This window comes from Drosophila santomea, chromosome 3L (genome assembly GCF_016746245.2).
Source record: "Drosophila santomea strain STO CAGO 1482 chromosome 3L, Prin_Dsan_1.1, whole genome shotgun sequence".
NCBI lineage: Eukaryota > Metazoa > Arthropoda > Insecta > Diptera > Drosophilidae > Drosophila > Drosophila santomea.
The window spans coordinates 6,997,055-7,067,108 of NC_053018.2; the positions used below are offsets into that span (position 1 = coordinate 6,997,055).

The 70,054-nt window shown below is 43.4% G+C and overlaps 6 protein-coding genes and 1 pseudogene across 7 annotated transcripts; 5 read left to right on the top strand and 2 right to left on the bottom strand.

Annotated features, from left to right (window-relative positions):
- Positions 1 to 11,214: 11,214 nt before the first annotated feature.
- LOC120449094 (odorant receptor 65a) lies at positions 11,215 to 12,965 on the top strand. The gene is made up of 6 exons (XM_039631401.1): positions 11,215 to 11,360; positions 11,426 to 11,600; positions 11,657 to 11,828; positions 11,886 to 12,409; positions 12,461 to 12,824; positions 12,880 to 12,965. Exons 2-6 carry the CDS (start codon positions 11,461 to 11,463, stop codon positions 12,931 to 12,933), a joined length of 1,254 nt encoding a protein of 417 aa, XP_039487335.1. The 5' UTR covers positions 11,215 to 11,360; positions 11,426 to 11,460; the 3' UTR covers positions 12,934 to 12,965.
- A 3,406-nt stretch (positions 12,966 to 16,371) lies between these two features.
- LOC120448934 (putative odorant receptor 65b) lies at positions 16,372 to 17,893 on the top strand. The gene is made up of 5 exons (XM_039631170.1): positions 16,372 to 16,493; positions 16,547 to 16,718; positions 16,781 to 17,301; positions 17,367 to 17,730; positions 17,786 to 17,893. Exons 1-5 carry the CDS (start codon positions 16,372 to 16,374, stop codon positions 17,837 to 17,839), a joined length of 1,233 nt encoding a protein of 410 aa, XP_039487104.1. The 3' UTR covers positions 17,840 to 17,893.
- A 665-nt stretch (positions 17,894 to 18,558) lies between these two features.
- Positions 18,559 to 20,008, top strand: LOC120448906 (putative odorant receptor 65c). The gene is made up of 5 exons (XM_039631129.2): positions 18,559 to 18,680; positions 18,737 to 18,908; positions 18,966 to 19,486; positions 19,539 to 19,902; positions 19,955 to 20,008. Exons 1-5 carry the CDS (start codon positions 18,559 to 18,561, stop codon positions 20,006 to 20,008), a joined length of 1,233 nt encoding a protein of 410 aa, XP_039487063.2.
- A 495-nt stretch (positions 20,009 to 20,503) lies between these two features.
- Positions 20,504 to 22,095, top strand: LOC120448796 (putative odorant receptor 65c). The gene is made up of 5 exons (XM_039630986.1): positions 20,504 to 20,667; positions 20,732 to 20,903; positions 20,961 to 21,481; positions 21,535 to 21,898; positions 21,958 to 22,095. Exons 1-5 carry the CDS (start codon positions 20,546 to 20,548, stop codon positions 22,009 to 22,011), a joined length of 1,233 nt encoding a protein of 410 aa, XP_039486920.1. The 5' UTR covers positions 20,504 to 20,545; the 3' UTR covers positions 22,012 to 22,095.
- Positions 22,096 to 23,892: 1,797 nt separating this feature from the next.
- Positions 23,893 to 46,099, bottom strand: LOC120449492. Of its 2 annotated transcripts, none has more exons than XM_039631973.2 (4): positions 44,818 to 46,099; positions 25,672 to 26,328; positions 25,094 to 25,222; positions 23,893 to 24,675 (listed from the first exon to the last, which is right to left on the bottom strand). In XM_039631973.2, the coding sequence occupies exons 2-4, from the start codon at positions 26,117 to 26,119 to the stop codon at positions 24,032 to 24,034; spliced, it is 1,221 nt and encodes a 406-aa protein (XP_039487907.1). In that variant the 5' UTR covers positions 26,120 to 26,328; positions 44,818 to 46,099; the 3' UTR covers positions 23,893 to 24,031. The 2 variants fall into 2 exon arrangements, with proteins under 2 accessions (XP_039487907.1, XP_039487908.1); XM_039631974.1 differs by lacking the exon at positions 44,818 to 46,099 and adding an exon at positions 29,300 to 29,394.
- LOC120447672 lies at positions 37,784 to 38,730 on the bottom strand (annotated as a pseudogene).
- Positions 43,668 to 44,498, top strand: LOC120449493. The gene has a single exon (XM_039631975.1). The coding sequence runs from the start codon at positions 43,704 to 43,706 to the stop codon at positions 44,412 to 44,414; it is 711 nt and encodes a 236-aa protein (XP_039487909.1). The 5' UTR covers positions 43,668 to 43,703; the 3' UTR covers positions 44,415 to 44,498.
- Positions 46,100 to 70,054: the final 23,955 nt, after the last annotated feature.

Sequence of the window (70,054 nt, forward strand, 5' to 3'; positions counted from 1 at the left end):
ATATCAAAACATTTTTCAAAAGTGTGGGCGTGGCAGCTTGGGGCGGTTTGTGGGCGTTAGAGTGGGCGTGGCCAAAAGTTTTTTGGCAAATAGATAGAAATTTACAAGTCTAATACAAAACTGAAAAAATATCAAAACATTTTTCAAAAGTGTGGGCGTGGCAGCTTTGGGCGGTTTGTGGGCGTTAGAGTGGGCGTGGCCAAAAGTTTTTTGGCAAATAGATAGAAATTTACAACACCAATACAAAAATGAAAAAATATCAAAACATTTTTCAAAAGTGTGGGCGTGGCAGCTTTGGGCGGTTTGTGGGCGTTAGAGTGGGCGTGGCAAAAAGTTTTTTTGCAAATCGATAGAAATTTACAAGACCAATACAAAAATGAAAAAATATTAAAACATTTTTCAAAAATGTGGGCGTGGCAGTTTTGGGCGGTTTGTGGGCGTAAGAGTGGGCGTGGCAACCTGAATCGACAAACTTGCGCTGCGTCTATGTCCCTGGAGTCTGTATACTTAATCTCAACTTTCTAGCTTGTGTACTTCCTGAGATCTCGACGTTCATACGGACAGACGGACAGACGGACAGACGGACAGACGGACAGACAGACGGACGGACAGACGGACATGGCCAGATCGACTCGGCTACTGATCCTGATCAAGAATATATATACTTTATATGGTCGGAAACGCTTCCTTCTGCCTGTTACATACTTTTCAACGAATCTAGTATACCCTTTTACTCTACGAGTAACGGGTATAAAAAGGTGGAATCCGATCCGGCAGAGAAGCTCATCATCAACTCGCTTGGCTTGTATCCTTCGCTGATATCCTCCGTTGGCATTTAAACTCTGGCACTTGCCTCTGTTTTAGATAAAATATATTTGGCATAAACACCAAGAATTGCTACAGCAACCGATGGTAACAACTGCAGCACAAATGCTTTCCATATAGTCTCCATATATAGGATCCCGGCACTGGGGGCTCATATTTCAATTTCGATTTTTGAAAACGATGTGCGAGCTAAGCGCAAACAAAAAAAAAAGAAGCCAAAGCAAACAGATAAACAGCCAAATACATTGAATGAGTTTATACCCTACATGTGTATATATGCATAATATGTACAGCTGCACTGGAAAAAAAATAGCTATGTGTAATAAGAAAAGGTATGTCTTGGTACGATGATTGTGGAACATAACCAAATGATGTGGTATTTAAGCAAAACTGTTGCTTTTGAAAGGAACTGAATAGGACACTTTCCGTAAGGACCTTGAAAGTAAATAAAGAAATTTATTTTACCTTTTTTTTCAGTGCTTCGTGGATGCTGCTCACATATCTATGCGTTGTGTCCGACATGGGATGCGACACGGATGCGACTCGGAATTGGAGCTGGGACTGGAATCGAAACGCGGCGGATGGCCTGGAGTTTCGAGGATATTGCGGAGGGAGGATTGCTGGCGGGGATCGGCTGCCGTTTCGCACAAAACGCATTGCAACTTTGGCCCTGGCAGCGTCGATGTCGCCGACGTCGTTGCGAAATGTCCAAAAATGAGGCACAAACATGCGCATGAATTTTGCAACTTGCCACAACCGCAGGTTCAGGTTCAGCGTTCAACGTTCAACGTTCACCATCAGGACTATAACAAGTTGGCCCCTACTGCCAGAGTTTCGGCCAGGAAATGCAGCGCAAATAAATGAGGCAGCAGTCGCTTGACCCTCGTACGCCAATATTTTTGCCATTTGTAATTTTATATTTTGGGCCAACGGACGGACAAACGGACAGAAGGCAGTGTTTGCATTTTAGATTTGCCTTATTGGAAATTCTATCTGGAGCAGGAACATATGTTCCCCGTTCTCGATACATATGAATGTATTTTTATTATTTCTTTTTTAGTTTTTTTTTTGGGCCAGCACGAGACTGGCAGCTGTTGTGGCCCGGGGTGCAAGTGTTTGGGCCAACACCTTAATGGCCCGAAATGAGCCAGGGAGTTGCCTAAACTTTGGCTAATTGCCAGGCGGGTCGTAGACAAGTGTGCCTTTCGCGCCCCGTGGGGCAGAAAAGCAGAAAAGCAGCAAAGCAGACGCCGCAGCACTCAGACAGTCGGGCATTTGCATAAACATGCAACGTGTCTAATACCCGGAGGAGATGGACCAGACCGGGTCCAGACTTCCGGCTCAAGGCCGCCACAAGCGGCAAGCGCTAAGCTGCAGGCCAACTTGACTACACTGTTTTGAGTGACTAATGCTAGTTTTTGCCATGAAATTTCGCTTTTGCAGCAGGGATTCAATTAACAGCCGAAACGGACATGAAAAGGGCGTGGCCGGGCAAATAAAATCAAGCTGGAACTGCTGAATTGGGACCAAAGTTCCTCAAAGTTCTATCTACCAAAACGAAAAGAAGGAAACTTTCCAATTGAAGTTGCTGACCAAAACATACGAACTTGAACTTGGCAGAAAAACTACCTACCGCATTTCGTGGCCGGCATCCCAAAATGGACAAAGTCAACGTTCGGCGGCATCTCGCAAGTGGCGTTTTGTCAAATATTTTCGAACAGTTTGTGTGTTTTGCAGGAGGATGAACGAGGGACTGGTTATAGGGGAAAGCGGCAACTGGCGACTGGAGGAGGGTCTTCACGACTTTTATTTAATGAATTTCGCAAATTTCTGGCGGCAGCATCTCACGCATGCGAATTGGCTCTGACAAAAGCCAGCCCAATACCGAACTTGTCTCCGCCGTACACAATGTGCAAATAATTGTCTCAATTCTTTGCATTCCGACGATCTGCCAGAACTGCACAAGTTGCACAACCCCGGCAGAAAACTGAATGAGTGTTCTGCTCGGGACGGCGATTATCGGTTATCTGAGTGTTTTAGGCGCCTCTGGGGAAGAGATACAAAGACCCGTCTTTGACAGTGAGTATGGGTTTTTGTTTTCGTGGGGTATGGGCGGTGGCCTATGGAAATTGCAATTGCTCGGGCATCGATTTAAGGTTCCTCATTCCGGGACCATCATTCCGAAAAGTCATCAAAAAATATTCCATTGATTTGCGCACAGAACAAGCCTAGTTCGTTCCTCGAATTCCATTCACATTCATTGACTTAAGCTTAACTGACTTTGCGTACCTTTCAAGCTACACCACGAAAATATTTAAACTAAAATTATGTTTAAAATGGTTTAAGGATATATAGTTTCATGCTAGAACTGCACTTAAAAGAGAGAAGTTATAAATTAGTTGAATAAGATGAATCGACTGCGGAAAGAGAGAGTCAGGCTTCGGTTCTTTCAGAATGAATTCCCAAACGCAGATGACAATGAGGCAGGCCAACATGGGAGTGGAGTTGGCTAAAACGACACAAGACGGCGGGAACAGTGCCTCAAAAAAATGCTCGCACATATCGAAAAGGAACGAAAAGCGTATGGCAAATGAAAAACAATCGTCGTCAGTCAATTCGAATGGGATTCGGGGTATGCGCGACAGGTATGCCTATGAAAGCCGGGCTCAAACTCCCGGCGACTCTTGGCTAAGATCTGGCGACAATTTTTCAATTGTCTGCCTGCCTGCCGTGCGTTCGACTTTGGCAACCATGGAGGTCGTCGTTGTATTTTTTTTTTGTTTTTGCCAATGCCGCATTGCTCACATAACCGGCAATGAAAAGCGCCGCAGCATTGCAAGTTGCATATAAAAAGCTGTTTTCGACTGCGACTTGTTAATTGCGCACATCGCGAGGGGGGCATTTAATTGTTGTCGCAGCTACTGTTGACTGCCTTGAACCAACTGAACCAACTTGGCCAACTGAATGTCTGGGTCTGGGCCAGTTCGGGAATCAGTATTTTTCCTGACAATGGGACCCTGTGCGTGGGCAGCTCCAATTACGCGGTATATATTTATACCAGCACCCGGAGTTACCGAGCTCATACAACGCCTCCCGCGGAGATGGCTCACGCTTCAGCTGGTTTTTGGTTTTTGGTTCCTGGCTTACAAGAGCGAGGAAGCGGGAGCAAACGAAAACAAAACTAATTAATAAATTAATTATGCCATTACAATAATACACACACACTCAGAGCAACCACCACAGGAGCGACCCGAGACTCACGCACTTTAATTATGAATATTTTCATGCTAAAATATGCATGCACTTGCCGAAGAAAAGCAGGCGAGGTGGTTACATGCAGGGTATCAAGGGAAACTTGGGGTGTGCACTGATGTCCATCAAGTATGAGGGAAAATTGGGAAATATTTACTACAATTTTCACTTATAACAAAGTCATATGAAGTCACTTGCAGAGTATAAGAAAAATGATATTTCAACTTGCTCTGTAATAAATTACATTTAATAAATTAATAAATATAAAGAGAGATGAATATTGAACTCTTACTTATAAATTCATTTTCCACTGAATTTGTTAGTATATATTTTGCTCATTATTGGATTTGGTGCAGTTACCTTTCATAAACTTTCTTTTATTCCATTAAATTGCATGCTGAATACTTTTCCAGTTGACTTACAGGGTACCATCGACTCGAATTCCCTTCGCTCGCTGAGTTCTGGCTGTTTTGGTGGTGGCTGCCGCTGCTGTTCCTCCAACGGGAGTTGACTTAATTACCTGCCCCCAGGTGAGGCTGCCCTTGCCGCTTTTGGGAGATCGAGTTCAGGTGGATTCAGGTGAGGTCGAGTAGGAGGAGCGGCAGAGCGGCAGGTTGGCTTCGTTTTGACATGGCTGCGTTTTTTTTGTCAGCTAATTAGTGACGTTTGAATTAATTAAATACCAAAAAGGGCAATTTCATGGAAATTTTCCCAATTTTCCCAACGATTCTCGAATTTGCATTTGTGTAGTGCAAAGCGCTCGGCCATGGCGAGCCATTTAGATGAAATCTATTGCATTTTATTCGAAATTTTATTCCCATGTTAACAGTTCTATTATCCTTGCGGCCATATCGGCCATACTAGCATATCATCCTCCCCGAATCCCCAAGTCCCCCTCTTCATTTACTAGCCCAGCGAACTGCGAACGCGGCCGTATGATAAATCGCAGCATTTACGTGTGTGCGCCCAGGCAAATATATCAGGCGGGCAAGGTCATAAATATTAATTGTGTTTCGGCGGTGGGACTGGCAATGGAGCTGGGAGCACACTCCCACACTGGGGGAAATAGTCTACATTCTATCAAAAATATTTCACATTTTAGAGACGAATTTAGCATAGCTAATACGCTTCAAACAAGGCTAAAACATAAATGAACTACTTCTAACTAGAATTTTATATCATCGAATATTCAAAGTTTATAAATGGTATGCATCTTGATATTGCTTTCATTTTATTACCCATCTTTGGTATCACAAAGTCTTTAAACTGCCTGGTTTTATTACAAGATTACATTTTGGAGTGCGAGTTTATAGGAATTGATTTTAAACACATTATTCGGGCTGTAAAGTATGTTAATCTAATATATGTATTTGGACAAGGCAGCGCAAATAAATCAAGATTGCATTGGCTAATATTCATGTACTATGCTTTTCCCTGTGCATGGGGAGTGGGTTCGGGACCTATCCTTAGTTTGCATGTTGCACTCTTGCAGTGTTGCACTGTTGTTGCACTGTTGTATTGTTGCAGTGGCATGAGCCCGTTGGCTAGGTGTTGTTGGCCGACGTTGCCGGTCCGATGCCATTATCAATCGATCGAACGCGAGCTGCATTTGCTTAGCGGTTTGCGCATGAACGGCCCCCATCGAATCCAATCGAAGCCCAATACTCTCGTACATCGCATATTGCTAATAAATATTCAGCGTTCGAGTGGATTATGTTGTGATGGTGCACCGATGTCGTGGCCCCCAAAAAAAAAAACAAAAATACACCAGTGACAAACTGTTGTTGTGTCTGGCCAATATTTGCAGAGCACTGTGGCCAATAGATGTGTCCGCACAACTTTCATTAGACCGTCTCGAACTTTAAGCCAGCAGCTCGAACTCAAGTCGCCTGCAGTCAGGAGTTATTCATAAGCGTCGAGTGCCGCAAAATGCAGTGCACTGTGTAGTATATAGTGGAGTGGAGTGCACTGGTAGTGGTCGAGTGCAGTCGAGTGCCGCTGTGATTAATATCCCAGGAATGCAGTTTATTGTAGCGCGACGACAACAGCAGCGAATGAAGCTGCTGCTGCTGCAGCGGACTTGCGGGCTGGGGGGCGTGGCAGCGGGAGACACATGGCTGGAAGGTGGCACCACCACATGTGCCGGGGTCAGAGTGGCCAACGGAATTCATACTGTAAAAATGATATTTGGCAGATTCAACAATATATTATAAATATATATTAAACGTTAATTAAACTGTTCATTTGTTCAGATTATCCGAATATTACCATTTAATGCAGTCAATTAACTGGAACTAAATAATTTCAAGTTAATTTGTATACTCTAAGACTAGATTACTAATATTAAAATAATATTTTATACATTTCTTAAGACCCACTAACAAATATTTCTCAGTGCAGCAACACTTTACGAAGAGGCTCGCAGTTTTTTCTAAGGCCGCGGGGCAACGCAAATTTGTGTGCATTATATTTTGTAGAATTTTTTTTTATTTTCCCAGATTTTCTTTGGCTTTCAATTTTTTTGTTGCTGCCTCTAAGGTTTTTCCTCAGCTATTTTAGCTCAGTTATAAATTACGACGAGTGTGCTTGTGTGTGTTGCATAATCTGAGTGCTGAAATCTGTGGCATCCACTCGAGAGCAAATGCAAACAGCGCCGGAGAGAGTGAGACGAGGGTCAGGAGCGGGGCCACCTCCGGAACCTATTGTTCTAGAGGAGCTGGGAAATCGGGAGGGGCGAAAGGCTGGAAGAAGTCACCGGTGCTGCTGCAGAACTTGACCGCCACGCTCATAATAGAGTCATAAAATTTTAGTGCGCCGCTTGGCCAACTTGCCGCTGAACCCGCGATATCGGGGAACCCCCGTGGCGCCACGGAGTCAAAGCCGTTTCGCTTTGTTGGCCATTGTACCGGCCATTTACTCGGACCATAGAAATATATAATTGTGATTAATTATACAACATAAAAGTGCTTTAGATACAGCGTTTTGATGCATTTATTAACCGAAAAATCACTTGAAACTCTCCGCCGTGCAATCTCTTGCCCCACTGCATCACTGCAACTATTATCAATTGTAATAAAAGTTGGCCTTTCAAATTTGAAGCTGGCATTATTTGGGGCGTTGCAACTGCTGCGGGCTGTGGATCTGGGAGTATTTATGGATTATCCACGATATGGATACAATCCAAATAGGTAGTTGTGAAGTTTGATAACCGACTTGATCCGATCAAAAGGCATCTTAAGGTTAATTTTATGTGGATTTCACAGGACTATCTTTTAAAGCCATTCGTTGTGGGTTTTATGATGGTTAAGTCGTGGTTATTACAATAGTAAAGTCCAGTGGATACATCAAATTGTGAATCTATATAATCTGTATAATCTATGATTTTATATGTATATATTTCCACCTACAAAACTCTGAAGACTACATATGTATTTTCAATAAGCGTTTTTGCCATAATTTTGTGCTGCTAATAAACACAGCTAACTATGTCTATTCCAACTTTTTTGATTTTCGAAAAAAAAAAATTTGACAAATTTTTGCATTCTCGATAAGGGGTACCATCATCAAAATTTTCGAAAAATGGCCAAAAATTAGCATTTCAATGTATGTACATGGATCGATAGGGAATTTTATTACGAATTTATCGAGGTATGGCATTCCAGTTTTGGACAATTATTTTGACTGTTATCGAAAAAAAAACTGAATTTTTTTTATCAAAAAACAAAACAAAATTTTTTTCTAAAAAATCGGATATTTTTAATTGGCGTTTTCGCCATAACTTGGCCAAAAATTGTGGCACATCTAAAATAAAGACTGTTTTGTGCTGCTAATTAACACAGCTAACTATGTCTATTCCAACTTTTTTGATTTTCGGAAAAAAAAATTTGATAAATTTTCGCATTTTCAATAAGGGGTACCATCATCAAAATTTGCGAAAAATGGCCAAAAATTAGCATTTCAATGTATGTACATGGATCGATAGGGAATTTTATTACGAATTTATCGAGGTATGGCATTCCAGTTTTGGACAATTATTTTTACTGCTATCGAAAAAAAAACGGATTATTTTTTATCAAAAAATCGAAAAACAAAATGTTGTAAAAAATCGGATATTTTCAATCGGCGTTTTCGCCATAACTTGGCCAAAAATGGCCGCACATCTAAAATAAAGACAGTTTTGTGCTGCTAATAAACATAGCTAACTATGTCTATCCCAACATTTTTGATTTTCGAAAAAAAAAAATTTGAAAAATTTTCGCATTTTTGATAAGGGGTACCATCATCAAAATTTGCGAAAAATGGCAAAAATTTAGCATTTCAATGTATGTACATGGATCGATAGGGAATTTTGTTACGAATTCAACGAGGTATGGCATTCCACATTTGGACAACTATTTTTACTGCTATCGAAAAAAAACTGATTATTTTTAATCAAAAAATTGAAAAAGAAATGTTTGTAAAAAATTGGATATTTTCAATCAGCGTTTTCGCCATAACTTGGTCAAAAATGGCAGCACAGCTAAAATAAAGACTGTTTTGTGCTGCTAATAAACACAGCTAACTATGTCTATTCTATTTTTTTTGATTTTCGAAAAAAAAAAATTTGACAAATTTTTGCATTTTCGATAAGGGGTACCATCATCAAAATTGGCGAAAAATGGCAAAAATTTAGCATTTCAATGTATGTACATGGATCGATAGGGAATTTTGTTACGAATTCAACGAAGTATGGCGTTCCACATTTGGACAACTATTTTTACTGCTATCGAAAAAAAACCGATTATTTTTAATCAAAAATTAAAAAAAAAAATTTGTTGTAAAAAATCGGATATTTTCAATCAGCGTTTTCGCCATAACTTGGTCAAAAATGGCAGCACAGCTAAAATAAAGACTGTTTTGTGCTGCTAAATAAACATAGCTAACTATGTCTATTCCAACTTTTTTGATTTTCGAAAAAAAAAATTTGACAAATTTTCTCATTTTCGATCAAATTTTTCATCAAAATTTGCGAAATAGGGCAAAAATTTAGCATTTCAATGTATGTACATGTATCGATAGGGAATTTTGTTACGAATTCAACGAAGTATGGGATTGCACATTTGGACAACTATTTTTACTGCTATCGAAAAAAAACTGATTATTTTTAATCAAAAAATTGAAAAAGAAATGTTTGTAAAAAATCGGATATTTTCAATCGGCGTTTTCGTCATATTTCTAGTTTTTTCTGCTTTTTTCTTATGAAAAACCCTTGTTATTAAATTAAATTGATTAAATTATTTGTTTGATTTAAAAATTAACTGGTTTTTTGTTAAAACATATTACGAACATGGCAATCATAAAATAAACAAAAAAAAGTTTTTTTTCCACTTTTCTGTTATCGTCGGTCCCTTGAAAGTCGCTATAACCGGATTCTACTGTAGTTATTTCAGAAAAAGCTTCAAAGTGACCCGTTTTAATCATTCAGATCGTACGTTGAAGAGCCAGTGCAGCCCACCTGGTCTCCCTAGGAGCAGCCTTAATTGAGTTCATACGGCGCATTTTTGATTGTCAGCGTTGTCATGGCCAGCGGACGGATGGCCAACGGACGGAATGGAGTACACCGCGGCACAGGACAGAGTCCCAGCGACAATGGAGCAATGGAGCAGCTCGGAGGAGCTGGGCTTCGTTATCACACAGAACATGGCAGCACATGGGAATTGCAGCCTCCTGGTGACGACCGCACTCTCTGAATGGCAGGGACAATGGATGGTTAGGGAGCCTTTGGCGGGAACAGAAGCAATGCATTTGGACAAGACTCGCCAAAGGCAGCGGCAATAGAGCCAAGAACCACAGTCTCTGAATCAGAATCAGCAGCAGCAACAGAAACAGAAACAGAAACAGATTCCCTGACAAGAGCAATCCATCCACAAAGGCAACGGCAAAGGCATTTCATGCTCATCAAATGCGTTGACATTGAACAATTGCGCGTAATGTTGTCGTACACTTGACAAGCGCGCAAATTGTAGTGCTACCTGTACTTGAGCCGCAATTTTGCTCAAAGCGAAAGCCGTCAGTTCCCAAAATCGATCGATGTTTGTTTTGGTCTAGCCGAAAACCTACCACTACCTACCTACTACTTTTGATGGAAATTGGCAGAGTTGTCTGTCTGTCTGATTGTTGCAACGTTTGTCGTTTGCCGTCTGCCGTTTGTCGTTTGCCGTTTGCCGTTTGATGTTCGCTGTTTTGTGGCCTTAATGAAGCGAACGACATTCACCGGACAAGTTCCAAACGTATCTGCCACATCCAATCCAAATCCAGTTTCCACATCTCAGCCACTGGCCAAATATGCGGCGACAAGTCCTCACTAAATGCTATACAGATTAATAAGTTCCAGCCGTGTGGGTGATGTGTGCCTCTTGTGGAGCAAGATACGATAGTAAAAGTCAAAAGTCGCCGCAGGCTCAGCAGACGTGCCACACTCAAACAAAACGTATCTTCTGGCAAACTTGAAGTTTAAGACAGTTAAAATTTAATATCCTACTTTCTAAAGGGATTTAAACTAAATGCTTTGACAGACTGAAATATGTTGAGCTAGAAGTTTTAGCTAAAATTTCTCTATATCATTTACTTATTTAAGTACAAAGTTTGGTGCCTTAATATTTATACTTATTTAAGTACAACGTTTGCTGCCCTAACATATCCTTACATGAAGGGCGAAAGATTCACTTTACTGATACTAACGATCTAAAATGATGTTTTTTTAAAGTGCATCGGCACTCCACCTTCGATTTTGGGGCTACCAAATTTGGCCAAGGCAATATTTTGTTCGTTTGGCAGGCCGTTAGAGATTTGCAAAAGGTAAAACTGTAAAATGCATTTCGGTTTGCCTTAAATGGAGCGGGGAAAAGCCAGCAGAACGCACGATAACGAAAGAAAAGTGCAAACATTGTTGCAGAACCGCACCGAGTGTGCAAATTTGCCTTTCGTTGCCAACCAGGCGGCTAGAAATCCAAAGACTTGCAACATGCATTCGAAACGGGCAGCCAAACAACAATGGGCCCACAATGGCAGAGTGGCAACGAGAGAGGTTCTCCTCCGATAATCGGAGCTGGCACTCGAAGACTGCTCCTTGGATTTTAAGTGGACGTCATTCGCGAGTATTCGCCAATAATTGCAGTTGCAAATATGAGTTTTCCCATTTTCCGTTCCCAATTTCCCAATTTCCCATTCCCCATTCCTCATTTCCCATTTCCCAGGCCGTGGCAGCTGCAAAGTTCTCGGCTAGCCATTTGCCATAATGAGCAGTAAGTTCGTTATTTATTCAGTAATTCCACACCTCGTATGCGTATAAAACGGTTCCACATTTCAGGTCATCTACTATTTGTATTGGATCGGAATTGAAAGATGACCGAGCTGCAGAGTGAGCGGAAAAATGCTAATTGGGATCGATTGTTTGGGCCGTTTCTCGAAAGTTGGGCTGTTTTCAAGGCTCCCCAGACAAAATCCCGACACATCATCGCCTACTGGACGCGCGAACAGCTAAAGTATGATTTTAAAAGAATTTACAGAGTTTGCATATAAGAAACATATTTTTTTACAGAGCTTTAGGTTTTTTTAGGAACTCGGAGGCACGTCGTCTGCCCAGGTTTGTGGCCTGGCAATATTTTGCTTTGATTCAACTACTCACGTCCATGGCATCTCTGGTTTATGGTGCCCGTGAACACATAGGTGATACTGTCAATCTGGGTCGAGATCTGGTCTTCATAATAACGGTTCGAAGAAAACGTTATCCTTGACCACCTTATATCATAACCATTTTAAATCCCCAGGCCATATTTATTTGCTTCAGACTGGTGTTCCTTGCTCAATATGCTGATGAAATCGATGTCATAATCGATGACCTCGAGGACATATATCATTGGAGTATAAAAGGTCCTGGATGGAAGGAAGTGCAAGAGAACAAGCGTTTGCGTTTCCTATTGTTTATGGCCGTGGTCATTTCTTGGTTTACCAGTCTAATCATTTTTATGCTGATCAAAATTTCCACACCTTTTTGGATTGAATCGCAGATATTACCCTTTCACGTCGCCTGGCCCTTTCAACTTCACGATCCAGCAAAGCACCCGATTGCCCATGTTATTATCTATGTATCCCAAAGCACCACCATGCTGTACTTCCTGATTTGGCTGGGTGTTGTGGAGAATATGGGTGTGTCTATATTTTACGAGCTAACTTCTGCTCTAAGGGTTTTGTGCATCGAACTAAGAAATCTGCAGGAACTTTGCCTGGGCGATGAGGAAATGCTATTCAGGGAGCTTTGTCGAATGACCAATTTCCATCAGCAAATCATCCTGTGGGTATCTATCCTTAAGCTATGCACTACTATATATATCTTTATTAACAGACTTTCAGATCGCTGCAACCAAATTTTCAATGGCGCTTTTATCATGCAAATGTTGATTAACTTTCTGCTCGTCTCATTGTCACTTTTTGAAGTGCTGGCTGCCAAAAGGGATCCTCAAGTGGCCGCCGAGTATATGGTTATCCTGCTAATGACTCTGGGACACCTCTCGTTCTGGTCGAAATTCGGGGATATGTTTTCAGAGGAATCGAAACAAGTGGCTTTGGCTGTGTACGAAGCCTATGACCCGAATGTTGGATCCAAGACCATTCACCGACAATTTTGTTTCTTCATTCAAAGAGCTCAAAAGCCATTAATCATGAGGGCAGCTCCATTTCCACCTTTCAATTTGGAGAACAACATGTTTGTAAGCAATATTCTGAGCTGTTTTCGGCACTTAATTGAACCCTTTGCTTTTGCAGATTCTAAAGCAGTGCTATTCCATACTGACCATATTAGCAAACACCTTGGAGTAGATATTTTTTCTAGTTTAATATCTCATAAGAACACCCCATCATTACTAACAGTAACATAATTAGGACAAAGCGCTAAATGCATTAATGCACATAAAACTTTATTAAATCAGTCTCATGTCTGAGAATGATATCGACCATTTTGGGGCCACTTAAAGAAAGTTCGGCAAGGAGCCTGCATTTTATGCATGCAACCCCAAAAGGTCGCCACTGCACCCGATGCAACTTGGAATACTGTTTCCCAACCGCTCCAAGATTGGGCTCATAAATTGCAATTGTGTGGGGGGAGCTCTGGAAACTGGAAGCTGAAGGCTGGTTTTCTTTCAAAACGATGGATGTTGGCTGCTGGTCGCTGGCTGGCGTTTGACTGCACCGTCATTAGCTTGATTGAATCTTATTGTTGGCAATTAACCTTCGCAGCGATGGGGCCAAACGTCTGAGGGTCTGTGGGGCTACGATCCTGACATTCTGGCAGCATGGACGAGGCGAATAACTTCATTTGCCACGACAACATGGCATAAAACATGTCATCTTCCTGGGCCGCACTAATTGCCAACGACAAGGAGCCCAAATTAATTAGCAAACGCCAACGAATTCGGCCAATAAACAATATCCGATGCACTAACATTTGCATGTGCACGAGCAAAAACCTGTTGATTTTGGCCACGAAAAGTGAAAAGCTTAGCAAAATTTAGCCTGGATTTTGGGGGCACAGCTAAAAACAGTGGGCAAGTACATAAGTATTCAAAACACTTTTCTTTGGCAAAAATATATTTATGTCTTTCCATTTATTTAGTAGCAAAAAGAGTATTTAAATAATATTACTAGTAAGAGTAATTTTGTATGCTAAAAGTTTTTTCCTTATTTTTTATCATGTAAACAAAATAGACCCCACAGTCCGGCGACAAAGTTGAACAGCAAGCGATTTGTCAGACAGCAGTTTCTTTTTCTCGTTGTGGCTCATTCAAAAGCCACTTCCTACTTACATTTGAATATTCGTTATTGCAATTGCATTTCGCTTGTGTTTATTTACTTAGACGACTTCTCCGTCTGCTCCCCGTGAGCCCCTGAAGATCCCACTTCTTGGCCGTTTTCCATCTAAATTGCATGCAGCGCCTTTGTCATGACATGACAGCAGCCTAATTCATCATTATGGCTACACAGGACCGACTGCATCGATGGAGCTAAAAACCAGGGGATCGGGAATGCAAAGGGGTTGGGGGTTTTGGGGATTGGGGATTGGGTACTGGGGGATTGAGAGAGTTTTGTCGCGACTTTCGCTAGACGATTGGCATGAGATGCAGTTGCCAAGTTGCAAGTTTTGCATCTGAACAGCGATCTCGGTGGACTTGGACGGCGACGTGATTCATTCATGCGCAGTAGTTGGATTTTCGCTTGCATGCAGCTGGCTACGTTGATGATAATGATGATGCATGCGCCCGGGCTTAGGAGCTGGTTAGATACACCGGCAAACCAGCGGTGGCCAGGGAAGTGGGGCACGGCATAAGATGCACTTTAGAAGGCAAAAGTGCAACGTCGATAGGCTGATGATTCGCCTGTCGACATTCAACGAGCCGGGCCAAGACGACGACGACATTATCGTCGGCAGAAGTCAGGGATGTCAGTGGGAGCTTCGGTACCAGCTCAGTTATTTGTATGGTTTATTATCTCCGCACAATATCGCTCATTGTGGCATCTTGTCAAAGGGGCAGCGGCAAAGTTGGTTATTGAGAGCCCAAGCGCCTCAAAGTGAAACTTCTGAGACGCACTCGCAAGCCGTGCAGCAGTATAAATCTGAGTTACGACGCAGGACTTAAATGGGTTCAAATGCAGTCAAGTACACTTGGAAAAGGTATTTAAAAATGTTTCTTCAAGAGGTTCTTAAAACATTGCTTCAAACTGATTCTTATTAGTATTTTTATGACATTCCATCTGGCACTACATCTTAATTACCATGACATGCTTTTTTTTCTGCTGCTGTTAGGCAAAACTTAAGATCCCAATCGAGTGGCCAAAATCGTGTGACATTGTAAATCGACGACAATAAGCGACCCAGTTAACAGTTTCGTACTCCCAATTTGCTGACATGCGCCAATTCCCGCGAAACAACAAAAAAAAAAACTAACAGCGAAAAGGTGTCAAGACAGTCGGTCCGGATTCGGTGGCCGGGCCACTTAATCATCGAAGTTGAACCAAGCAGGACAAATGCCATGCACGACTTCATTATTAGGCAGCCCCATATGCACATCATCATCGCCGCTGAATCGTTGCCATGGACTCGTGACATGGCCTCCAGATTGGAACTGGTCCTGGTCCCCTGGTCCTGGTCGTAGCGTAGCAGCTCCTCTGATTAGTTTTACCCCTCCGGTTCCACGGCTCATTTGCCTCTCATCAAGGCACGAAAATGTCCCTCAAATTTGTTTGTGTGAAGCCAGTAGGAGTTCCATTAAATTCCTTGTGGCTTCTGGTGGCGGCTGTCGCTAATGAAGTCATAAAACCGCATGACATTTTCGATGCCTCGTGGATGGAGGAAAGCCCCACGGATCTCACTTTTTGTCAGACGATCTTGTTGGTTTCTGTTGTCCGAGGAGCAGTTCAATCGTTCCAATATGCAAATGCCCCATTCACCCACCGCCGCCACCCACGGATTGAGGACCGCGTACTGAATGCTCCGATCCATATGACCATATGACCATATGTTCATATCGGACCCCAAATCTTTCGCTTTCGATTGCGCCGAGCTGCGCCCTCCGTCCAAAAAACACTCCACTTCACTCCATTCCATTCCACTCCACTCCATTGAACTGAACTTGCCTTGCGTCTAAGCCTGGCTTTATCTGCTCCGAGACGATTTTTTTGCATTTCATTTCGTTTCGCCGGCTTCGTGCTGCAAATATGCAAAAATGCTGCAATCTGCGGACAGCACGTTCGGAGGGCCTTTCGTGTCATAAATGGCATAAATATTCCTTCTTGACCGGGCAACCTAAATATTTCCAGCTCTGCAGATGCTGCTTTCATCGCTGTGGTGAAGGGAAAAACAAAAAATTATTTTATAACAATGCCAACTTTCACTTTTTCGGCTTGGGCAGATCTCCATCGAAATCGAAATTAAATCGTTTTTCATTTTTATATACTGCTCGATTATTGATGTTCAGTTGCGCGAAGTAAATTATCAGAAAACATGCATGAACTATTTACATATGTTGTAATATAAAAGCGATTAGCGCCTGGCAAAGCAGATGCTAAGTTCTCGCCTGGTAATTACTATAAACGGTGATACATTTAGCCTATTATCACGCAGGAAACACTTATAAAATACAATTTGCATATATATAATTATTATAAAAAGAAAGGATATTTCTTCCAGTGACCTCCAGTTGCAATATATAACACGAATCACATTGAGCACTCACAGCACTTAGAAACCAGAAGTGTTTGGAAATGGATTTACGAGGCAGTATCTACCGTTTTCTAAAGTTTTTTAAGATCGGCTGGAGGATTTATCAAAATCCAAAGTTGGAGTCCAGCCACTCATCAATTTACTATTGGCGGGAGCAGATGAAGTCTGAAGACAGAATATATTTGTTCAGTTAAAATCCATAAATGTTTTTTGCAGGGCAATGGCATTGTTTACAACCACAGAGGAACGCCAGTTGCCCTACCGATCTACATGGCACACTATAGTAAATATTCAACTTTTCGTTTTTCTCACTTCAATGTGCTATGGATTTATGGAATCGGTAGGGGATCATGTTGAAATGGGACGAGATTTTGCTTTCATCCTTGGCGTAAGAAAATATTACAATGTTTCAATCATAAGTAACTTATATATTTCTTTTGCTTACTGCAGGCATTTTTTATTGTGTTTAAGGTTTTCTATTTTCACTGGTATGGCGATGACCTTGACCAGGTGATCAATGAACTGGATGAATTTCATCCTTGGGCACAGATAGGTCCTGGTGCAGTGGACTATAGAGCTGGCAAACGTTGGTACTTCGTGATGGCTTTCTTTTTGGCCTCTTCATGGTCGTTCTTCTTGTGTGTTTTTATATTGTTACTCATTACATCACCGATGTGGGTCCATCAGCAGAACCTTCCCTTTCATGCGGCCTTTCCTTTCCAATGGCACGAAAGATCGCTTCACCCCATTGGCCACTTTATAATCTATGTGTATCAGAGCTATTTTTCAGCGTATGCTCTGACTTGGCTTTTGTGCATTGAGGGGCTATCTGTTTGTATTTATGCGGAAATAACTTTTGCCATTGAGGTTTTATGCCTGGAATTACGACATATTCACCGATTCAAGGATGGCCTGACAGAGCTGCGAATGGAGACGAATCGCTTGGTCAAGCTTCATCAGAAGATTGTGGAGTAAGTATTTAAGCTAGGAACATCCAATTTTCCTTTTCCTTTTGCACCTAAAAACCTTTGAATAGAATTTTAGATCGGACCAACAACGTTTTTCATGGTACCCTCATAATGCAAATGGGGGTTAACTTTTCCTTGGTGTCCATATCGGTTTTAGAGGCCATGGAGGCTCGAAAGGATCCCAAGGTGGTGGTCCAGTTTGCAATCCTCATGATGCTCGCCCTGGGACATCTGTCCATGTGGTCCTTCATTGGAGATATGTTATCCCAGGAATCATTGAAAATATCGGATGCAGCTTATGACGCTTACGATCCCACCAAAGGATCCACAGATGTTTATAGAGACCTCTGCCTAATAATTAGGCGTGGCCAGGAACCTCTGATCATGAGAGCCAGCCCCTTTCCGTCCTTTAATTTAATAAACTACAGCGCTGTAAGATTTTTAAATCATTAAATATATAGTAATTTCTTACCCATTGGTTTTTCAGATACTTAACCAATGCTATGGAATCCTGACATTTTTGTTAAAGACATTAGACTAAAACCAAAAATGATGATCGATGAATTTAATTAATAATTAATGGAAAATATTTGATTTTGCTTATTGTGTCACATACATATTAAACTGTAATAAATTCTATAACCTGCTTTATTGGGTTTTCGTTTATGCAGAATGGTTTATAAGATAGAGTGAATTCTTTACTGTGTTATAATCTTTTCCGACACTTTATATTTTCTAGACTTTTGAGCTTTCGTTAGCATATTCCTGTCATTTCTTAGATATATATGTCTATACTTGACTCTAGTTCTAAAAGAATGCTTTTCGAGACTTAATCACGTAATTTCTTTGCAATTATTACTTTCAAATTATTCATGAGTTGCCTATTTACCCTTGTAGTTCTAAAGGTATGAGAAGTATTAATAACATAATTCGTCTTTAAATTTTTAATGGGTTTTGGAGCCTGATAAAGCAGATGTTAAGTTTTCGCTTGGTAATTGCTTTGAATGGTCATAATTTTTGTATTACCTATTACTGGATATATTGCTTTCATCGCTTTAATATTTTAAGTGGTCATAATATTTGCTTATTACTTACACAGGAAAAATATATAGAACATGGGAATAAATACTCAAATTGCACTTTTTGTCATTAATTGCATCTAAAATATAACACCTTTTTTTGATGTGTACCTATCTGATTATATTTAATAAAGGTCTTTTTGCGTTATAGAGTCACTCACAGAACAGAGTTCGATTTGAAATGAAGTTTGGTGGAAATTTGCATCGTTATCTCCAGTTTTTTATCGACGGCTGGAATCATTTTCGAGATCCTTCAGTGGAGTCCCGCCACTCTGCTGTTTACTATTGGAGGGAGCAGATGAAGTCAGTGTAATGTGTAATTCCTCTTGGCTATTATAATATCAAAAAATCCTTTACAGAGCTATGTTCTTATATACAACCTCGAAGGAACGCGAACTGCCCTTTCGTTCCACATGGCACACTTTGGTTAACATTCAAGTGTCCATTTGTTTCTCAACAATGTGCTATGGCGTTACCGAATCGTTTGGGGACAAGGTTCAAATAGGTCGAGAACTTGCATTCATTTTAGGGGTTCGAGAAGTCGTATATTAGAAACTCTTCGAATACTTACTATAGTTCTGTTTTCAGTTTTTTTTTATTACTTTTAAAATATACTATTTTCAATGGTATGGCGATGGACTTGATGAAGTTGTTGAAACCCTGGACAGATTACATCCTTGGGCACAAAAAGGTCCTGGAGCAGTGGATTATAGAACTGGCAAACGCTGGTACTTCCTGTTGGCATTTGTTTTAGCTTCATCCTGGATGGTTTTTCTGTGCATTTTTCTATTGCTACTCATTACATCACCCATATGGATCCATCAGCAAATCCTTCCTTTACATGCTGCCTTTCCTTTTCAATGGCATGATAAGTCGATTCACCCCATCAGCCATGCCATAATATATTTATTTCAGAGCTGGTGTGTAGTTTATACGTTGACTTGGCTCGTGTGCATCGAGGGACTATCTGTGAGTATTTACGTGGAATTAACATTTGCCATCGAAGTTCTATGCCTCGAACTGCGCAACCTTCATCGGAGGTGCCATGGATATGAAGAGTTGAGATTGGAGACGAATCGCTTGGTCAAGTTTCATCAGAAGATTATTGAGTAAGCCTTGGCATCATAAAAGCAAATTTGCATTCTGACTTAATTTTTGCAGCCTTTTGGATCGTACTAACAATGTATTTCATGGAACCCTCATAATGCAAATGGGAGTAAACTTTTTCTTGGTATCCCTTTCGGTCTTAGAGGCCATGGAGGCTCGAAAGGATCCCAAGGTTGTGGTCCAGTTTGCAATCCTAATGCTGCTCGCCCTGGGGCATCTTTCCATGTGGTCGTTTTTTGGAGACCTGTTGTCCCAGAAGTCATTAAAAATATCGGAAGCGGCTTATGAGGCTTACGACCCCACCAAAGGATCCAAGGATGTTTATAGAGACCTCTGCTTAATTATTAGGTGTGGACAGAAGCCTCTGAACATGAGAGCCAGCCCCTTCCCGCCCTTTAATTTTATAAACTACAGCGCTGTAAGTTTGAAATACTTTATTTATTGTAATTTCTAGCATAATATTTTTCCAGATACTTAATCAATGCTATGTCATCTTGACATTTTTGTTAAATACATTAGACTAAATCCTAAAACGGAAAAATTTTGAATACTTATTTATAAATACTGTTATAAATTCTGTAACCTGCTTATATGAAGGCGTAGACCTTTAATCCGGGCTGTAATTTCTTCCGATACTCTTTAGCTAATTAACTTTCTGTCGTTGTTGTTATTAGAGAACGATATTCAAATCTTCATCACGCATACTTTTCCAAAATTTTACTATCATATTATTTGCGAGTTTCAGTGCCCATTTACTCTTGTAAATAGGAAACAAGAGTGGAATGAGCTGGAAGTTCTAAAGGTATGAGAAGTATTATTATTATATAAAAATTTCTTAGTACATTTCTAATGGGGATTAGAGCCTCACAAAGCAGATGTTAAGTTTTCGCTTGGTAATTGCTTTGAATGGCCATAATTTTTGCTTATTACCACACAGGAGAAATATAATATATTAAATATAATAACCTTTTTTTATGTATACTTATCTGATAAGTATAAGTATATTTAAATAGGGTCTCTTTGCGTTATAGTATCACTCACAAAGCAGAGTTCGATTTGAAATGAACGTTTGTGGCAATTTGTATCGTTTCCTCAAGTTTTATATCGACGGCTGGAAGCATTTTCGAGATCCTACGATGGAGTTCCGACACTCCGGTGTTTACTATTGGAGGGAGCAGATGAAGTCAGTAATTCCTAATAGTGTGTAATTCCTCCTGATTTATATAAGTTCAAATAACCTTTTGCAGAGCTATGTTCTTATATACAACCTCGAAGGAACGCGAACTGCCCTTTCGTTCCACATGGCACACTTTGGTTAACATTCAAGTGTCCATTTGTTTTTCAACAATGTGCTATGGCGTTACCGAATCAATAGGGGACAGGGTTCAGATAGGTCGGGATCTTGCATTCATTTTAGGGGTTCGAGAAGTCGTATATTAGAAACTCTTCGAATACTTACTATAGTTCTGTTTTCAGCTTTTTTTTATAGCTTTTAAAATATTCTATTTTCAATGGTATGGCGATGGACTTGACGAGGTTGTTGAAACCCTGGACAGGTTACATCCTTGGGCACAAAAAGGTCCTGGTGCAGTGGATTATAGAACTGGCAAACGCTGGTACTTCCTGTTGGCATTTGTTGTAATTTCATCGTGGATGGGTTTTCTGTGCATTTTTCTATTGCTACTCATTACATCACCCATGTGGATCCATCAGCAGATCCTTCCTTTACATGCTGCCTTTCCGTTTCAATGGCATGATAAGTCGATTCACCCCATCAGCCATGCCATAATATATTTATTTCAGAGCTGGTGTGCAGTTTATACCTTGACTTGGCTCGTGTGCATCGAGGGACTATCTGTGAGTATTTACGTGGAATTAACATTTGCCATCGAAGTTCTATGCCTCGAACTGCGCAACCTTCATCGGAGGTGCCATGGATATGAAGAGTTGAGATTGGAGACAAATCGCTTGATCATGTTTCATCAGAAGATTGTTAAGTAAGCCTGGAATCATCAAAGTAAATTTGCTTAAATCTTTCCTAATTTTTCAGCATTTTAGATCGGATCAATAACGTTTTTCATGGTACCCTCATAATGCAAATGGGGGTTAACTTATTCCTGGTATCACTATCGGTTTTAGAGGTCATGGAAGCGCGAAAGGAACCCAAGGTGGTCGTCCAGTTTGCAATCCTAATGCTGCTCGCCTTAGGGCATCTGTCCATGTGGTCGTTTTTTGGAGACCTGTTGTCCCAGAAGTCATTAAAAATATCGGAAGCGGCTTATGAGGCTTATGAACCCACCAAAGGATCCAAGGATATTTATAGAGACCTCTGCTTAATTATTAGGCGTGGCCAGGAGCCTCTGATCATGAGAGCCAGCCCCTTTCCGCCCTTCAATTTTATAAACTACAGCGCTGTAAGGTTCTAAAGGCATTTCATATATGTATTGTAATTTCTTATGTTTTGGCTTTTCAGATACTTAACCAATGCTATTTAATCCTGACATTTATGCTAAAGACATTAAATTGAATCCAATCCAGACACAACAAATTTAAGAAGCTTTTGGCATTTTCACCATATAAACCCTTAAGCTCACAGTTCTGTCGACAGGCCAGAATATTAACCCTATAAAAGAAAGAATTATATCCAGGTGTTATGCAATCAGTGGGGGTCAAGGGTCAAGTCGGATACTCTGCTGAAAATTAGGCGTGACCAGCGATAAAGCAAAACAAATAGATTGTAATATGATTTTGTTTAATTTGTTGGTTTTTATTTTCTTTTCGTATTTTGTGTGCCTAAATTATTTCTGCACAATTTAATGAATTTGTTATGAAAACTATGAAGTATTTGATTTGTTTACATTTCCATGTAATTAGTTGGCTAATCTAAACATTGGAACATTTTGAGTTGCTCGTAGTAATTTTTTGCGCATATTTCGCTCTCGTCTTTCTTTTTTGTTTTTGTTTTTGTTTTCATTATTTATTATTTACTTGATGTTTGAGTTTTTAATTATAAATGCTAATTACGATTATTGTTATTGTGTGGGATAGAAGGGGGAGTGGACAAAAGTGCGTTTAATGAATAAATATTTAAAATACAGTATTGCAGTTGTTCTTTCATCTCGTAAAACTAATAAATGCGAATCGAATGCATTCGAATGAAGCATCCGTAAATCGAATTAATTAACTGGCTTAATCATATTTTATCTCTCGTTTAACTTGTTTGTACATATCGACGTTGTGACTTAAATGACTAGTCTTTGGTTGTGTGTTGTCGTAAATTATAATTGTTAAATGAAAACTTGAACTTTGCGTTTGCTTTGAAGAGGAATGTTTTGTTTGTTTTCGTACATATTCTCTATCGAATTGAAGTAATGCAATATACGAGTATGATGTTGTTGAAGAAACTTTCTGTTGCACGCTCCTGCTGTTAATTGCTAATTGGAGCGGATCGAAAAAAATATTTACAATTAATATACAATGGCGCGAGTTTTTGTTTATGTTTGCATTTACATTTACATTTAAGTTGCTGCAATGTTTGATTGTTTTAAGTACTTTTGTTGGCTGTTGGCTTGTTGAGCTTACGTTTGATATGCTTGTCATGGGTTTGTTATTACTACCACGAGTGGCTATTAAAAAATGCAAATGCTATTAGATGCTTGAGCTCATAATTTGATTAATGATTTTGCGAATGATATTGCGATATTGCGAGTTCTTTTACCCACTTTCTCTTCAATTTTCGCCACATCGGTATTTGTTTTACTACATTTAACTTTTTTTTCCAGTTTCAAAACCCATTTGCTCTCGTCATTGCGAAACAAGAGCGGAATGGAGTGAAAAGCCACAAAGTCCTGGACCAATGTCTGCCGGGGACAGGTAGCCAGAATATGCTTCGCATACATTTGCCCACAAGGCTTAAGCTGAAAATGTCTATTTAAACAAAATCCAAGTGGCAAGCGCTGGTTGTATGCCAAACTCAACTGTGGCATACCCATTGAAATGGCTTATATATCCCCATGGGGGGCTCAGTTCGATATACCCGAAAGTGAGCTGGGTGAACCGATTTAAACTTGTGGCATCATCGGCAGTTGGCAGTTGGCAGTTGGGTGCAAACAGAAAGCACGCCCTTTATTTGCTTTAATCCGACGAAATCCCTGTCCTAATGCCGGGCGGCAATAAAGGATGAAACGTGCATGGCATGTAAAGAGCATGTCCTGTGGCCATGCCACACCGCAACCCTCTCGCCCGTCTGACTCGATAGTTTGCGAAACGGAAACGGAAGTGACACTAAATTCGTTTCGGTTTTCCCAATTGGCGACACACAGGCAGACCGACCGAACGATAGACCGGCAGACAGATACATTTAGGGAGTCCCTGGATGAACTGGCAAAAAATAAACTTCACAAAATTGTTACGTGTAATCCCCTTTATGATCTGCACCCATCCATGTGCGCTGCATCTTAAGTGAAATGGGCACACAGATGGGTGGGTGCCATCCACACAGACCCATTTTACTGCTGCCAAATCCAGGCGCAGTCCTGGCCCGTTTCTCAGCTGGCTATGACCATGGTGGCCGATGTGGCACCCGGTGGCCAGTGGGTGGCTCGCGAATTGCTGGACTCCGGCTGCAATGATGTGGATCCCATCGAGGACAACGAACTACTGCTGTTCACCGAGTGCAGCTGCTGTGGCTGATGGTACTCCGGCTCCTCGTAGGCGGCATCATCGTCGCAGTCGTGTGGATACAGCGGCACATGGTGGTGCGTGTGATGGTGGTGCGTATGCGAGTGGTGCACATGCTGTTGCTGCTGCTGCTGCTGTTGGTATGGGTGGAAGTACTGCTGCTGTTGCAACGTCGGATGTTGCTGCTGCTGCTGCTGCTGCTGGTGTGCGGCTGGTGGTGTGGTCAACGACGATGACGCTGGTGAGGCACCACCAGAAGGTGGGTGGGGCAATGGCAGTGGCAACGGCATCACCACCGGCAGCGGTTGCAGACCTCTTATGCTGTCCGCCGGGTGGGCCGTATAGATGTTGCTCCTCCTCAGGTGGTTGTTGTTTATGTTGCTGCTGCTGCCGTTGTGATGGTGATGCACACTGCCGCCGGCACCACCCGCCGCTCCACTTGCCCCGCCCGCACCACTCAAGCCGTTGCCGTGGGCGCGCTTGTTGCGAGACCACCATTGCACGTGCGTGTCTGCGTGTTGGCGAAACCGATGCAGATGCCACACAATAACAAACACGAGATGGGTGCCGAAAAATATAGAGAAAAGGGGGAAACGAGGAGGTGGGGGTTAGTTGCTGGGTCACAGTTGCGAAAACAGTCGCCGAATGTTGTGAGAGTCAACAGCGGTAAAGGCCTCATAATGGCCAACAGCGGGCACAGTGGTGCAAATCCAACACAAAGGTGTTAAAAACATACAAAACTCTTTTAAATTTTAAGCTAAAATCTTTACATATCATTTGGTTAAATGATATTTTTGTTAGGAATTTTTAAATGATTTTTTCTGCAACTCTGAGTGATTATCCACTGTGCCCACTGTGCCTGGCCTACGCCCACTGTTTTCCTATTTGGTCAAGTTGGCCATGTGGCTATGTCGAGTATTAGCACTCACCGTTGCGATTGTTGGAGGACTTTTTGCGCCGGCAGCGCACCACGGCAATCATGATGATGGCGCCTAGCAGCGCCGACAACACGGACACGATGATCAGAGTCAGTGGCCAGCCCAGTTCTGTGGCCTTTTCTGCAACACAAAAAAGGGGGGAGAATGGGTGAAAAGGGTAACGGTTAGTAACGGAAGTTATGTAGCCCTCAGCTGCCATTGCTACACTAAGAAAAAATGTGGCACAACATTTGAAAGCATAACTTAGATTGTCTAGCCAAAGATAGATACAAACTCTAACTATCAATCTCAAAAGTATATATGCATCTCCATAGTTTGTGCTACGAGGTTCAGTTGAGCCTTAATCCCAGTGCATCCCCATTGACGTTCGGACACTCACCTACACTCATTGCTACACTAAGAAAAAATGTGGCACAACATTTGAAAGCATAACTTAGATTGTCTAGCCAAAGATAGTTACAACCTCTATCTATGAATCTCAAAAGTATATATGCATCTCCATAGTTTGTGCTACGAGGTTCAGTTGAGCCTTAATCCCAGTGCATCCCCATTGACGTTCGGACACTCACCTATCGTTCCCTCGAACATGAAGGTGCTCTTGGTGGGCATCGCCCAGGAGCACAAGTCACACGTGGTCAGGCCGTCGCTCAGCACCGGCTCGTCGACGAAGAAGGGCGGGCGGGGCGGTGGCGGTACAAAGCGTCCGTTCCAGAGGCCCTGTTCGCTGGCATCGAAGGCCATTGGCGAGCCGAACAAGTCGTCATCGTCATCGAAGATGTCGAACGTCACGTCACCAAAGCTGCTCAAGTCCTCCGCCGAGCTGCTGGCCACCAGACTGGCGATGCGCGGTGGACTGAATGTGGGAAATGCGGATGCGGATACGGAGGGCAGGAGAGCGGATGCTGATGCTGATGCGGATGCGGATGCGGATATGGACACAGATACGGATGCAACTTGATTTACAACGTAACTGAGACGCGCATCGTTGCTGTAGTTGCTGTTCGCTACGGATGGCATTTTCCTTGCGTTTTCCGGGTGTGGGGTGGGGGGGAATTGAGGGAGTTTTCCGGATGAAGGGGCAAAGCTGCAATCCTTTGACGCTCCTCCTCGCTTATTGCCAGTTATCGCAGTTGTACGTTAGTCCTCCGTTTGACGCATGTTGAATGGGATTGGGATTTACGCCGGGTTTCGCCTGTTTTCTGGTTCCTTTCTTGCAATTTTTGGGGCTGAAAGAAAAATGCAAACGGAAGAAGCAAGTTAGTTTTGCCAATTAAAACCTTAATTGTGCTGTCAGTATTTGCGCAATTTCTCTCCCTAAGAGAACTTTCACATTTTTTTCAGGCGTATCGCTTTTCGTATCGCCTAAGCCATGAGCCGATTTAACATTCCCTCGCAAGCCAGAGAGAGACTCATGTCAGCAATCGTTACTAAATGACTTTTTTCTACCTATATCCAATTTGTAGCCACCCCTGCCTTCGGCACTTGCTGCCTGGCATTTGTATCTTTTCAGCTGGAAATTGAATTTTTGAACAGCTCTGCCAACGCTATCTGCCAGATACTTCGACTGCTGTGGATGCGGATACACATAGGATAGGACTTCAGCTCAACATCACACATGGCAGCCACTGCTAACGAGAATTGACAGCTTGACAGTTCGATATCAGGCTAGAAGTCAGCATTAGTTACAGTTCCGAGTGCTCAGTGTGCCTCGAATTTGCTTTATTAAAAACATCCTCCATTGTGTCAGGTCTCCTCCTTCCTCATTCAATTATTTTTCTTTTCTTTTTTTTTTCCCCCCTTTCTCGGCAGTTGTCTGAACGAACTTGATTTGCGAGGCAATAATCCTGATAAATTAACACTAATTTGCAAGCGCCACGAGCGGGCGGAGAAAAACTCGAGCTCAAATTCGAGCTAATCGGCAGGTGAAAATAAAGCAGAGTGCTTTGTTAGTTGGCTCTGCAGATATCTGGCTGTCTCTAAAGCCAAATAAATCTGTTTCACTCCACTTGGCAGTTGGCAACCCTTTCACAACGTTCTTGTTTCTCCGCTTTTCCAACTACTCTTTTTTTCATTCCGTTACCAAACCATCAGAGGCCGACACGTTTCAGGCATTAGCCAAAATTTTCAACGCTTTTCGCCCCAAAGAAATGGAAATGCACACCGGATTGGGATACAAAGAAAATTTAACTATTGGAACATGCAAAACTATGCTATTTTGTCAGGTAACTTCATGAAAATATTAAAATATATATTTTTAAATATAAAGCTTAAATCAATTAATTATTCCATTTTCATGTGGTTGGTAAACCTTTTTATTGCAGTGCACCATTTCCACTTGCCACGTGCTTAATTAAGGAAATGTGTGCACTGCACTATATGAATAAAAAGAGTAAAAAATGGGCAGTTTTTCGAGGAAAGTTTAATTCCACTTGCGCAAATAATACTTCATATGCAGAAACGCAGAAATGCAGCCGAGCTGCTGGTGCAACTTGGCCAAAAGGGGCGAGAGTTCGGTGTAAACGATATTTAGTCATTCTTGAAAATGGGAAAACGTGAGGCGCATAAATTGACGCGGACTCCAAGGAAGGGGGCAGAAAAGTGAACTTCCTTCACGCAAGCGAAATTGCGAATCCAACTGCGAATCTCTTTTGGTTTTTTTTTTGAATGAATGAACATGGCACCGAATGGTTGAGAGGTTTTGTGTGGCAGAGAGATACTGTGAAAAGCTGTGTGGGTGGCAGTAATACTTCTTCTTCACCACTGACTGGGGCTATTAATAAATTTATTTTCGCTGCATGCTTGAAATAAATTGTAGAGTCACGTGAGCCGGGGCTCAGCGCACTTTGATTTGCCTTTGATGGCAGTAAGCTCCGAAGTTTCGAAGTTCCCAAGCTGAAAAGCTGAGTCTACAGCGACGACAGCTGTCATGTGGTAGTGCGTGGGTTCCACCCATCTGGATGGCCCAAACTCCTTCTTTACCAATTCCCCAATTGAATGTCCAAAAACGCGTCTTCTGTTTCAATCGGTTTTGCGTGGAAACGTGCCTGCCAGCGGCTTCCTCTGTTTGCGAATGGAATCGAATGGAGGTGGCACCACCGCCCACCAATCGGCAAACAAACAAAACGAGAAACGCCCCGTGCGACAAAGCAGCAACAAGAGTTGGGAAATCGGGAAATCGTGAAATCGCACAATGAAAATGAAAATGAAAAGTAACAACGGGGCTGCCCCATCAATAACTGAAAGAATGCACAACAATCGATATTCACACATCGCCGAGAAGGGAAAAAGCAATTACACATGTCCTATTCAATTCCACGCAGCATATATAATATATGTTCATACATCGATTCAATATTTATATATTTGCAGTCTGTGCCGCTCAACACACTCAATCCCCCGGATATCCTCGTTCTGCTTTTTAATTAGTGCGAAATGTTTGTACATTATTTTCATTTATGCTGCTCCACGACTTTTATTTGCCCTCGAATATGAGCGTGTGTAGAAACTAATAATGCCCAAAAACAAGGGTGAACTCGGGGGAAAAACTATGCGAAACTGTAGAGAATTGCCGAAATGTGTATTTTGCGTTTTGGGTTTCAAAATTAACACACTACTCCGCCACCCGCAACTAAATTACCTAAATATGTGAGCGAAATAATTGCATGCACGCTGGGAAAATGCTTAAAATGCAGTTAAAAAGGGAAAAATTGGAAAATAATTCAGTGCATTTAATTAACGGTTATAATCTGGGGAATTACTTAGCATTGAAAGCCAACGAAATGCTCTGATAAGAGCACTGCCAGAGAAATAAATACAATGAAATCCCAATTAAAGGCAATTTTTAGGCCACAAAGGTCAGGATAAATTAATTTATTTGCCTTAAAGCCAAAGAGCGGGATGTTTTAAGCCCGAAATGTCAGAGTCTGCAACTTTGGGAGCACAACCAAAAATTGCCTCACTTGGTCTATTTCATCCTTAAAGTCGAAGAGTCATGGATATTCCGGACGTGTCTGGCATTTTTTGTTGTCGTGGCAAGGACATAGTAGTATTGCCTCAAAAATAAAACGGCATGTTGCTCTACCGAAATAATTGAGTCAACGTGCTGGCATATAATGTGAATGGGACTCGGACAAACCGAACTGATATAGCTATGCATGAAAATTGAAATTTTATTCAAATGCCCAAACAAGTACTCACCATGGCAGATAAGTGTGACGGCCATCGTTGGATTTACATAAATTATGAGCCCAAGATCTACGAACTCTCATTTTGGAGTGCAGTCCCATAGAAAGCGATATTTTCGGGCGGCGGGGAAAATTAGTTGATTTGTATGCGCGACCGAACGAAATGGAAACTAATAGAGTTGTATAACGAGTTGGTGCCTTTGGGGGCAAGAAAAACTGAAAGACTGAAAAACTGGAAAACCGCAGACCTTTATCTGCTGTTTATGCGACCCTTCGGCAGCTGATAAACTTGGCGTTTTATTGCCAATTCAAATTCAAATTGAAATCAACGAATATGTGAACGTTGGGCTGGAATTTCTGTGGGATCTTCGATCGATTTTGAAATTACCAAACACATATGCATAACACTAATGAAGCCGAGATTAGATTGGAGATTTCGTTTAGCAGCGGACTTGGGATAAAATATCCATTGTTGAGCACCTGACATGTTGGCCAGATAAGTCCAAGATGAAAATAAACATTTCTATTTTTGTGAAAGGCAGTTAAGATAGGGGGACAATGGTAAATTTTATAGCCCAGTTAAGGACTTAAGATAAGTTTTTTAGAAATTATACTATTCTCCCAATGCTGGTTTGAGATAAGTAAGCTTAGCTTCTCATAAAATTTCCCCTTTCAACAGAAAACAATGTCTTGAGCCCCAAAAACCAGCTAGTTAATGCTGTCTTGGCTTACGTCAAAATTGATGAAATTTCTCCCTCAATACCCCTGTTTTCCCTCCCAAAGAAAAGCCAAGAGATTTGAGATGCCTGATTTTCCCTTTTTGGCATCTGGGCATATTAAAACCGACTCTGAGCCACACACAGCGTGTGGGAGCCACTGCTCCCGGACTCCGGTTGTGTTCTGTGTTCTCCTCTTGGTTCCCAGATTCATAATTCTCGACAAACAAATCGCTTTATAATCCCTTTTCAAACACACTCCATCCCCATCCAAGCGGCAGGCACTTGGCTTCGTTCTAATCCTGAGCTGTCAATAAGACATTAATGCCTCGAGTAGTCTGCCTTATATTCGGCATTGGATGGGGGATGTTCGGTATTGGGTCTACGATCGAGTTACAGAAAACGCATTCTGTTGAAAGAAAAAAGGACGAACTGGTCGTAAAACCTACACATACATACGCTTACCCTCCAGATAGGGCACAACACATTTCCCTCACACTTGTTGAGGAAATCATAAAAAATGCTAAGAATTTGGTCTTAGGGGTGGGGGTGTAGGGCACTTGAAATATTTAGGGTTCAGTTCGTTGCATGTTTATGATAGATATTTTGCTTAAAATTTAATTTTCACTTGGACACAAGTTATGACTGCGAGGAGGAGTGCAGTACGTATTCCAATATTTCTGCTGCCAAGTGTCTAATGCAATTTGCCTGCGAACAAACTCAATAAAGGCTGCCCTGCGTTGAATGGATGGGGGGAACTCTGCGGATGAGCAGGAGGAGTTGGATGTATTGAAAGAGCTGGAGTAGTTGAAGGAGCTGGAGAAGCTGGAGAAGCTGGAGGAGCTGTAGGAGCAGGTTCAGCTGATAGATTCCCCAGGACAGCCGCGGGCCACACACGCGCAGAAAGGAATAGAAGGCAGCTTTGGAGCCTCACCTTTTGGCTGGGGCCACTGTGCTCTTCGCAATCATTTTTCTTGCCAGCAGCAATGGTACAGTGAAGCCCCTTTACACTCTACCTCTCAGCAGATGCGCTCTCTGTTTGTTTCGCTTTCAGGTGACTGCACTGTACCGTACAAAAGAGCTGGCCTGCAGCCAGCAGTCCATCCATCCATCGACTCATGGATGTTCCGAGTGCCGACTCCCAGGGAAATAATCAAAAGCAGAAAGCGAAAAAGTAAAATAAATACGAAAATCAATATGTAGGCGTAAGCAGCAGCTAGGTATCCATAAGATACAGATACACACACACACACACACACATACAGGAAACATAAAATGAATTAATTCCTTGTTGTTGGCACAGGCGAACAACGCAGTCTAATCGAAAAGCAAGTGAAAACAGTCACTACCGCCTTTACACTGCCATCGAGAATATTGAAATATGATTAATTCCCATTCTAGACCCATGGCTAAAGTTCATAAATAAAAGCTGTCTATGTTTTCTGATTGCAGATTGAGCATTTTAAATGTTTAATATAGTTACTTCTTCATAAATCACGTGTACATCTTCGGCTAATGTTTCCCCAGTGTACTCCACTCCTTCCGCCAAGAACAATAACTTCTCCCAATCTGCTTGGTGGGCGTGGCTGGCAAAGACTGTGCAAACATGTTTAGGGCGGCTGAGAGCTGCAAAAGCCCGACAAAAACAACAAAAAAAAAGAAAAGGAAAAACAAGGACAGAGACACAAATCTTGGCACATAAAACAATTAGCAGGCTGTAGCAGGGGAAAAATGGGTATGAGTAGAAGAAGGACTATGCGGCTTAGTGGAGGGTGTGGCGAGAATAAATGACAACAGTTTCGGGGCTGTGGAAATTAGTTTGAATCCCCCCAGTACCCCCTATCACCACCACATTCCCACATTCATATTTTATTCTATTTATTTTTCTTCATGTTTTTCGGGGCTGCAGAAATTTATGAATATTAAATGAGCAGAGTCAAAGCCAGCAGAAATTTATGGCACATGCAAATGCCTCATATATCAAGTGGCTGTGTGAAGTCATAAAGCACAAAAAACAAATCTGGATGAGAGGAATAACCAGGAGGAAGAGGAGGAGTAGGAAGGACAAATGTCCAGTCTCTAGGACAATGTCAAGCCGAAAGGACAGGACATGGCAGGACAAACAAATTTCCAATCGCAAGCAAAACATTTTCCCTGACATTAATAGCAAAATAGGAAAATACATATGAAGCCGGAGGACTTTCATTCGCCATTGCCTTATATAGAGATAATGCAAAGGCGGGGTATGTCATCATGTCTGCCTGTTTGACTGGCAAAAACAATAGATTAACGTTCTCTGCTTTTGTCCTGGCCGAGAAGGCGACAGAAAAAGGTCAAAGTTGGTCGAAAATCTGCACAATGCGGGCCTCGATGTTAAAATAATAAAGAAATGGGGCTGTGGGCTGAGTGATAAATTGAAATACCCATAAATATATTATCGTGTCAGGACAAAGTTTACCAGCAAACTGAAAAGTACAAAAAAACGTGTAGATAAAAATCTCTATGAACTGGCAAAAGTCTTGAAACTTTTCATTGGGTTACCAGGTTAACTACTAACCCGCCCCTGAGAACCCACCATCAAATTAAGAACTTTCAATGGCTTTCAATAAACTTGATTCCAACTCTCACTCGAATCGAATTATAAATAAATAAATACATAAAACAGCCGGCAAGGAGGAACTCTTTGCTGGGTAGCTCATAAACCAAGCTAAAAACCGAGCAGATAAAAGCCAATGCCAAAGCAGTCAACAATATTGGCCAAGACGACGCAAAATGGCCATCAACTTTAATTGAGTTGAAGAGCAAAGGAAAAACACCAGCACAACCAGCTGCTGAACTAGAAGTAAGAAATATCTTCGACTTTGCTCAAAGGGAGGAAAAATCCACTGAGCTGAGCTGAGCTGGCCGACAGCGGAAGGAATTTTAGCAAATTAGATTGTTTTCCACTTGAGTTCGTTTTAACGCTTACAGACACAGACGCCCAGCAGTCAGGAGCCGGCCCCACAGAAAAACTCTGGCCCCAAATGGCACTGACTCAGCTCAGTCTTGTAATCTCATTGCCATTCTCCGGCTTTTTCGGGCAGTGGTGCTTGGTACTTGTTTTACTGTTTCGGAGTTACCTTTCCACCTGCCCCCGCACTTTACAGTTCACCTACACTGCCAGAATATTCATAAAACAACTTTTGTTTCATTCAAAAATATTAATTACTATTATTGCTATACTTACATACATAGCTGCTATTTGAAAGTGACTTACTTAAAGCAATGTTTAAGGGTAAGCAATCATGTAAGCAATCCTTTTATCGTTGATTTTCTTGCTAAAATGGTAAGTTCCCAATTATTTTTGTGCGCGTGTAGCTGGAGTTTTGGAGGCACTGCAGCCACCCACCGAGCGGCTGCGAAAAGCAGTAACAAGCCCCAGAAGAACAACGAGGGTAAGTGGAAATGTTGCCGGGTTTCCGTTCCCTGGAACAATCATCACTCACTCGGTCGGCACAAAATTGATGATAATAATCGCACGTACTGGCGGGGCCGGCAATTGGAGTGCTGAGGAGTGGGTACCAGTACCCAATCCCTGTTCCAATCCCAGTCCCAGTCCCAGTCCCAGTCGCAGTTACAGTCCCACCGGGCTGCTCCGCTTTTCGAGGGGCAGCAGTAATACCAGGGCTTACCGCCCGAGCTGCGCTCCAGATGATGGCCAACAGCTGCTCCAGCAGAAAAACTCCAAAGGGACACCTTGCAGCGCTGTCATTAAAGCCAATAAAGTGGTCGCCAAATGACATTGTCAGCGCGTCGCTTCAAAGGCAGCTGCTAAGCCCCCATTTCCCCCCCCCCAATCCAAACCCAAAATGCACACAGGGAAAAACACCCAACTCCCCACTGTACCTCAGCGTGACGAACCCACTGTATTCCCGATTTTGCTCCAGTTTTTTGTTGGTTTCGCTCGCTTTTTGTTTTTGCCTTTGCTTTTGTTTTTGTTTTTATCAGCGACAGCAAAAAATGAAGCGAATTTATCTCTATTACAGCTAGCTGCTGCCGTGCCACGCCCCTTTGTTGACGCGCCCATCATTTGTATTGTTGACATGTTGTGCCAGGAGGCGAGGGCGGGGGCGGGGGCGCTGTTGGATTCGGGGGCGTGGCTGGCAAGTGATAGAGCTGATACAGATTTGAGCAGACAGCTGCGGATGAGACTCCAGGACTCTAAAAGCAAACTCGAGTTGAGCCCACTTTGGACATTTTGTGAAAAATGATTGATGGTCCTCCCAAAACGATTTTCCACTTTAAAGCCAACAAAAAAAATGCGAATCGAAATTACGCAGTTAGCGAAAATAATGGAAAATACTTAGCGCACTCAAGATAATCTTTGAGTAAATCTAGGCTGTTTGTTATTGAAATATAATACGTGTTTAATTGTAATCGATAGCTGAAAGTTTTTAGGGATTTTACATGACCACATTCCATGGTTCCTTGTCAAGGCAACTTTAGGTTAATTCAGAATTAACTGAGTTTTATTTCAAAGTTTTCTTAGGAAATTCACAGTGAAAGGCAACCTGTTTCTTTGTCACTCTATTAATCCACTTGCAGAATTAATCTAACCAATCCAACACAACGAACTGGGAATGTTCCCACAGTAAAGAGAAGACTCTCCCTTTACATTCTGCATAATAAATCAACATAAACAATTTTCCAAAATGTAAATATCATAAAAGATTGTTAACATTAACTGTCTAATTTGTTGTCATTCCAAGTGGCCACCGCCGCCACCATCATCATCAGTCCCACATTTTAGATGTTCAGATGTCGTCGTCTTCGCCTCTCGAGAGCTTCTTCAGTAGAAATGCAGAAGTCGGAGTAGCAGCGACATGATGGAGGGAAGGCGGCAAAATGGCCTGCAGCGATTCTGGCCCAAAAGCTGGGGGAAAAAAACAACAGCAGCAAACACAAACGTGAAAAGCTACTCAACCAGCAGAAGTGGAAACGTGTTTGTGGAGCCCGCACGCTAATAACTCCGCTTTTGACGGCGGGTAAATTAATGACAGACCAAATCATTTTGGCCAACTTAAATCACTGTTAAAAGCGGCAGACACAAGATGAAGTAGCACTCAGATAGAGCCTCCCCAAATTCTGTACAAACATTAATAAACCAAAGGCTTTTAGAGCTTCCCCCAAAAACTAAAAAAAGTAAAAAGTAAAAACGAAGTAGACAAAGAAAAACGCAGCGCTGCAACTGCATGCATAATTTGCCGACCAACGGTTTCCACTAAAAGTTTTTCACTGGAACGCGACGAAGGTTTTTCCATCTTCCTCTCATTTTTATTTTCTGTATTTTTGGTAAGAAAAACCGTTGTCTTGTCTGCGTCGGAATATCCGATTCCGAATCCAAATCCAAATCTGAGAGAGTCCAGGGCCTTGGCATGACCATGACCATAGATATAGCCATAGTGGCTTGAATTCCAAATGGAGACGACATGGAAAACCTTTTATCCAAAAGTGCTTTCTGCTTTCCCCGCGCCTCCTCCTCTTTCAACATTTATATATATATTTTTTTGGTTTTCTTTTCACCCCTGCCATCTTTAGTGAAGATGTCTGTATTAGCCAGGCAAATGCAACTGGAAATTAGGCAACAGACAGCTCAGTCGACTGAACAAAGCAAAGAGGAGCCAGCACAACTACGTTAAACACTGGGCCCAATAATTTGTGGCTGCAGTCTGGCGGCTGAAAGCCGAAAAAAGATACTTCTCAGGGGAAAAACACCACACAAAGAGGCAACAAAACAGAAAAAAAATAACAGAGGCCGCTAATTTAGTTACTAACGCTTCCCAAAAATGAGAAAACAAAAACAAGAACACGGGAGCAAAAGACCCAAAAGGGCCAAAAACCCTCATGTACCTGCGGTTAACTGGCCAGTGCAGTTTAGTGTTTGTTGTTCGATGGTGGAAATTGTGTAGCCGCCGCTGCTGATGATGGCTAATTAGTTGCCCCCCTCTCGCCACGAAACTGAATTATCTATCATATGATGATGTCTTAGTTCGCCGGTTAGAACAACAATAGTATTGCCTTCTATCGGGGGTGGTGGTGGGGGAAACCCCCTAATTGACCGCCTTTGTTGGGTGAAAATTGCTGCACATTAAATGGCAACGCAGACAAAGGGGAGACATCGTAGTTTTCTATATATTTCCAGCTTTTCAACTCTTTGGTGCCAACCGCAATTTAATTGGTCTAATAAAAGTTGGACACAAAAAGCGAGGAGCATCCATATGTACATATACATATATACTTTAATGCTAATGTGCACACATTTGTCGGGCAATCCACATTAATCAGCATTGGGGCAGACCAATGGCGGCGAAAAAAAAATTTATTCAGGTTTATATATTGTATTTTCTGTTTTACGCTTTTGTCGGGAATTACGTAATATATGTTTTGCGGTTTCACGGTTGTTTCTGGGTTCGGAATTGTGTTCTCCGGTGTTACAGCCAACTGAAGTTTTAATTATAAGAGCGGTTTCAATTAAGCGCAGCTCTGGCATCATTAGTAGGAACCAACATTTGCAGGCATTCATTAAAATGGCTTACTATGAATATGCTTCTATTACAAAACTCAATTTACATTTTAAACTATCGTATTGTATTAACTTTTAAATTCAATTTATGCTGAAAATAAGTTGCCAGTCAAGTTCCTACTGATATGCCAAGTTATTTTTAGTTCTCCCTTCTATCCTTTTTCAGTTTCATTATCTTGCCACTGCCTATTGATATCCTACACATTGGAATGCCTCTTTCAACACACTCGCACTGGCAACCCTCAATTTCCCCGAATTTCCGAACCCTTTAGCCCACACATTCCTGGCATATTTCCCCCACTAGCACTTCACTTGGGGCAACCACAACGGGAAACAAGCTCCTTGGCTAAATGGGCATGCAGAGCATATTACATTTCCTTGGCCAACTCGAAATTCTTTCACCTGTCTGAAATTAAATGCCAACTCCAACACCTTTGCAACACCACCACACACCACTGTTGCCTGTTTTCCGATATTTGTTTTAATTTCAAGCCAACCGCAGAGTCAGAAATGTGGCACCCACGCCCGAAAAACCTAAAACCTAAAACCCAAAATCAAAAGCAAGAACCGAATGAACCTTGGCCAAATGATGCGTGAAATTCAATACAGTAGCTGCGCTCCGCCCCCTTCTATATACATACGTACTTTCAGGACCCTGGGTCTGTTAGTGTAAACACAAGCCGCATAAAGCAGTCCTGAATCCCGCTCCTCAATCCCAAAAGGCAGTAAAAAGGATGAGCAGTGGTGGTGGTGGGGGAAGGGGCAGGACGAAGGACGATGATGGGCTGACTAAGTGTTCCTTGAGTTTTATTTTTTTCGGTTCGGTTCGGTTAAGGTCGGGGTTCTGGGGCTCTGGGTTTCTGCTGGTGTTTGTTCTCCGCCTTGCCGAATGTGTGAAAAGGCATCAAATGGCGTTAAAAATGCTTAAGTACACTAACACAAGTTATCACTTCAAGAAAAAATGTCGACAAACAATAGAAATTCACTGTTCGAAAAAGAAAGTAAGTGATTGTTTAGTTTTGTGATATAAAGATAAATGTAAAGAGAAGAATACAGAAGTTAATGCATTTAGATTAATAATAATGAATAAATTCTAAAATTTGATAATATTTTCTTTAAAATAGATCTAGAATTTGCAGAATAGAAATATTGGCTTAAATCCTTTAAGCACTTGTACTGAAAATTCGAGGAGCTCAGGACATTTCTGCAAGTGCACATGTCAGTCAGTCTGGGCAGCTTTGGGAATGGTTCTTGGGCCTGGGTTGGATTCTGTCTGTGGGCTGGGGATTGGGATTGGGATTCTGCTTGGGTTTCGACTTGGGTTTGGCACTGGTACTGGCACTGAACCTGCTGCGACCATAAATTCCATTGATTGTCGCGCCAGCGTTTTGTATGACAAGTTCGAAGTCTTGTATTGTCTGTCGCCTCGTTTTGTCTTGCGTTTGTATGACTTCTGGTACCAGCCAGCCACACCCTGCCCCTGCCCCTGCCGTCCCCCGGCAACCCCCTGATGGCCTTTGAGAAGCCCCCCCTTCAACACTCCCCCCTGTAACTCCACCTCTGCTGCCACTCACCTGCCAGCATTCGTTTGTTTACTGCCTGCTGCCACTGCCGCTGCCGCTTCTTTAGTTTCTTGAGTTTCCCTGGCCCGCATGTCACAAAAACCGAATCTGGGAGTCCGGAGTCCGGAATCCCCGGCCCTGCGATCCGCCACTTGGGAAGTGTGAAGCGGAAACCAAACAAAAGCCGCCTAAAACAACTGCAGGTAAGACCAGGTTGGCCAGCAGATAAGACGTCTGTCTGACGTCCTGGGCATAAGCGAATTTTAATATTGTATACTGAGCTGTGCCAGAGACTCAATCTCTGCTCAATCTATTCAATCTCTGAGGCGCTTGCTTTTCTCACTTTTAGTTTTTGTTTACCTTAGAACGAAAAGGGGGCAACAACGAGAAACTTTAAGAGAAATCTCCCAACGTGCCAACGCTTTTTGATGGCCTTTTTACACCTCCAGCGACTTGAGTGCAGCGAAACTATCTGGAATCTCATTCTGCTGGCCTTTTATTTGAGTTGTCGCTGCTTACTTAACAACTTGTCGCCACGATTGCCCTCTACTCCCATGGAAAGTCGTCCTTTTTCGCCCTTCTTGGGTAACAAAATTGCCAGCATGTCCTTTGGCCAAAAGGCATAAAAAGCTGACACGAGACTCCTTTTTTTCCCTCCCTTCTCTTTGGCACCCTTATTCTTTTTTGACGGTTTTGTTTGCTGGCCTCTTTTACATAACTGGCTTCAAATTTTCCGTAGTGCCCTCAGCGTCTCTAAAGTTGGCCAAGTTTCGGCTGAAGGGTTTTCCAAGTGATGGAAACGAAATTTTTGACACGCGCTTCGAAATTCGAAAGGGGTTAAATCTTTTCACCGATTTTTGCAGAAAAGTTTAGAAACAAGCCAAAAAAAAAACAGTTAAAACTTTCTAGATTTGTAGCCACATACTCTTAAATTGCATTTGGGAAATAGTTTCAGATAACTACGACTTAAATGTGCATATTCCATTTCAATTTCGCCCATTCGCCATTTGAAAAGCATTTCAAATAATTTCCAACTTTTTCCTTTGTCACCTAAAAACTTTGTCCTCGAAGGCGGAGTAACTTTAGCCAACACATTCGGCCATCACTTATTGTTACTGTCGAAAATTCCTTTTCCACATTTCCATCGAACTTGGCCACACACATACACACGCACACACAGACTTGGACAAACTGCTAAATTCTTTGGCCAGCGAGAAAAAGAAGTGGGAAAGTGGAGGGTTGTGGGGTGGGAGCAGGAAAGCCAATCTCTTTTTAAGCTGTTCAACAAAAAAAACTTTCACTTTGTTGCCCAGGACGATCAACGCTAGAAGTTTGGTCCTTCGGGAGGTGGGGGAAAAAGTTCTAAAAAGTTCCGGTATTAAGTCCATTTAACCCGCCATTGAACTTTACGCCTCAACGACCAGCTAATGCAACAAAAACTGCAAAACCAAATCTACGTAAAACCAACAACCAGACTTAAAAACTACAAAAAACTAAAAAAAAAAACACTATGGAAACCAGAGGACCAGCAAGGACAACAAAGTAAATGAGCAGCCTGCCAAAGGGATGAGGACGAAAATCGAGCAGGCAAATGTGCAAAAAATGGGAAATGAAACGAAAAACTTTTGTGGCAACAGAATTTTCCCTGTTCGCCGTGTTCTCTTTTATGGTTTTCTATTTTTTTCTTGCACTTGCAACCTGCAGAACAAAAAAAAAAAATAAATAAAATGAAGAAAGAGGAAAATTCAATAAAATAACGCTTTCCATCTGAGGCAAGTAGTAAGAGGATGAAACTAAAATAAAGTTTTCCCCGTGCGTCGTGGTGAGGACAATTTTCGTGAAATTTGTACAGCCACGCCCCCCTGACGGGTCTGCCGCCCCCTTTGGATCGGAAGGTTCGTACCGCCATGTGGCATTAAAGTTTAACAATGGACGCTGGCGCGTGTGAAAGAAAGGAGCGAAGAAGCGAACGGAAGTAAAAGAAACCGCAAAAGTATTTCAAGAAGCAAAAAGAATGGAGCAGGGAAGCGGAAGAAAGAGGAGGGCGGAGGCGGAGACCGAGGCGGGGGCGTGGCATTGGCGGCCATTTGTACTTAAACTGATCTATTTTTGTTGTAGCTCAAGTTTCTGCCCCTGCATCGGTATCCGTGTATCTGTATCTGTAACTGTAACTGAAGCTGTAGCTGTAGCTATATCTGTATCTGTATCCATGTGTAAGCGTGCGTTTATCCTGCTTACAGTTACACAGATAAACATTTTCGTTAGGGATAAAAGTGCAGGAGCAAGAAAATAAGATGGTGGGGCTGAGGATTCTAGCAGCACATCCTTGGAATCCGCCCACCACGCCCACCACCTGCAACCGCCCACATTTTGTGTGTGACTTGTTTGAATGCATACTTTGTCTGGCGCTAGCAAAATGTTAAATTCACAGGCAGCATATGCTGCACTGGATAAAGAAGACAGCCAGTGGCGCCCCAAAGGGGGTATATACTATATATTATTCCTAGCATTCTGCTAGCATTCAAGTAAGAAATATCAAAGACTTGTAATCTTTGGGAATTATTTTGTAGGTATTATATAAAATGTATATCCCAAAACCCCTTGAGATACGTCCTGGAACATCCATGAGAATTCCGCCACTGCCTTGGCATCGCACAACTTGCTATTATCGCAAGATAAATGCCAGTTCCACATAACTAAGACTTACCCAGAGTCCTGGCTGCGCTGCAGCTTGTTCCAGCAGCTGGATGGATGCTGGTTTTCAGCCTGCTTGGATGAGTCCAACAAAGCTGCTAAGCCGCCGGCAAGGATGAGCAGTGGAAAACGGAGCAAATGCAAAGGGGTTTTGTGGAGGCGAAAGGCAGGACGAACCTGCATAACTGATGGCTCCACCAGATGCAGGCCTCCCACAGGATGAAACTGGGCGTGCAGCCTGGAATGGTGGCATTTGCGGCATCCCTTGCACCGAGATCCTGGCGAACTCGTTGCGCCCCGGAATTTTAATAGAGCAAATTTTAACAACAAGCCAGAAAAATAAGAGCGAATAGAAATGCAGAGGGAAGGATGAATTTGTGCGCCGTTTTATTCTGCGCTGGTAATAAAACTTCAAAATGAAGTTTAGAAAACTTTTTAAATGCCTTGCGCCAAGACGATGGACAGGCGTTGAAGTATGGGGCGTTTTGCCTCCACCCTGCTGCTCAAATTCCGCCCCTTCCTCAATAATTTAACCACGCACAAGGCACACACCCACTGAGTGGAGAAGCAAAACAAAAAAAAAATATATAAATAAAACAGGGCCATTATAATGATGATGACGCCTACAACACAACGCCCACGAACACGCCCCGTTTCGGCAACGGCCTCGTAGGATCCGCGCAAAATGCTAAACGGGCCCCAAGGACCAACGCAGCCAGGACACACGACTCAACTTGGCTCGGCTCGGCCAGCTTTTTGCAAATTTACGATTATGATTATTACAAGTCGACGTTTTCCGCCAAGGATTCAAGGATTCGTGTAGCCGTAGTGAGTGGGAGTGAGCCTGACATTTGGCCAGCTGTTGGCGAGGTGGCTTCCTACTCATGCCTTTCCCCAGATGAAGAACAAGTGCAAAAGAATGCGTCAAGGCATTTTAGCACTTTGCCCCCAGACAGAGTCCCATCTGAGAACGCCCGAGACCCCCATCCAAAGTTGGGCCAAAGTTATTACAACTCTTAAAGATGCCACCGGGGCAGGATGTATCCTAGGGATGTGCTGGATGTGCTGGATGAGTGGGTGGTGGTTGGTGGGAGTTGGTGGTTGGGCGGAGACATTGACCTCCAGCGGGTTGTTGGACAGCGTCTGGAAATCGGCAAAATTCCATGGGGCATAATAAACGTAAGATAAAAGTCAAAGAGGGACAAAAATTATATAATAAACTGTACAACGAAATGAAATTATTGCAACAAGGGTGGCCCAAACTGGGGACATTATCGGGGGGCTTCGCTGTACTTCGCTCTCGAAGCTGGTAAATAAAAGTTTGATGTGCAAGCATTTCGTAAAGTTGGCAAAGTTTATTTGCACGTTGGCTTTGCAAATACACTAAATGGAGTTTGGTTGTGTCTACTTAAGTTTTTCATTCAGCATGGAGTTACTTTAATTAAATCTGTTATGAAATTGGAGTACATTACCAATGCTTTAAGAAAGTCACATAAGTTGTCTAGATACCAAGTTGTGTCGTTCTAGTTCACTTGTTGGTATAAATCACATATAGAGTATTGAAACAGAGACACACCTAAACAAATTTCGTTCCGCGCTTGTTATTAAAACTTTAAACATTTTGCAAACTCTCTGGAGGGAGATCGAAAAAATCTGTTCTCTGTTCTCCGGGCACTGTTAAAAAATTCTGAACTTTTGGGCTGGGTGCTGTGGACACAGACACACCTACACACCGGTACACACGTACACCGAGGGGCACAACAATAAGCCAGGAATGCAGGTGGGCGAGGGGTTGGGATGGGTTGGGGGGCCCAAGGAGAAAAGCACAGGGCGCTTTGGGCTTATCAAGTTGAGCGCATCAAATTCTCAAAAATAATATACCAAATCATAAAAGCATGACGATGAGCAATTTACCAAAGCCAAATACTCAGAGACGAAACAAACACGGTATGAACTGAACAAAAAAAAAAAATGGGACGGCATATGGAAGGAAAAGATTCAAATCAAGAACGTGCCCCAAACGAAGCAGAAGAAGAAGTGGCCCAGTCAAGACGATTATGTACGTATAAATAGGTATACTTTCGGTTGCGCTGTAAAAACAACAAACTAAATGATTAATGATGAACCGCTTTTGTCTGCTAGCAAAGCATTTCATTTTCACTTTTTCCATCACGGCTGCTCTTGCTCACTAGAAGAAAACCCCCTCAATTGGAAATTGAAAATGTTATTTTTCAACTTGAACTTCGATTGCTGGCATCGCTCGCTCGCTTTCCATTGCTGGTCGTAATCACTTTGTCATTGCCATCATTTTTCAGCATCAATTGTTTAGCGGCTCGACATAAATTCACTTCAGAAAGAGAACTTGCTTTGGGTCTGGGTCTGGGTCTAATGGAAATTGAGAGATACAAGAATCGAAGCCGAGCAGCTCCAAGTGGCCCGTCACAAATGTATCTGCCCAGATGAAACTCGGAAAACTCGATGGGCCTCATCCTCAGCCACAGCCTCAGCTTCAGTCTGAGCCTGATGGAGTGGACTTCCCTGGAATTGGCCTACAGCTTGGCCCGCTTTCAAGTCGCACCGAACCAGAGATCAAAAGAAAAATCGTTGACTTACTCCAGACGAAGTCAGGCTTGAGCTTAAGAATAAGGCCTAAAGTTGCAGGAACATTACCTCAATATATTAAATGATCTAGTAGTTATATTTAGTTAGATTTAAGATCAGTTTTAACACAAATACATGTGTATAACCATTTAATTTAATTCGAAATGTGAAACAAACCGATTTCAAGCTGAATGTCAAAGCCTTACATTTATGTTAGTCACAAGCGATTTGTTATGATAAATCCAGATTTCTCTGGTTGTATTTAACGAATCGCCACGGACTATGGTTTGGTTACTGGGACTATTGCCAATCCTTTGCGCCAGCGTTTTAGCTTCTCGTAAAGATAACAGTGCTAATAGCATTATACTCAACGAGGGAACTATAATGGTAAACACATCTACTTCGGGTCTCACGGAAGCGGAGGGAAAGACTTATGTGCCAGGACCTGGATACATTCAAGAGACCGTCATTGGCAAAAAACCGAGTTCTTCAGGCCGGCAGTTGCCAGGTCTTGGAAGTGATATCGTTGTTGTGAGCGAAAGTAAGCAAACGAGGGGCAATGAACAAAATATTGTTAACTCCAGAGTGCAAACGGTTACCAGACAGCCCAACAAGCCTAGAAAAGATCTATTTCATGGTGGAAACAAGCCCAACTTTCCTAGAAAAGATACATTTTATGGTAGAAACAAGCCTGAAAATTATCCTTTTAATGGTAGATACACGCCCATCTATCCTAGAAAAGATCTATTTCATGGTAGAAACGAGCCCAACAATCCTAATAATGATCTATATTATGGTGGAAACAAGCCCAACTATCCTAGGAAGGATCTATTTAATGGTAGAAACAAGCCCAACAATCCTCAAAATGATCTATTTGATGGTATAATCCGACCTAACAAGCCTAAAAATGATATATTTCAGGGTATAGAGGTGCCAAGAAATATTTATGAGGCCCTTGAACATGAAATCATTGACCACGATCATCACGATTGAAACATCCTTCAATTATTCATTTAATTGGGAAGGAAATACATTTATTGTGAATCGAAAAATAAATCCATATATTTTCAAAGCTAACCTGTTTGCAATATTCGTTTTCTTGCATAACAATAACAAACAATAACAATACAAATTATAGAAATTGCTCTTATAAAATTGAAAGCATTTACAATAAGACCAACTAATCTTGGATTTCACGGGAAAAGTAGTTTTAAACACCTGTCTGTTTCTATTTAGTTTGTCGTAAGTTTTTAGTTGTATCGTGCCTGTCTGGCGAATAAATTCTACCATAAATCATTCCAGGAATCGAAGAGAAGGCTGTTAACAAGCGCAGTTGTATCTCAAAAGGCCAACCGCCTGCCTGATGGAAAGGAAATGCAGAATTCTTGAAACTCACCTCGTTTTGATGTGCAGCGCTGTGTGTTTGTGTGTGCCAATTAGCCCGTTACGTTGCCAATTGGAATGTTCACTTGACTTTGCCGTGTGCTCAATGCGGTTTTTATGGCCAATGTTGCAGATGCTGTTGTGTTCCTGTTGTCCTGCTGTTTTCACACGGCGACAACGCGGCGTAGACGTAATCCACAACTTGAGCAGCGTTTGGAGTGACTCGTTGTTGTTGCTTCACTTGCTTCACTTGCTTTAGTTGCTTTAGTTGTTGTTGTGTTGCAAGGATAACGGTAATTAACCCGTCGGGGTCGCCGCCTGGCCGCAATTGCATGCCACTCGTTGGGTTATTGGCCGCCACCGAGCCGCTCGCTTGACACTTTTCAAACTTTTTCTCTCGCAGTTGGGCAGCTTTTTTATTCGCACACTTTAGAACACACACACACTGGTGTACACACACACACACACACGGGGACACACTTCACTATGCGCTAATTTTTTTTATACCGCGACTGCATTTGCTTGCCTTTTACACTTTTTGCCTGAGTCCGCGTTGCAAATCTTAGCGCGTTGTTTTTAAAGAAAATTCCAAAGACGACGACAACGGCAGCCGTGTTGTTCTCTATGTGTTTTTTCCCTACTTTTTTTTTGTAGATTTGTTTTCTTTTTGTTTTTGTATTATTTTGTTTTTTTTTTGCCGGGTCTGGCGCTCCGGCGGCAGCTCTTCCGCAGAAACAAGCTGGCAAGCAGGTTGACCAAGACCAAACCGCGTCCAAGATGCAGCAAGGAGTTCGAGGTGGAGGTGAAGGTGGTCGCTGCTGGCTGCTAGCTGGTTGCTGCTGCTGCCTGCTGCAGCAAGTTGCAGCGAAAGAAGTTGCAAGTTGCAGGGGCGCGGCTGTGGGCTGCGGGCTACAATCTGCAATCTGTTTGTGGCATTAAATCAGTGAACCAAGACGACGCTCCTCCGCTCGGCGGCCAGATTTGTTTATGCCTCCTCACTGGTTATGCAAATTTGTACTACAGCTGTACGTACAGCTCAATTAACGCGGCATTCTTGGAGTATTCTGCCAAACTGCCGATCGCACACATTGATCACCGCACAAAATCACTTAACAATCGGCCTTTCTGTATCATATCCAATCATATAATGGGTACCCTAAGTTGTAACTAATGTTGCTGATTGGGTGGGGGTTGCTATGTTGCCAATGTTGTGAGCTGTTTTTGTTGGTTCTGTTTTGTTTTTTTTTTTTTTTTTTTTTTTGTTTGTGGGGATATTGTCGTCCGCGGCCCGCTGACTTTTCGGCTGGCAACGTTTCGAACCGGTCTCAAGTACAAACTGAACGGCACGCACTGGGAACAGGTCCGTCGAGGTCCGTGGAACATGGGCGGAACGCCATGGAAACGGCACACTCAATGCCCCCCAAAAAAAACTCACTCAATTGTTGAGTGAAAAACTCGAGTCACTTTGGGAGCAAGTCGGTCAGGTGTTTAAGCCGCTGCCGCAGTTGCGTCCGCATCTAATTGTGAATGATTTATGTGGGTCGTCGTCCCCCACCGGGCGGCACCACCAGCAGCTAGGAGCAGCAGCAGCACCACCACCACCACCAGCAACACCAGCAACACCAGCACCACCACACCATCGATATGCAGCATTACATCGGGGCATCAACGAATCCACTCTTTTGGCCCAAAGAAAGTGCCATAAGCCGTTGCCGCTGGAATGGTGCATGTTGCTTTTTTTTGTTACCGCCGCTGCAGTTCGCACAATTGAAATGAATATTCAGATGGCCCAAAGAGCGGAATCGGAAGAGATTGGTGAGGCTTTCAAGTGGGCAGGAGTGTGCCATCCTACACGGAGAAAAAAATAGAAAATCTATTAGTGATTTGCGTGTGCTACAAATATTAAAATGCACACTTTTTTGTTAGCTTACAGACTTAAACCAAAGTCAGCTGGGAAAAGCTCAAAATTGCATGCTGTAAGTACGAAATCCTCAATTTATTTTCTCTGTGATTTGAGCGAAAAACAGTTGCCATTCAGTTGGCTTAATTCCGGGCAGGTCCAGGTCGTTGGCTTTAAATTATCAACGGGACAAAGGACACTGCCCAGCTGGTCAAGTCGCAACTCCCAACTCCCAACTGGCGGTGTCCACTGGCCATAACTAAAATCGCCAGCACATTAACAGTTCGTGCAGATGGCGATGGTGTTGGTGATGGTAATGGTGACTCAGGCGGCGAGGTCAGACTGGTCTGGTCTGGTTTGATCCCTTTTGGGGGAGGAAAAGCACCTGCTTTATTATGCAAAAGTTTGCCGGCTCCGTCAGGTGAGTGTCCGTGGAAAATTCTGAGGTAAAAGCGGCGAGGAGTTAAAGGCGGTTCCTGGGCTCGGACACTACTTAAAATCTAACCAGCGCAAAAAACCTGCTTCAAAGGCCAGTGAATGGTGGAAAAAGCACTTAGTTGTTGCTCTTATCAGTAATTAAACTTTATATCATTAGGTGTGTTATCAAAAGAAATTATGGCAAGTGAATACTGCAAATGGACATTTAAATGGGAGTGATGCAGCCTGTAATTTGGTTCTATGAATGAAGAGTTTGATGTCAAAGAAAATTGATGCAGAAACTTTTCTCTATTTGAAACCGATTTATATAAATATCTCTTTTAGTCCTTAACACATATAACTCTTGACCATTAACTTAGTGTTTAGTAGAGCTTAAACAACGTTTTTATCTCCAGCTGGCCTAGCACCGAGAAATTCTTGAAATAATTCATAAATAAATTCAATCAGGCCTTCAGCAATTCCTTGAGAAGTAAACGCTTAGAAAATATGCATTAAAAGTCAATCTTAATATAGTTAGCCATCTTCAGCCATTCGCTCCACCTAATGTCTTGCGACTGCTCAACTAATTCAAGATGGACAGGGCCGACACTCAGATGGGCTAGACAAGTTCGATGCCTTGGATGGGCATCCGAGTGGGCCAGGCCCACCTTCTCCTGCTCCTCCTGCACCTCCAGCTCCTCCTTCACCATCGACCATGACTCCACTGACAGGCAGAAGACGTCGTCGACGAGTCAGGGATTCGATTCTGGGATGACGATGCCGCGATACATTGCCCGCCAGAGAGCCTTTCGAATGATTTATGAGAAATGCGCCGTTTCTCCGTCTCCGTCTCTGAAGACGGAGCGCCAAGTCAAGACAAACAATTGACATTTGATGGATGCGTAACTTGTGCATTCAAATGCAACTAGCCAAGTTGAAAGGGGGGCCAAGACAGGGACCACGTTATATTTGACAGAACGGCGGAGAGGCGTCGGCTAATTGTTATTGATAATCGCATTGGCTGTGTTATGTCTTAGTTTTTGTTTCGCAGCCGATTAATTAGTCAATTAATGAACATGACTTTGTGGAGCATGCGAATCGGTGGACAGCCGCATCGAATGCCACATCCAATTGCAGTTGCGGTCTCCTCCTGGGCCGATCCGCTAATCAGATCCCTTGGCCAGCTTCCAAACGAAGACCTTTTGCTCCCGGGTGAATTATGTACGGACAAACTCATTGTCTGCTGGCTGAAAATCTCGACTCCATCCTGCGCGTCTCCTGCCTTCTGCCTTCTGCCTAACTGCAAACAAACTTCTCTATTATTGATTTATACCTTTCAACGATTCTCTGTATTTATCATGAGTGCAAGCCACATTTATCATTAATAATGCCGCGCCAGCTCCACGAGGAGCAGGAGCAGGAGCAGCGGAATCGGAATCGGAATCCGCGGCAGCGTTTCCAGACGCAAAGTGGTAGCCCAAACGAGCGGCAGGAGCGGGATCAGCATCAGAATCGGGATCGGGATCGGTGGCAGGCGGCAGGAGGCAGAAGGAGATGCCCCAAGCATCCGCATCTAGGCAGCTGCCAGACCCTGGGCAGCAACCGTGGGTGTGGTTGCTTCGAATAGATGAAAATAATTAAAAATTCGTAAAATAAATTTATTAGATATATTTAGAAAATCAAGTTAGTTTTTTTATTAAGCAGGTAAATTGTAAATTTGCTGTTAAGCAGGGATACATTATTTATTGTTAGAAAACTAGAAAAAATTATATTAAATACGAAATATATTCTACTCCTCAAGAATCAAAGACAAATTCCTGCAGTATTTCATGAAGTATCTATAAAGATAGGACGTGCAAAATAAAGTGGACACCGCAAGTGAACACTTCACATTTCCAGTGGCAGTGCCATTTTATTCGTAACTAATTGCCCATTGAGGCGGCGATTTGAGGTAAGGGCCAATCCATTATGCATTGTGATATGCATTGGTACCACTGTGCCAATTTTGCTAGGCCACAGCAACGCCATCGCCATCGCCCAGCCACTCAGCCAGTCAGCCAGTCAACCAGGCACCCCCGTTGAGATGCTGGCTGGGATGGCCATTCTCGATTTGGCCAAGAACCAAAGAGCTGGGGTGATGGGGTGCTGTGGAGCTGGGAGCTGGGAGCTGTGGAGCTATGGAGCTGTGGAGCTAAGAGAGCTGGGAGCTGGAGAGCTGTTGCTGAAGCTGCTGCAGTTACGATCGTTTTCCGTACATCATTTCTATGCTGTATTTATTGCCCGGTCGCAGTGATCATCGCGTTCGCTGGGCCTCCATTTCCGTTTCTGCGACTGCGCAAAAGTTCAGACCATCGAGGGAAGAACGACGACGGCGGCGAAATCCATTTTGGGAAGGTGATCTGTGGGATTGTGCTAATGTCAAATCAAGCTGTGCCCCCTTGTTATTTAGCGAGGGCCCAAAAGGAAGAAGCTGCCGTCCGCCAGCCAGCGAAGCCAGCCAGCAACTAAACTCCATGTTGATTTTATTGTAAATTGCATTAAAAGATTGCATATAAAGAATTTTATTTATCACCTCGGGCTGTTAGGGAAAACGCTGTTGGAGACAAAAACCTACAAAAAAAAAAGAGCTCTTTACCCCGGTGCATTGTTGCATTCGCTTGTTTGCTGTTGTTTGTCTTGCATTATTTTTAGAGCCAAAAGCTCGGGGTGCTCAAGGTCTTTCGATCCCAACTTCCCAGCCCCCATTCCAAGTAGAAGTGGAAGTAGTTGAAGACGAAGGTGTCGCGCCAGTTTAGAGCGGATTCGATTTTTTGTTTAGCACTTTGTGTAGATGCTCCTCGGGCTCCATGGGCCGCTGATCTTTGCCAAATTTGTAAATGTTCTTTTAATGGAATTTGAACACTTGCCCGGAGCCTTCGGTTTTCCAAGGGATTTGTGTTCTACGCGCGCGACATTTGGCAGGCAAAGTGAAGCTGAGATTTACAAGGCACAGTGAAAAAAAATCCCTTCTTATAAATAAAATAGTGTGTCCCTTTAAAATCGGAACTATATTCTCTGTTGAATATCAAAGAAAAATATAGTTTTACAAGGAGTTTCACACACGCTTTAAATTGATATGAAAAGTAGCTAAAGTAATATACAATTTATTTTCTCTGCACTGGCGAAATTCCAGAGCCTGTCAGTAAGAGAGAAAAAGTCACCTGAGTTCTAGTTCCAAGGTTAGGTTAAAGACTCCTTCGACATGTTCTCCAGACATTTGGTTTTCGAAACCTCTGGCAGCTAATGGTCTTGGATTTCACCGTTTGAGATCACCGCTTCGATGGAAATCTCCAGCACTCTCACCCGATCGAAATAATCAGAACCCACTACAGAACCGGAATATGTTGTTTGATGAATGCGCGGCTGCTTAGTCATATTCAAAGAACCCCGCTCGGAAGTGGCCATAAGTAGTTGGTTCAGGCAGCTCCATGGCTGCTCCACCGAAAAATGCCTTTTGAGAAAGCGAATTTGCAGACAAATAAATCAAGCCACCTATTTTCGAAAAAGAGTGTCCATTGTGTCCCGGGGTCGCCGGTCTTTTGGTATCTGGTCGCTGCTTTTCAGTTTTCAGTTTTCAGATTTCAGTTTTGGGCTTTTTGGTCTGGGGTGCCGACGTTGTTACCTAAAAATGGCAAAGACCAGAGGAGCCTCTCGGTTGAGATTGAGAGGATTGCTGGATTGCTGGATTGCCGGATTGCCGGGGTTCGGATCGTTGCCTGGGATCGCCAATGTTTGCCGGTGCTGCTGTGTTGTACAATGCAATTGTTAACAAGCAAAGTTATGCGAGGCGAGCCAAAAGCGAACACGAGGAGGAGCAACATCAAAGGGCAGGCCAGGCCCTATAGAGGATATTGAGGATGTGCCGGGAAAAGACTGCTTGCCCTGCGGCGAATTCTGCAGGACCGAAGCTCGAAATACCCTTGTAAATAATGAAAGGTCTTTATTAAAAATATACAAATTTTCGAGCATCATGCTAAAGTGTAGGTATAAATGCAAGATATAACATCTTGCTTGCTTCAGGGACTTGTTTAATTATTAAAGTCCTGATTTATGTTTTATTAGGAGATAGTCAAGCTGGCTTATTCCTAGATCCAAGGAATTTCCATTACCAACTAATTTCCATGGAAAATGGAAACACCTTAAGCTAGAGCATAAGAGTCATTTCAGGTCGGGGGAAGTGGCTGCCCAGGGGCAGTGGAGTGAGATGAAGTGGGGCCCTAAATCTTTAGCCTTGCCCAAAACATGACAAAGGATGTGTGTCCCTATCCGTGAGCGAGTGTCCCGCTCGGGGTGCGAGTGTGTATGTGCAAGTGTGTGTGCGAGTGTGTCTGTGTGTGTAAGTGAAACGGAGGCGATTTGGCAATGGCCAACGTGTAGCGGAAGGTGTTTAACAAACAGCCCAAAACAAACAATTGTAAAACAGGCAGAGCGACAACAACAGAGCAACAACTGCAGCAGCAACATCAGAAACAACAACAACATCGAAAAGTGTGGGCGTGGCTGGCGATGTACGCCCTCCTGGAAGGGTCGCATTTTATCAGCGATAAAAGATCTGCACAGCTCGCAGCTCGACAAGGCACAAATAACCCACTAAAATAAATACGAAGCGCATTTTTATGCGGAAACACAAATTGAAATTCAATGCGAGGCTGTCCGACTCTTTGTGGCCTTTAAATTGCCTTTTGCAAATAAATAAAAAATTGCCAAGCTTGTGAGCTGTGTGATGGGAAGGGGAAAGGGGGCTGGGGTCAGAGGCGCTTTCAAAACTGCATAACTGCCCAAAACACGCCCCATTTGCGCCAGGGACCAAAAAAAAAAAAGAAAAAGAAAACAACATTTTATTCGCATTCGTTTATTTGTATTTTCGCCAGAATTTTTTTGTTTTCGGCACTGCGGTGATAATTCGCTGGTCAGTCGGACATTGGAGCCCCGGCTTCGGGGCGTGTTTGTGATTGCAGCTTGTTAACAAGTGTTGGCAGTTTAATTGACTCCAAGGACCGAAGGGCAAAGGAAGTGGCAAAGGGACTCGCACACATCCTCACATCCTGCTGCAGCAAATGGCAATCAACTGTCGACAACTGACCCAAAGTGTTCTACTTAGACGCACGCATCTCCTTTCGGTTTTGCTGTGACTTCCTGTTATTCCTGGTATTAACCTTTGCGGCTCATTAATTTTCATTCGTGGAAAACTGTGAATTGGTGACGCAACACCCTGTGGGTTCTGGGCACTGGAACCTAGCCGCGAAATGAATGACTTCAGCCAAGTTGTCGATTAATTGCTGCCGAAGCATTTTCATTGCACCAACGGCAATCGCACAGAGGAGATGGAAGTTGAGAGGGGGTTGAACTACAATCTTCGTATATGGAAACCATATAAGTTTAGGGGACTCACTATAATCTTATGCCTTTATCCAAGTATTTTATATAAATCTTTATTTAAATATTAATATCATAATATCTTATTATTAGGTATATATTTTATATAATTATTTTTTTATTTTATGGTTCTGCTACAGTTACCCCTTTTTTCGCCAAAGCCAACCACATCCCTGATTTTATCGAGAGCTGTTTGCAGGAAATTGCCTACGCAGACAACGGACAGACGGCCCCCAGAGAGTCGAACTGGCCGGTCCAGAACCTGAACTAACTGTGTTATAAATGATCTTATTAGCCTTTTTGAAACAAGACATTCTAGCGATCATTATTCAGCCGGGCCACAGATTCGAGGAGCACACGCAAGGCAGTCTGGAATCGAGCGGTTCGCGTGAGCCGGCAGCAATTAATCATCGCACGCCTAACGCGGCGCGGCAAGTGGCACAATCCGCAGCAGCAGCAGCAGCGGCAGCAAGAGCCACAACAGCAGCAGCCGCAGCAGCAACAGCCGCAGCAGCAGGAGATGCATATTTGAAAATCTGCAAATCATAAAGCGGACGGATGGACGAGCCGATCGATCTTGGCAAGGGGCAATGTGGCATGGAATGGGGCATGGCCATCGGTTTGGGCAGCGGGCAACTGCGATCGCCTCGTTTGACTCGCCTGCTTAGTCACACAGCGTGGCCGAAAACGCCCCCAGCCAGAGATGCTCTTCCACTGGAATTGAAGCTGCAGCAGGACACTGAAAAAAATATAATATAATATAATAAAAAAAAATTAAATAAAAGTCATGAAAATGTACAAATAAGATCTAAAATTAGTGTTTACAATTTTACTCGTACTTAGCTGTCATGTAAATGCCTTTAGAATTGAATACACAAATTGTATTTATATATTCATTTTCACTATAGTATGTATGTAAGACACTTCCTTGCACTACTTGTAATTTTCATGTTAATTATATAGTATTTTCCCTCAGTGTAGCTACAGCTGAACGTAAGCCGCGCTTGTTCGATTTCCCTCCGATCGCTGATGGCATTCCTCGATAGCAACTGCGCTCTGGGAACATTGCGTCCGTACGTGACACTCATTGGCTGCTCCTGCTCCTGCGCCTGATGCTGCAATCCTGGCAGCTCCTCCTCCATTCCCTCCTGCAATCCTCCACAGCTCCAGCTGCTCCTGCGTTGCCTTAATAATTAATTAATGTAATTGGCCTGTCGTTGTTGCGGCCGATAATGATCTCATCGAGATGTGTGCTTGCAGATTTCGAATTCAATTTTGAATTGCACTCGCTGCCAGAAGAACAAAAAAAAAACAGAAGACGGAGCCTTAATGAAATGCCGATGCTTATTTTCGCTTATTTCGGCAATCCTTTGTCTGCCAGATTTCTGCAGCTGATTTGTTTGTGGCCCTCGCGAGTGCAGGTAATTTGAATTCCCCGCTCAGTTAAGATCGATCGAATCCGAATCCCTTTACGATTTGCACTGTTTTTTCTGGTCAGGAACACCTGACCGCTCAACGCTTCTAATAAATATAGCAAATCTGTGCTGCGATCTGTGATTGGGCCCAACCCCACATCAATATGTTGCCAATCGAAGGCGGGTGAATGGTCGTCGCATTCCTGGCCATAATTCGTGGTTAGGCAGGCGTGCAGGCGACTTCTGTCACCCCGCCAGCAATCAGATGTCAGGCGGCGAGGTCATAATGCCGACCCGGTCATAACTATAAATTTCACGCATTGAACATAGACAATGGCCGACAATTTCCCAGCAGCTCGCGCAAATAATTGAATCGAATTTGATGGAGGAGAGCGCGACCAAAGCCACCCAAACCCCAAACCCCAAACCCCAAAGCCGAACCGAACCGAAGCCCAAAAACCTCAAGCCTCCAAATGCGATCCCAAAAGGCAAATCTCGGCGGCGCAATAGGAATGTTTTTGGGGGCAGGAGTTTGGGCCCCAAATGGTGAACGGTGCGTGGTCGCAAACCAAACCAAATATAGAAACAGGCTGCGTGGCCCCAGAACAGACAACATACAATAGACAATACGTATACGCACAGTTCTCAAGACCGCGTCGAGCCAAAACGGGTCAATAAATGGGAGAGTCAACACAGTTGTGGAAAAGGTGGAAAGGGTTTCAGAGTTTTCAATACACTGCATATTGCAATCATCCAAAAATTCAATAATATTATTAAAATATTTTTAAACAATATATATACAATAAAAACTAGCTGAGTAAATATGCTTTGTTTCTTAAATTTAACTGCTTTAAAGAGAGAATGGAAAAGTTGATGCATTAACCCATATCATCATTCCCTTGGGAATTTTAAAGGAGCTATAAAAAGAGCATTAAATAAGTGTTGTTTTGCTAATTTCCGCCTGTTTCCACTTGGTCTCTGGCAGTTGCTGGAGGAGGCTATGTGGCTAGGTGGCAAGGGGCAACGCCACCACAAACTTTGACTTGGCCCGGGGCGAACAAAATGGGCCATGCAACTGTCTGGGCCACATGCTTACGGTTAAAAGCCTTTTGTGGTGATGATGCCAGGCGGAGGCAGTTGGTCCTCGGGGTCCAGTGGAGCAGGAATTGTGCAGATAGTTGGAGATATGGTCGAAACCGCTCCGGTTTGGTCGGGGGCATTAGATATTGAGCAATACCGGGAAGCGTATCAACGCTCATGAATATATTATAAATGCTATTTAATGCCGTTTATTTAAAGACAATTCATAGTTAACAACAAGCGGCATTCCAGGGCCAATAGCAATCAGCAATTGCATCGATATCGAACTGCAGCTAGTCGGGGTTCAATGTTTTTTTTTTCTTTTTTCTATCCATAATAATTCTTTCAATGCAAGTCCATTGCAGAGCCCGGCATTTCCTTTGTGCCGAGACTGCACATTTATGCATTTTCAATGAACAATTTTTATGCAAAAAGTGAACAAGTTGCACAATTTACCATGTAAACTGCAACTGCAACTGCCCAGGATTGCGAATTGTGAATTGAGGATGGTGGATGCTGGATGGTGGATGGCGGAGCAATTGTTGCTCTATAAAAGTGGCCTCCACCCGGACTGCCGCCGCCGCCTTCTGGTGCTGGTTGTCAGTGGGGATTAATCTGGGCACAAGACCTTGCCTCGTTTCAGGCCTCAGGTGCAGCGCAAAAACAAAGCCCCAACTCTGCGATGCCGATTCCTGGCCAGTGAGCCAAGAATAAAGAGGCCCAGACTCCAGACTCAGACTCGGTTTCATCCTCGGAGCGAAGCAAAAGTCGAGGGCCGAGCAACGAACGCACTTCATTTGAATTTCATAATTTCTTTGTTAGCTCCAATTTATGGTCACGGTTTGCTGGGCAATTTATGGTCATAAGCATCGAGAGCGTTTACAAAAAACCGAAAGCAAACGGAATTGCCCTGCTCTTCCCACCAAACGAATTGAACTAAAATAAATAAGGAAAGAAAAAAAACAGTTGGCGACAAAAAACAAAAGGTTTTACTAAATTGACGATAACGATTGAAAAATGCATATACGATGCCTGCCTCCTATGCCCACATTCATGCTCTTCACTTGGCTAATCTTGCTTGCATTTATTTTCCCCCACTCTCCTCGGAAATTATAATAAATATCAAATGAAAGCGCCCAATACCCGAAGAAGTCGCCGATTTGAGTATATATTTGCTCTCTAAGCGACCTCTCCCCACTTAATTTGTTTGGTGAGTTATGGCAGCTTTTCGGGCCTTAACATTCATGGCCTGATTGAGACGTTTTGTAGGAAGTCGCTAATGGAGTTATCACGTTTCAAGAAACTGGGTTAAGCGAACTGCAGACAAGGGCCACCTAATTTGTTGTAAAACTAGGGGATTAGTTATAGGCGGCTTGTTTTTTTTGCCTGCTTAAAATTCGAGAAATTTACATATAAAATTCTTAGAAAAGCCTGCTCGAGAATATAGCAATAAGTCAGTTGATTTTTGAAATATTTATAGCTTCTGTACATAAATGCATAAGTTTCTTTCTGTTAATTTGAAGATATAAATATTTTTGACTCCAGCACTATATATTTAATAATAATAATTTATGAATATCAAACAGCGTGATTAACTTCCCAGGAACCTAATCTCAACGATACATCTTGCATATTTAAAAGACCGTTTTAAACAACGTGCTGAACGATCTCCATAAATAACACCTTTGGTGGTGCTGGAGCATGGAAATATATAAAAAAAAAAAGAAGAAGGAAAAAAGAACCAAATTCATTTGGCGCCTTTGGTGTGCTCAGCGGCGAGACCATTTGAATGTCCGTTGGCATCTAAGTGGAACAACCATTTAACTGTCGGCGGGATACTGGCCAAGAACAAGGCCCGCGACACGCCTCTGATTAGAAAAAAGCGCACCTGTCGCAGCTTTTGATCGCGGCACCAAACCGAAAGCCAATGCCTAAGCCAAATGGCAGCGAGGTGTATATTTTCACAACTCCTGACATGAGTGGGGATGTGGCTAAAAGTCCAGGACCCGACAGGACAGCACAGTACAGGACAGAATGGGACAGGGCCAAGGTCCAAAACTGGTCAGCCCGTTGGCCATTATCAACGCCGCCGTTGATTTGCGTTTAGTGGACTGGCGCTGCTGCTGCAGAGTCCCTGGCTTAATCAAACATGGATATGGAGTTTGACATGGCAAAGAAATCCCTTCTGGGCTTCAGCACAGACCATGCCCCAACTACACTTGGCATATTTTCTAAACAACCCGATGCATAAATCATCGCTCCGCACTCGGGAACCACCTCCGACCGACAGTTACCAGCTGGCCATCCGCCATCCACTATCCACCATCCCCCATCCTAAATACTCCATACTCCTGCATCCTCCATGGTGAACATCCAACCCCTTCCAGATATTTTGCGTGCCGAGTGCAGTCGCAACTAATGAATTTATGATGAGATTTTGCCCGGTAGCTCCGGCTGCAGCTCCAGATGCAATTGAAATGGAAGTCACCAAAAATTCTCCGACTGAGCCTACTCCTCCTGCCTTGATTTAGTAGATACACCCAAGCGAAGCAAATGGTCCGAAGTTTTCAACTTTCGGCTTTCGGCTTTGGGCCTTGGATTCTGTACGCTGAGTTCTGGACACTGGAGTTCTGGGCCTCCACTGGAACTGGAACTGGACATGGAAACGGGCGTTGACCGTTATTTGACCGTTATCACACACTTTCGGCTGCGGTTTGGCAGGAAGGAAGAGTGTAGCCGGTCATCAGACATGCTGGCATCAAAAATTCTATTACGTGGCTGCATTTTGAATAAAATACGGGAACGTCGAAACGTTGAAACACAACACTTTCGGCTGCGGTTTTGGCCAGGAAGGAAGAGTGTAGCCGCAAAAAGGCCAGCACAGTGGTTCAAGTCTATCAAAAACAAACCAATTCCATAAATATGAAATAAATAATTATAATTCTTGTAAAACTATGTATTATGCTGAAATTTAATTTCAGCCTATGGTCCAAACTGAGCAACATGTTTCGATTGTTTTCATACCACTGTGCAGTGCAGGAGCAGCAAAACCGCAGACGGAAGAGGGGTTCCGCTGCGAGGCTGCAACTCTGCGACTCTGGCTTGGCTGGAACTGTGACTCCGCCGCTGCCTCGACTCTCGGTTCCTGTCGCCATAATTCAAAAAACAGCAACATTGGCACGTAAAATGTAAGCGAAACCATTCGAGTGCAGAAAGAGAGGGCTCCGGGTAAAAAGAGCGGGACAGCTATAAGGGCGGACGCAGTGAAGCGGCGGGGCCAAGGCGGACGATGGGCAAACAAACGACCTGGAGTCTGAACCTGGACAAAGGGCAGCAGAAGCGGCAGGAGCAGAAGGGTTAAACGAACATCGCACGCATAACAAGGAAATCCTTTGGGACCTTGGAACCAGCCAGAGGATTGGACAATGCAGGAGCAAGGCCTTCCACTACCCACTGGCCATGCACTGAGAAAAATATCTGTGATTAACAACTAAAACCCCAAGGAATGTACCACTCCACTTTTGTTCAATGGAAGAAACTAAATACACCATGCCACTTTGATTAAATAGAAAAAAAGATATTTCTATATAATAGATCATTGTAAAATGAACTTTTACCAAGAGTAGTAGGCATTTCTTTCTGTGTACTTCTGGTCCTAGCCAGCCGTTCTTGTCCTGCTCGAATGTTTGCATTTTGTTTTGTTTTTCGGCATTTTTTCCGAGCCGCTGCGGAGGAGGAGTGCAAATAATTGAAAGCAACTGAACGGAATAGGGTACTGCGAACTTGGGACCAGTGGCAGTTGGTCATTCAAGTGCCGCACTGCCGATTACATTTCAAGTAGTTTGACCCTCCCCATCCATGTTCACTCCCCGTTCATGTGCGGGGTTAAATTGCATAGACAAAATTCGTAAGCTCGGCGGGTTTGTTTACATTTCATTTGCGAATCTGATTGGAAGCCACGAGGAGTGAGTTTGTGTGTAGGTATGTCTGTGTGTGTGTGTGGAAAAAGGATGCCAAAGGATGCGAAAGGATGCTGCACTTTAATGTTAATCTTTACCTGGAGTTTAAGCCAGGCTCAGACGGACTTTTGGCCTGAAGTGCAAGCAGAAAGCTGCCCATTTAAGTCCCAAACACTTGAGTCAACATCTTAGTGCAACTACTCTGCATTTCAGCCAAAGCCTTACCACATATGAACTCAAACCTTTAACCTTAAAGTATTGCAATTAATTTCCGAGCTCATGTGTCATCATCTTGGTCATTTGTGGGCTCATTATGTTGGGTCAGATTCACCAAGGGGGTGACCCAAATTGACGCAACAAACTGCCGCCGAAATGTGTCGCATTTAAATCGCAGCCTCTCATGACAGCTTTAATGAAGTTTTTAGCAGGGCTTTTATCGGCTCACTGCCAGTGGAACGGGAACGAGAACGGGGAATACCGCATAACCGAAAATTATAAAAAATGTTTTTTAAACATCCAAAAAAGTGCCGCTGTGCTGAGGCAACAGCCTCATGTGGTGCATTTCAGCTTATTTTGTTCGCAGAAAAACCAACCGCGAAGCGAAGCGTCCGTCGAAAAATATAAAAAAAACCAAAAATTGGACAGAGAAAAAACTGAATATGAAATATGAAATATTCGTTAATGAAGGCATTTTGCGGCTAAGCCGATATGCCTGCATCGCCCTGCACTTCACCCACGAAAATATTTAAGCCGAAATATGAAGATATATCAATTCTGCCCTGATGATTTACGAATATCGGCTCAAGCCCGCGGGCACCTACGCAATTTCAGAAATTCTTATAATGTGAAAATGGATTAAAATTACCGCGCACAGTCGCTCGGCCCACATCAAATGGCTTAGATACTTAAACGCTTTAAATACGTTAAAAACAATGAGTTCAATCCGTTATCGTCTGGATGGTTTCCTGAAGCTTATGCCCACGCACCTGAAAAGCGATACGGAAAGCGATGGAACCCGCTTTTGGAATCGACTTCGGCATGGGCCAATAAATTACGAGTTTAAACAATTAATTTCCGTCGAACTTGGAGTCTGCGGGGAACCGGAAGCCGAGACGACAAAACTTGGGCCCACGCCTTGCTGGTTGGAACTTTCTCCAGGTAACTGGGGTGCCACTAATTAAGTGTAAATAACTTGTAAATAGCTGGTTAATTAATAAATCTTGTTTAATCGGTTTTGCGCTGCTCTGCTCTGCTCTGTTCTGTGCTGCTGCAGCAAGGGGGAGTTTGACCTTTGACCTTTTGGTGGTAGTGTCTAGCAAGTCGATAAGCATCGCATTTTGGTCCACGGGATTCTGTTTTGGTCTCTTGACCATTTTTGGCCTGCGTATTGGCCAAGCACACTCTCCTTGTTTCTAATCAAATGCAGTTGCTCCCGAAAAATTCAATCAACATATTTCAGCAGCACTAACGAATTTACAAAATAGGCAAGCCAAAGGATGCGCCGCCGCCTCGGCGAACATGGCCCAAAGTTGATGATGAGATGGCCAAGAGTGCTGGGGGCATCTGAAACCCCTTAGGCCCCTGCCCCCAACCCCTTTCTATCATCTTCTTCTGCATACGCTGATTTTGTTCATTTTTGGAGCATCTGCAGAGGGAAAAGCGAAGAGCCGCCAGGCAAATCCGCTGACCAGTTGACCACCAACCACTGACCACTGATGGCCAAAAGCCAAGGCAGCCAACATCCAGAGCCACACATCCACATGCCCACACTGTTCGCTGTTCGCTGTTCACTGTTCGTCTGCCAGTCTCGTGCAATTTGTAAACATTTCCATATTTGGCGTTTACGCTTTTGCCGGTAAATTTCCTACCTTTCCTTTTTGTTTTTCTTTTTGTTTTTACCCCCCATTTATTTCTTCTGCTGGCCGGCAGAAGCTAGCTGCTTCCTGGTGGAAAAGTTTACTGATTAGAAGCAGAAGTTTTTCCCCAAGTCTCTGACCCGAGCACCGGGGACTCATGGGAAAGTGACGGATATGAGGCTGACAGCAGCTTCTTTGCAATTCAGGCGCACTAACTAAAATATGCATACAGCTGCGGTCAAAGTGAAAAATTCCTACAAATTCTTACAGCTTGGTAAAGTGTTTGGAAAGTTGTTCTAATTAAGGTGTATTAATAGTCTGACGAACAAAATTGTAAATAACCTTGTAAGTGCTGTTCTACACTAATTACTTTGAAGATTGAAATTCAGAGATGCAATACTATTGTGATAATTAAATAAATGTTAGGTTAATATTTAATATTTTATATTTGGAATTTAAAAATTCCAAGGGTTCTTAGTAATACAAAATAATATATTTTTTATTTGTTTTATTTTAAGAAAGTAACTATTATTTTGTGCTCAACTGTCTCATTGCCAGGCGACGATTGCCTGGCTTTCCTTCCATTATCTTTCATTCGGACGACATTAGCGAACCGGAGCGGGCTCGTTAGCAGTCCATGGGCCATTTAACTATCCGGGCACGCTCACCATGGGCACAAAGACCCAAACCCAGAGACAGACCCAGACCCAGGGACCATCGGCTGGGATCCAGAATCCGAAGGCGAAATAAAATACACGCATTTTACATGCTCGTAAACGTGTGTTACATATGCATAGGAACGACGCACTCGCCAGGAGGGCTGCAGATACTCCGGGCTGGCGGGGATCGGGTGCTCGGGTGCTGGGTGGGGCTGAGGGTGAGGTACGGGGCAAATATATAACATCAACTACTTTATGCATAAATTCAGCAAGATTGCGAAGCTACCCCATGGCGAGCTAATGTTGTAAATTATAAATATGACACCTACTCCTAGTCCAAAGGGAGAGTAGTGAGTGAGCGAGTCCAAAAGCCGTGGGCAGGCTGCGTTCCCAGTTTCGCCTTGAGTTTCGCACACAGCTGCCATGGAAATTTATATACTCTGCTTACACAGATACGCCGGCACGCACACCATCACCGCACATCAGCGAGGCATATCCTGGACCCCAACTCCTTGTGTCTCCTTGTGGGCACCAAAATGGGTCTGCGAAGCTACTTAATTGGTTGCCAAGCAGCGGGAAATCGCCGCCGAAACGCGATTAATTAACCAAAATGCATTTCCAGCCTAGAATCGAAATCACAGTTGCGGCGGATTTGCAAGGCGGCTTTCTACTTTCGGTTTTGGCCAATTTCCCCCAAAACAAAGTGCTTTCCACTAGGCCATAGTTTATTGGCTTCTTTTGGTTTGTCCAAGTAAATTACTGTGAGCAACAGATCCTTTTCAAAATATTTTGATTGATTTTTTAAGATTTTCAGCAAGGGAGCAAAGATGCATTTGTTAGCCAAAGGCCACGGTCACAGCCATATGGCCAACTAGGTACGCATGAGTTTGGGCCAAAAGTTGGCCCAAAGCATTGTTTGTTTGTTAGCGGAAGAGGAATGTAACGGGGCTTTATGGTAAGTTGGTCGGTCGATCGCAAACTCCTTTGGCCAATATGCGTGTGTGCGGATCGAGGCTCGTTTGAGTTTCAGTTGGTAGTTTTCGGTAGCGCGAAACAAAGGCCAATTTCCAGGCAGATTTAATCACGCGCTAGCTGCCAGCCGGCAACAATGGGTTAACCCGATTGTGTAAGTGTGTGTGCATTGGTGCGAGTAAGTGGCAAACGCATTAGAAAGAAGCGCGGCGGGTTAAAAAAAAAAATGGTAAAAATAAATAAACAGCAAACCGCATTCTCTGTGGCATTTCATTTTTCCGCTTCGGGCTTTTTCCAATGAAAAATAATAATAATTGACAGGCGGCCGGCGGCGCAGGGGCAATGTGGGAATTTGGATTATTAACGAATTGTTTGCTGCCGGCCAACATCGAGGCACTTGGACATCGAACATCGATGTTGGCCAACAAAGTATTTGCAAGCAGACGCATAAAATTTATGCCCTAGCCTAGGAAAATCGCGCGAGGTCCTTGGCTCGAACTGAACTCCGAATGCTTCGATCACGTACGCGGCGCAATTAAATGACAATTCTTTAGCTACTTGGCCAATTGGCATGCGCTGCCCCCAGATCCTCGCAGATCCCAGAGATCCCGGCGAGATTCGAGCTCAGAATCCAACGGGGATGGGGATGGGGATGGGGATGGGGGACAAGGGGACAAGGTAAGGTCGGCCTATAAGAATGATGCCAACTATTTAGCGCATCCAGCAGATACAGTAGCTGCCTCCGTCGCGCGGCTGAGGCAATTAAATCTTTGCAGTTGTTTCAGTTTTGCCTCCGCCAGATTCCGCGACTGCCTCTGATTAAGGGCTTGTTTCGCCATAGATTGGGAGCCAAGAACCTGGGGATCTGCGGATTGGGGATTGGGGCTCCAAGAACCCGGCCAGGTCGGCATTTCTATGGCTTTCGGATTGCTGTTGTCGCCAAGTGGCGGAGAAGGCGGAGGTGGCTGCTGAGATATACAAACACACAAAGAAATTGTCAACCACAGCGAGTAGAACAACAGCTTTTGGCATATTTGAGCTGCCTGTGCAGCGGAGGAGCTGCGACTGCGTGATCACAATGGAAATGGTGAATGGAGAGTGGAGAAGGGTCGGAGGATGCCGATCCCGATTGCGATCCCAGCTGGGAATTATAGCCAAATAGGGCGGCGGCGATCGCTGTTAAGCCAACTTTCCAACTTTCAGCGGATAACAAATCAAACTGATTCATATCTGCCGGCCTGCAACATTGTCAATTAAAAAAGGCAAGACCCAAAAAAACAAAAAAAAAGAGCAGGAAACATTCAACACAATTTGTAATTGAAACTTATCTCTGCTGGGAATGCGTTAAGTGCAACGGAATGTGGCGAGATCCCAAGCAGCCCAAAAGCGAAGTTCATTTAAAACCAAGTTCGAGTTCGAGGCGAGTCATTTGCCCAATCCCATCCCCAATCTCGACGACCTCTTCCAGCGGCGTTTGCTTAACGGTTTTAAGTGGCAATCACTGGCACCAAGTCGCGCATTGATAACGTTAAGAGAGCCCCCCAAAAAAGGCCGCAAGAAGGTGGGCAAAACCAGAAGGCGGCCGTGCCATTGCCACAAAGCCAAAAAATCAGCGGAAGATCAGCAAACAAACCGCAAGGCCCCAATGGCAAGTCCAAGTCCAAGTCCAAGACAAACGCGAACGCGTACTCCAACTGCAACTCCAACTCCAAGAAAGACTCGAGAGCCGGCAATTACCAAATTCCGAAAAATGAAGAAATTTTCAAATAAACGAAGCCAACTTGGCAATACACAAAGTGAGAACTTAACTGGCAAAACTCGCAACTTTTCTCAGGTCCGGCACATGAAGAAAAAAAAATATTTATAAATTATTAAAAGAACAAAATAAACAAAAATATCAGTAAGCCGAAGGATTCAACTTTTGCATTAATTTAAAAGATATCTATATTGCTCTTTAAGGATCGTTTAAAAAACTCTTTCTTGAAGACTAAAATCTTTAATAACATTAATATTGTTTCACGTTCTTTTTTATGAATCTTAATTATTTTTTTAACTACTTTTTATTTCCCATTTTGCTGAGTGTGCTCTGCTCTGTTATTTTGTGTGGGACCCGCGACCCAGACTCTCACACTGACAGACCCCAGACCAAACCAGGTCCAAACTGAGGCCAGCAATTACAGTCAAGTGAATAAACGAAACCAAAACGGAGCCCAAAACTGCCAAAAGCCACCTCCACCCGCTCCTCCCTCAGTTGCTCCCCCAGCTCCTTGCCTTTTACTTAGCCTTTTTTCGCTGGAATTCATCATCATGCGAATTATCCAGGCCACGGCAAAAGGGTTTTTCGGCAATAGGTTTGGCTTGGTCCGCCTGGGTCTGGAACTCGGACTTCGGATCTCGGACCTCGGGTCTGGTATACTGGTATACTGGAGAACCCAGTCCCGTCTGGTCAAATACGGCCATGCCAATTTAGTTGTCATAGCAGTGGAAGAATTATCGCTTGTGGCGGGCGGTCCACCAAAAATTTTGTTGTCAACTGGCCAATTGGTTGGAGCGTATGCAAGAATGGCCAGAAACGAGGGGCAGACAATCGCTCCCAGACACGAAGGCAAGGTCGGTGGATGTGAGTTTATTATGAAGCACTGCAGGAAGGAAGCGTATTCGCTGGCCTGGAAGCCTGTAGGTGTGAGCGCAGTTAGCACTTTACATAAATGTGATATATTACTCATAGCCATCCAGAAATAACTTAATTACAATGTGCACGTAGTGGACCTAGGCATACCAGGTATAATGAATCAACTGTGCACCTCATAATTTAGAAATTTAAATTTAATTACACCAATCTATTAAGTGTGAACCATTAGATATGCTTAACTGATATTTTTGACTTTTTCTATATTTTTAAAGAGTGCATTTGAAGTTCGATTTCCAGTTCATTCACCACCTGATTTTTGGCCACTCCAGTTTGTGCGATGTGTCCAACCCCTTTACAAAATTCAGTCCGTATACTCTGCCGTGTGTTCGAGTAATTTGCCACATGGAAAGGCAGGGAATCCGTAGGTGTTGTTATTGGTCCTGCCAGCTTTCACAAATGATTATGTTTGATGTGCAGTTAATTTGTGGTTTTTGCATTGCGAATCGAATTCGTATTTGGGGCGACAGAAGTGCGAATCCAACGACGCATTAGAGGCGAAAGGATCACTATTCCGAGACGATACCCAAACGATGCGATCCCATCTGAGGCGATCCCAAAACCCTCGATGAGTGGCCCTAAATAGCCGTTATACTGGCTTATTGCGCCATATTTCATTAAGCAAGTTCTCTGGCCAGAACACTCCAGTGTCCAGTCCTCGTCCTCCAGTGTGTGCGGACTGCTGGAGTCTGCTGCCTGTCCCGGCTGGATGGCTGGATGGCTGGATGGCATAATCTCTATAGGCCACATTTATTTCCATGGGTCACTGATAGTGCGGCTATCAAAACACGGGAACACTTTTAAAATCGCAATGAAAAGCGGCAAATGGGATGCACGCGCTAATAAAATGCCGATATTTTATGGCCAACCGAGGGACGAGCGGCTGGCGGGGTGGCAAGTGTGAATCTGCATACGGGAATGCAGATTCCCAACGAAGGTGGAGCGGTTTCTGAATAATAGCTACACAGTAAGAAAATATCACTAACATTCTACACAGTGCAAAATAATACAAAGTATGTAGCATTGCTTTTATGTAAGTATGGCATATCCAACATTTATGGGTATATCAAAACACTTAGAGTTATGTTTCGAAAACTTCAGTTGCAGCTTTTCTCCCAGTGCAGCTCTCTGCACTCCCCTGCTTTTCGGCGCCAGTCTTCAGACTTCAGCTTGTGCCCACACATCCACACATCCACACATCCGCACATCCGCAGTCCAGATGAGGGAGAAATCCGATGAGGACGGACCTCCGAAAATGAATTGCAAGTCATTGGGAGTCGGTCCATATCCAGAACACACGTCACTCTGTCTAGGATAAAGCCCGGATGGTAAAGGATGGAACAGGATGCACTGCGCTCGCTTAAGTGCACATTACTCGCATCATTTGTAATGCTAATCAAAGCCAGTCAGAGTCCGCACTGGAGTCCGCAATGCAGTGCCATCGCATTCGCGTATCTTGAGTTGTGCGCGGAGTTAACCTACATATAATGCAGATGCAGATGTGACCGAGAATGTGTTTTTGGAGCTGCAGAGGTGGAGATGTGGAGAAGTGGGGTCGTGCCGCCCAACTTGACAAATCTGCTACGCCCACGCTGATTAACAATCGCAGCCGCAACAAACAACTGATAATGAGCGATTGACTCTACAAATGTGACTGCCGGGGAGGAGGAGGAGGAGGAGGAGTATGAGGAGGAGGAGCACTGGATCCGGATAGTGCTCCACAAGGTGGGTGCTTTCAATTAGGGCTGGACACTCAAGAGGGCAGTGCTTTAAAGTGCGGTCACTGATTGGAGTGGTTCCTAGTCGGCATGTGGACACAGAAGAGCTTGCAAATTGTACTATTAGTTGGAATTCGGATAGGAACATACCATAGAAAATGTGGAATATCCATCTGTTGAATATCGATGAGGTATAAAAAGTAAGTTTATACTTTTAATCAAACCATTAGGAACTAATTTATGGCCGCATTGCCTTATATGTGTGCTCCCAAAATCGTTATTTTTAACACACCTCCTACCCACTTTACACACCCAAATGGAACTCTCCCTTTCACGTCCCATGAACAGCGATCGAATCAATTTAGTAAATCAAACATCGCCCCATCGCCAAACTGAACAACCTACCTATGCTACCTATACTGTATGTGAAGTCATAACAGCAAATGTACCGTAAAGCAAACATGTTTCAGCCAACTGCCATATAAGCCAAACACTTTGTAGAAATTCCGCCAGAAAGGCAACAACAATGGCAACAACAACGAACAATCGCGTCATAATCGTTTGTAGCGACTAATTTATGATCTTAATGGCGGCTAATTAACACCATTTTCCACAATTGAAAGATTTTCCATTAAATAAAACACTTTATGGAATGGCCCAGCAGCACGCAGTTCCCGTCTAGCGTTTATTTTTTATTATTTTTTTTTTTTCCCCGGCCAAAGAAAGCAGCCAACTCATCCACATCCACGTCCACATCCACTTTTGCTCGCTTCACTAACCTTAACCCCTCACTGCCCCTCGCAGTCCATCGGCACTTTCTGCGGCGGAAGTTGGAAGGCAGTTCGATGCGTTTGCAGCACAAATGGAGCAAAACACACAGAACTCCAGAACTCCAGAACTTCAGGAGGAGAAGTGCAAACAAAGCAGACCCCAAATGAAGGGCTACTAGCTGAAAGGCATGGTTGGCTACAGGGACGTCCTTTGAGGGGGGGTCGAAGGGCTGGAAGGGTGAAACAGCAAATTGACGGCGCTGCAAATCTACAAAAAGTCACTGGCGATTCTCAACGCATGAATGCCAATATCGGGCCATAGAAATAACGAAATAGAAACAAAGTATTACTAACGATGTGGAAGTTACAATACTCTATCCACTTAATTTAGAGTTAGTATACTTCATCGACTTATTTCAGAAGTTACAATACTTCATCGTCTTTTTTCAGGAGTTACAATACTCCATCAACTTATTTCAGGAGTTACAATATCGTCTTACTTCAGAAGTTACAGTACTCCATTGACTAGTTTCAGAAGTTACAATACTCCATCGTCTTATTTCATTTCTTTCATAAAACATTGAAGAACTTATGTGAAAACATCTGCTTAAAGCATTAAAGCAGTACGTGGCCAAAAAACAGCACATAAATATCCATAACAGGTGTAAGTAAACTTTATATTCATCAATGCATTTATAGCTTGCATTTCAGAGGGTTGTTCCACAAACAAATATACATTCTTATAGAAACCCTCAAACCCTTTAATCCGCCACAAAGAATGCATGGCACTTGTTCCGGCCAACATATTGAATGAAAGGCCAAGTCAGAGTTGAGTTATGGCCAGTGCAGAGTAACTTCCACGAAAAGGAAAAAGTGTTGGACAGGGCATTTGAAGTGGATTCGGTGAGCTTGGTCGGGCTGTCGCCGCCCGTTTGGCTGGGCTGGCCAGAGCTGGTCAGAACTGGGTATCCAATGGGGGAATGGGTTAGGGAATGGCAATGGGAATGGGTATGGGTATGGGTATGGGTATGGGAATGGCAATGGGAATGGTAGTGAAACTGGGAACGGGTGTCCGATCGCCTGTGACGAACGATGCGATCTCCGAGGCGGCGGCAAAGTCACAGGCCAGTCTCAAAGCCAAAGTCACAGTCACAGCTGACAACTCACTGAGCGCGCAATGATTAATCGCACAATTGTGCGCTAGAGGTTCTGTTTCTGTGCTGTTCTGCTGTTCGGCTTGGATCGGATCTGTTCTGTTCTGTTCTGTTCGTTTTCGGATCGTTTCGATACAGATACATGGAGGCGATAGGGACTAAGAGCCGTCGTCGCTGAATGCAGTCGTCGGCGATCGCCTCTGTGCCCTTTTTCTGCTAGTTTTCGTTTTTAATTGCGTTCAAAAGTGTTGCCGGAAGCCATTTACAAAAGGCTGTCACCAGACTGCGGCCACTTTTATCGGAATCAATCAAGGGTGCCCCAGGCCCAAACCAAAAAAACAAAAAATAAAAAGCGAAATAGAAATAGAAACACTTTACGCTCTGATTGAAGAGCGTAGACGAGAGCCAGACACATTAACCCACGCAACTGTGGCGACCGCGAGACCCCAAGCTTAACCCTCAACTCGAGCGTGGCATGTAATTGAATTAAAGACCGACCGACGGAGGCCTGATTAAAATTCCAGCACATCTGCTCGGCTGGTGCAGCAACTATGTTCGGGGAATTTGTGGCATGTCCAAAATGTGGCCACGATCGGCCGTGTGGCACCTGCAGCTAAGCCACGATCTACGAGCCTCTCGCCTCTTGGCTAAGCCAATCTTGCAGCTTATCAGCCACATTGCAATCTATGTAATGCGCTCCCAATTGCCGGGGCCAGGCTAAATAAAAAAATAAAGGAAAAACGAAGTCGGAACTGGGGCCAGCTGATCTACGATCAGCAATCGACCGTGGCTCGATCGATGGACTTGTGGATCGATGGACCGATGGATCGTTCGATCGGACCCATCGATCTAACCTTAAACGAAGCCAGTCAGCCAAAGAAAGTGATGGGACATGAGACAAAAAAACAGAGACTGCAAAATGTTGCTCGACAAGGACGCAACATGCCAGGCAACATTCTAGTCCCGAGATCCTCTCCAGCTCATCTCCAGCTCCTCTCCAGCTCCTCTCCAGCTCATCTCCAGCTCCTCCACTGCAACGACCGATCGCCGGCGGTGACATCTTGTCAACTCAAAAATCATGATCAACAAAATGTTCGCAGAGTTCGTAGCCGTCCCTCGACCACGAACATTTCTATTGGCAGGCGACAGGAGGCTGGCATGGGATGGCATGGGTTGGCAGGGGATGGCTTGGGATGGATGGAATGGTATCGACCGGAGCAGACGAGATCATCTTTATCGATCGATA

Excerpts from the sequence above, each read along its gene's own strand:
- LOC120448906 (XM_039631129.2), top strand. The coding sequence starts at position 18,559 with ATGAAGTTTGGTGGAAATTTGCATCGTTATCTCCAGTTTTTTATCGAC. Across the intron at positions 18,909-18,965 it reads AACTTGCATTCATTTTAGGG|TTTTTTTTTATTACTTTTAA; the intron begins GTTCGAGAAGTC and ends TTCTGTTTTCAG. Across the intron at positions 19,487-19,538 it reads TTTCATCAGAAGATTATTGA|CCTTTTGGATCGTACTAACA; the intron begins GTAAGCCTTGGC and ends TAATTTTTGCAG.
- LOC120449094 (XM_039631401.1), top strand. The coding sequence starts at position 11,461 with ATGACCGAGCTGCAGAGTGAGCGGAAAAATGCTAATTGGGATCGATTG. Across the intron at positions 11,601-11,656 it reads TGGACGCGCGAACAGCTAAA|AGCTTTAGGTTTTTTTAGGA; the intron begins GTATGATTTTAA and ends ATTTTTTTACAG. Across the intron at positions 12,825-12,879 it reads ATTTGGAGAACAACATGTTT|ATTCTAAAGCAGTGCTATTC; the intron begins GTAAGCAATATT and ends TTGCTTTTGCAG.
- LOC120448934 (XM_039631170.1), top strand. The coding sequence starts at position 16,372 with ATGGATTTACGAGGCAGTATCTACCGTTTTCTAAAGTTTTTTAAGATC. Across the intron at positions 16,719-16,780 it reads ATTTTGCTTTCATCCTTGGC|GCATTTTTTATTGTGTTTAA; the intron begins GTAAGAAAATAT and ends TGCTTACTGCAG. Across the intron at positions 17,302-17,366 it reads CTTCATCAGAAGATTGTGGA|AATTTTAGATCGGACCAACA; the intron begins GTAAGTATTTAA and ends ACCTTTGAATAG.
- LOC120449492 (XM_039631973.2), bottom strand. The coding sequence starts at position 26,119 with ATGCCATCCGTAGCGAACAGCAACTACAGCAACGATGCGCGTCTCAGT. Across the intron at positions 25,223-25,671 it reads CATGTTCGAGGGAACGATAG|AAAAGGCCACAGAACTGGGC; the intron begins GTGAGTGTCCGA and ends TTTGTGTTGCAG. Across the intron at positions 24,676-25,093 it reads GTCCTCCAACAATCGCAACG|ACACGCACGTGCAATGGTGG; the intron begins GTGAGTGCTAAT and ends GCCAACACGCAG.
- LOC120449493 (XM_039631975.1), top strand. The coding sequence starts at position 43,704 with ATGGTTTGGTTACTGGGACTATTGCCAATCCTTTGCGCCAGCGTTTTA.
- LOC120448796 (XM_039630986.1), top strand. The coding sequence starts at position 20,546 with ATGAACGTTTGTGGCAATTTGTATCGTTTCCTCAAGTTTTATATCGAC. Across the intron at positions 20,904-20,960 it reads ATCTTGCATTCATTTTAGGG|CTTTTTTTTATAGCTTTTAA; the intron begins GTTCGAGAAGTC and ends TTCTGTTTTCAG. Across the intron at positions 21,899-21,957 it reads ATTTTATAAACTACAGCGCT|ATACTTAACCAATGCTATTT; the intron begins GTAAGGTTCTAA and ends TTGGCTTTTCAG.